Below are 72,089 nucleotides of genomic sequence, written 5' to 3' on the forward strand. Positions count from 1 at the left end.
CTCTCCTGCTTTGTCACTACTGACTCAGATGTGATATTTGAGGATTGAGTTGGTGTTGCTAAGTTGGATGCCATGATGATCACTGCCAAGTCATGTCCACCTCAGTCTTGTTGCACGATCGTAAAATATAGGTGGTTGTCAATCAGACATTATTAGTGATCCCAAATAGGCATCACTAAGGAAGGATTGATGAGGTCAAAAAAATCTGTCAACTCTTTCTAAAAAGGAGGAAAGAATGTTGACATCAATAGGTGTCCAAATTTGTGTTGTCTTGTTGGGAACTCTGCGAGGACTGGACATTTAATTACTAAATCTTGGAAGCAGGTTTTTCGCCACCTTTCCCCCTAGGATTATTAACTCCAGGTAATTTGCATTTATGAGCATTGGAAAGTATGAGAATGTTGGGAAGTTTTTTTAGCCTTTGTCTAGTCTTCTAGTTGTCATTATGTTCGCTCAAGAACTTTTCGGCTTCTAGTTTTCTTAGTTGTAGAGGGATTTTTTCAAATGGATTTCTATGATAAAAATGGAAGAAGCTCCTTTTGGCTTCATAATTAGAGGTTTCCCAGAGCCAATTTCTTCCTTTGGGGCAAATACTCCCATATCCCTCTCTTGCATTAGTCACCAAGTTTCCTTCAGAGAAATCACAAATTTAAGGCTCAAAAGACTCCTTCGAATCTCGAAGCCATCGGTAATCCTGGTGGTCAAGTTATTTTGTGGCCATGGTCATCTGAGCATGAAAGAATATCCTAGAGATAATTCTAATATTTCATCTAGATTTGTAGCGTCCCTCCTTGATAACTAGGTTCCAAAGGCGAAGGTGCTGGTATTAACGTCACAGTTGTTCAAGCAGGATGTGTTGGAGGGCCTGGATACTGTTCTCAATCATGCTATTGTTGGCACTACAATGCCTCACCCGAGATATGATACTATTCTCTATTTCGAGAGAAACCATTAACTATTACCCTTTCCTTTGGATCTTAAGGGCCCTGCCTTAAGGCATCATAGGGCATTTGTTGCAATGGCAGTTAGATCCCTTGATTGGAGGCTACTAGGAGATGAACCAAATAATGATGACAGGGAGGATGAATTTATAGATTTTCCCAGATTGAATGGTCTCCTTTCACCAAATCTAGAATGCAAAGGGTGAGTTGTTGTTGGTAAAAGGAATGCGCTACAAGGGGGTTGTGGTCAAGGGCGTTCGACCACGCCAAGTAGGGGTTGAGGTTGTCTGAGAGGCAGGGGATGTATTCGTGTTGAAGCTTCAGCCTAGGGCTGAGTGATTTCCATGAAGAATAGATATAATATTGCTTTTAATACAAAGTTTTTAAATCTGATACTAAAAATAAATGTTTTGTTGATATGTTCAAATTTATCAGTTAGAAGTGTTTTGGTTGAAAAAAGTTATCGTATATATCAAGATTCATATTTCAAAAGGATTTGATGGCAACATAAGTTTCTAGAATGAAATAACTTATGATAATGATGATAGTTATATATTTCTAAAATGTTGTCATCTAGAAAGATTCAAATCTCAAAAGGGTTCCTTGACTGTTTAAAAGTCTTATAGAATAGTATAACTTGTATCCATTTATAAAAGACAAGTCAACTCTTCTAGAATAGATGAATACTTTTCGATATATTGTATTAACAAAATAAAATATTATTCAAACTTTACACATATTTTATGATTAAAAGAAAGAAGAGTAAAAAATTATAAAGATTATTTTATATGTTTCTGGTATAGCTTTTTTTAAACATTGTGTCTCTTTCCATAATTAAAATAAATTTTTGATGCATAAAAATAAGGCAATTTTTAAAAACTTTCTAGAAAGAAATAAAACATTTAATATTTCTTTCTTGTTTGACTATATTTATTAATTAAAAATCCAGAATATAAGATAATTTTGAGTTATTAATAAATTCAGTAAAATCGAATTTCATCTTGTCCTCCATCGTGATATATATAGCTAACCAAACACCGAACCACTCAACCAAAACACTTGATAATATTCAAGATTGCGATTTACAAATAGTGCTCTGAAAAATCTTCGCCATTGTTGATGTTTTTTAGCAGGCGTCAAGAAGTGTAAGCATCTGATCACCCCGTTTGAATGCAGATATTACCATACAAGTTCTTATGCTTTCAATTTTTTACAAAGACAAGATAATATTATGATATTCTAATTATTAGTATTATGGAATTCTTGTAATTGCAGAGAGAGAGAACAGATGGCAGAGAACAGATTAAGAATGGGACTAAGTTATATGTTGTTATTATTGATGGTAGTTATGGTGAAGGTAAAGGGAGATCCAACATGCAGTCCGGCTGGGAACTTTCTTTGCAACAGTGGGCGGTGTTGTAGTATATATAAGTGGTGTGGAAGTACATCAGATTATTGTGCATCTGGCAACTGCCTTGCTCAGTGCTGGCCTAACGCACTTGCACTAAATCAATCCAGTTTGCAAGTAGCCCAAAAGAACATTACCTCTGCCTCTCCATAACAATCCATGATTGCCATCTGGTTGGTTGCAAGGAATTTAACGTTTAGAAATGGGAATAGTTTACTAGAATTAGTTAATAGTTTATTAAATAAATGGTGTTATATGAGGAATTTTAATTTTTATGTGGTCGCAGTTATGTGAGATGATTTGTTTGCATAATAATGGTTACAAGATAGAGTAGTAATATGTGTTCTTTGTGTTCTTTTATGCACACAATATGTTTTCCTCAGACTGTATTGTCTGGAAATGCAATACAACATCATTTTCACTGTTTTCCCTTCTTTCAAACAAATTAGCAGGGTGTGCCTCATTATTGAAATTTTAGTTGTGTATCTTAAATCTGTCAGGGTACATAACCTGTTTATAAGTTTTAGACAAGTAATACTTATAATATATTTTTGACGTTTTCATTCATAGATTACAGATAACAAATATATATTCTGTCAGGTGAATCTCTGAATTTTTAATACATTTGAATGTCAGATTTTCAAAGAATATATATGTCAAAGATTAAAACGCTACCATTATTTCATTACAGTATGTCTTTTCTATATTTTTTTATTTTTTTGGTTAGCAAACGGCAAAGCCAAAAATTTATATTGCTATAAAAGGTAAAATATACATGTATGAACAGTCCACAGATCCTACTTGATCTGTCAAAATATTGACAATCCAGATTAACCTTAAGACTTCCATCAAAAAAAGGGAATTCGGCCAAAATAAAGCTGTAGGGTTCGAGAGTACATTATTCACTTGCTTGGAGATTTTAAATATGGAATAACAAGGCAAAACTAAACCATATATTAGAGACTGAGTAAAACTGAGCAGACGGCCCCCGGAGGAGAGCTTGAGGATGGCCCATCATTGCTCCCGAGAGATCCTTCGTGTCCCCGTCCCCTACCACGACCGCTTCCACCACCACGTCCACGACCACCACCCTGACCACTACAGCCACCCCGACAATTCTACCCATGCACACGATGGCGACCACGACCTCGACCTTCGCTTTGGTTGGCCAACCTACTACCAGAGGCTTCATTAATCTGTAGATGAGGGGTGCTACCACCATCGTGGGAAGAAGTATCTTGATTTTCCTTCGAAGGCAACCATCCATTCAGGATTGAAAAATCACTGAATTCATACTCTTTCTCTGGATCTTCTTTCTGATCTGTTAAAAATTTCCACTTCAAGAAGGAGTGCGCCATGCCAACAAACTATTTGTGTCTCATAAGATTCAGTCCTTTAAGGTTCAGGAGGAATGGGTAGAAAGTAAGGGTTTCTTCTGCATCTGAAATGGAGGCAAGGTCGGTCGTTCTGGGAATTCTAACCCCAAGAACTGCATAGCCCAAGACCTTGCCCAATCCATCAAGAAGCTCCGGGCGGAAGAGATTTCTAGCCAGGTCTCGGACCTCACCCTTTTGCACATGAGCGTCGAGTAGGGATGCCACAAATCTGGAGGAGATTTGGGTGTTGCCCTGTAATATTCCTTCCTTTCAAGATGGCCTTTACCCAAAATCATCTTCACAGCTATAATGACCAATTCATCTGCCGAAATGAGGATTCTTTTCAGTCTTTGATCTGAAATCTCATTGAAATTTGCTTGCCTCAAGGGGCTCTGAAGAGACGCTGGAGTATCCACTCCAAAACAAGAAACAGGTTCGGGTAAGGCTCTGATAATGAATTTTGCAGAGGCAGCCATTGAAAATAGAGTGGAAGAAAGAGAGAAGAGGGAGCGAAGGAGAAGAAACAACAAATTAGAAACACAGAGGGAAGAAGAAAGAAAAAAAAGAGCGCCTAAAAGCTCAAAGATATGCCATAATAAATCCAATGAGTCTGGAGCAGAAGACCTGCTGGCAAAGAGAGAAAATGACCGCTATTAGGCAGCTAGATTGGTACGAATGAATAATCAAGGCAAAGTAGATAAATACCTTACTCCCTTGTGAGATTTGAACTTGTGACCTCTCTTTCAAGAGCACAAATTCTTTTCCATTAGACCAACTCAGACTGAGCAAGGGCTAAATAAAAAGGCAGTCCTAGGTAGCTATGGGGATGCCACCCATGCAAAACTTAACTGCGATAAGTGTGATAAGAGAGATTATGTACGGAGTCCTCAAAAAATAGCCCCCATATTGCAGATAAACCAAGGAAAGATTTTCATGATGTATCAAATATCATTCTGTGATGTAAGAAACATGCCGCCAATGCACTGGACTGCCAAATAAGTAGCCAAAAGGACCATTTTCAAAGAAAGAAATGAGGTGCCAATAGATGACATAAGTAACAGACTTCCATTGCGTTGGGATGCCATATCAGCAATCACAAGAGCCTTTTCTAAAGAAGGGTTGCCACAAAGACATACAAGTTAATTGGTGGCTTGCTCAAGAAATACGAGTACCGACATTACTGCAGACCTATACCAAAGAAATGGTAAAAGGCAAATAAAACTATTTTAATTCTGCCTCCAACTTTAATAGCCAATTCCAAATTCAAATTTGAAAATGTGTCATTTCAAATAGAAGGAGGAAGACTAAAGAGCAACGGTTGACACATTAACTGCATAACAATATAGATCTAAAACAAGGAATTTAGCTGCCAAAAGGCCCCTTAGAAATCTGCAAATAAAGGTTCCTTAGCAAGAAAGGAAGGAAATTTCCCTTAAATTTTAATCTTAACCTCCTACCAGGACTATTGAGGGCTCAAACTACTAATGGATGATCATCTTGTTGAATCCTGAGATCAAAATCCCACTAGCTAAGTTATGTGCCATCTACTGCTACTTTGGAAAGTGCATCAGCCTCTGAGTTGGCTTCTCTGTAAATGTGCTTGCGGGAGAAGTTTTCAAAAGCATTCAAAACCAATAAAATCTTTTCCACTAAGGCTTATAGATGCCAATTTGGGGTACTTGAAGTTTTAATTGCATTAATCACAATTGAAGAGTCCCCTTCTAATTCAATGTTTTTAACACCTCTTTTGTACCACTCAATGAGACTCAAAAGGAGAGCTTTAAATTCTGCTACATTATTGGTGTTTTGTTGAATAGGAGCCACAAGCTTACCTTTAAATTTTCCACTATGGTCCTTGATTACACAACCTATACTTGATAGGCCTGGATTACCTTTTGAGGCACCATCAAAATTGAGTTTTAAACAACCCACATCGGGTCGGAGCTAGATAGCAGTTTTTCTATCACCCTTTTTGTTACCAATGAAAGGAGGAATTTTGATTCCATTCCATTTGAGCCTGATTTTGGCATCCCAATTTGAGAATTCCTTATTAGAATTGGGGATGAGAGCAAGTTTGCAATTGATATTTTTCACAATTGAGCATTCAATAGAGTTGATAACCGAGTCTACCTTCCTAGCTTTATTATCAAAGATCCTCCTATTACGCTCTTTCCAAATCTCCCATAGGAGGCAAGAAGGATTAATTTGCCATAAGGACCTGAGAATCTCATTGTTAGGTCTAATTGGCTAGCCTTGGAACAAGGAAACAATGTCATTGGGGAGAGCAGTCATCCAACCCATCTTAGCACAAAGCTATCTCCAACACTTGGCTGACAAAGGGCAGTTGAGGAGAAGGTGATCCACATATTCCCCTTGAGCTTTACAAATTATGTATCTGGAAGGGCCTTCAAACCCCATTTTCTTGAACCTTTCTACAATTACAATCTTCTTTCTCATTGCGAACTAGGCAAAAACCCCTACTTTGGGAATGAGTTTGTTGTTCCAAAAATGTTTTTGAGGGATCCCTAGATCATTATGGTTAGTTTGACTGGCTAGAAGATTGTAGCCTTCCTTCACGCTGTATTGGCCAGATTTGGATGGGGTCCAAACCAAGGAATCAAAGCCAGTTTTAAAAGTCAATTGCCTGTCCTTGATGGCATTAAGGAGTTGGTCCCCTTCATTAGTAGGTAGATGCAAACCTTCATAAGTTTGCCATGACCAACCAAATTTTGTCTTTTTCTCCTTGAAAACTACATAGTCTTTTATATATATGCCCCAATTTGACTTAAGGCAATTCCTTGTGGATTGTATAAAGATCAGATTGTCTAAACTTGGATAACCTCCCCAAGAATCTTTCGAGAATAGAGATGAAGAACTATAATGAACATCCCAAAAAATATTTTCTGCCACAAAAGGTTTGCATTTAAGTATGAAATTCCATATTCTAGAACCCTTAGGTGGATTACTAATTCTCATGAAAATGTTTAATGCTCCATTGTGAATGTATTTTTCTTTCATAAGCTTTACCCATCTAGCTATTGGGTCCTTAATCATTTCCCATGCAAGCTTTGCCCCAAGGGTTTGGTTTTGAATATGTTGATTGTGAATACCTAGACCCCCCAGAGTTTTTGGTCTACAAATTTTATCCCATTCTATTAGGGAAACTCTATGCTAGTCTTTCGAGCTTTGCAAAAATAAATTATTATTTTTTAATTAAAAAGGAATTCATTCCAGAAGTTAAGGCAAGATATGACAAACGATATATGGGGAGTGCAAATATGACTGCTTGCAACATAACTAGTTGTCCAGCCCATGAAAGCCATTTGCCCTTCCACGAGTTAGTACTCCACTCCATTTTGAGTTTCAAGGGATCCCATAATTTTGAATTTCTAAGGCCTTTGTCAATTGGTATTCCAAGATAGATGCACAGGAGGTTACCTTTTTTGTAGCCAAAAATTCTTAGTATTTTTTTTTCTTGTTGCTAGAGGGAATGAGAAAAAGAAAATTTATGATTTATCCTTGTTGATGATGTGCCCTGAAGCCTTGCCATATGAGTGAAGGATATCCTGGAAAAAAAATCTTTCTCTTAAATTTATTTCCCCTTACAACAAATTATCATCAGCAAACTGCTAGTGTGTAGCTGAAAATTTTCTTGCTATCTTGATCCCTGATATTGAACCTCTATTGTACAAATCTGGTACATGGCTCTCCCCAAAGCTTTTGCTACTATAATGAAGAGGAATGGGGATAAGGGGTCTCCTTCTCTAATGCCTCAAGAGGAGGGAAAGTAACCTTCAGGATTACCATTGATTAGTATGGAGAACCTCGGGGTTGAAATGCATTCCAAAATCCAATTGATCCATCGATTATTAAAACCAAAGGCCTACATGATCTTGCAAAGGAAATGTCAGTCAACATTATCATATGCCTTTCAAATATCTAATTTAATAATCATCCCCACTCTGTTAGTACATTGGAGTGTGTGGACTACTTCTTTGGCAACAATCACTCCATCCAAGATAGATCTACATGAAACAAAACTTATCTGCTCCTTTGAGATGATGTTGTTCATCAATGGTTTGATTCTATTTGTGAGAACCTTGGAAAGGATTTTGTAGATGGTATTATAGAGAAAAATTGGTTTGAAATCACTCAGCCTGATAGCTTTCTTTTTTTTAGGAATAAGAGCAATAAACGTATTGATAATTTCCTTAAGAATGTTGCCTGGTCTTTTGTAAAGTTCAAGAGCCTCCACTAGATCTCACCCTATAATCTACCAACACTTTATAAAAACCCATTGGAAAGCCATCGGAACTAGGATCTTTGTCTAAAGGAAGTTTATTTAGTGTGATAGAAACTTCCTTGAATGAAAAACTTTCATTTAACATTAGATTTTGATCTTTTGTGATGATTTTACGAATGAATGAGAGAAGTTTGTTTAGCTCTTTAAAATCTGATTAACTGTTTCATTCAACTCCTCCAGTTGAAATTCTAGGTGCTTCTTTAATTCAAAAATGTTTTTAAAATGTTTAGCATTCCATTTTAGCATCTTCCTTTTGATGTATTTCAATAAGGATACAAAGCATAAAATTTTAGAGTCCATAAAGGAGGCTTCTTTCCACCATTGTTCTATAAGAGACAGGGAATTAGAGTCCTTCATCAACATATTTTCAAATATAAAAGGGGGTTTAACATGAGTAGATGGTGCATGAATATTTAACTGAATAGGAAAGAGATCAGACCCTGAGCAAGGAAGGACTCTGCACTCCAAATTGAATGGAAAGGAGGAGATATCTCCTAGCGAAAAAAACCTGTCTATCTTCTCTGCAATATTGCTAAACCCCGGCCTTCTATTGTTCCAAGTAAAATAATCTCCTGACTCCACTTCAAATAGACCATTCCTATCAACCCAGTCATTAAAGTCTTGTTGAGACTTACCAAGCCTGAGAATACCACCTCTCTTATCTTTCAAATCTCTAATTGCATTGAAGTCCCCACCTATAAATAGGTTCTCATTCTGCAAATGGGAAATCACTCCATCCAAATCTGACCAAAAGGCACGCTTCATTGAGGGAGAGGTAGGACCATAGACATTAATCAAAAAGAAGGAAAAGTTGGAGAATAAAATCTTAAACCTTACCAAATCCATGACTTATCAAAAGCAAGTCTTTCAAATTGAACCGAAGATGGTTTGCATATAAAAAATAAACCCTCTAAAGCCCTTATTGCCTCAACTGATTCCAATTTGCAATCTTTATACTGATTTCCAAGATATTTACAATAAAACTCTGCCTAAGAAGTATTAAATTTTATTTCTTGGAGCATTATTATGTCTGCATTGATCAAAAGAAGTCCTCTCTTGATCAATCATTTTATGTTAGGGGCATTGAGGGCCATAACATTCCAGGATAGGATTTTCATTTTCCTTCAAGAAGGGTAGTACCCTTCCTTACCTTCAAAATATCGCTAATTTTTATCTGACCATAATCTTCTACTTCCATGGATCTGAGTTCATTTAATGCTTTTTTTCCTCTCTTGGGGGATGCAATGCCAAAATCAGGTTTTGAATTACATTGAGTCAGTTGTTTTTAAAATGCCTAATTTCATTTTTTCTTTAACCGAAGAATACCAAGCCGCCATGAGGGTTTCCATTACTTTCTCTGGTACTTATTCATCCTCCATGTAATCGTTAATAAGGCTCTAAATATTGTTTGGAACACCCAATTCTGAGGTGGTGAATGGGATAATAGGAGACGCATCAAGGTTGGAAACTTCCGAAGACAGATTGAAATGTTTAGGTTGCTCAGGAGCACTCGCAAACGGAGAACTAAGAGGCATAAATATCTTATCCTCCTTAATGTCTTTTAATTCTTGAAGGATTTCTTCCTTAAAGTTTCCAGTATTTGAAAGGAGCTTTGTAAGGACATGCACTTTGGTTTTTTTCTATTTCAAGGGGTGTGCAAGAGTCCTAGCTTTGGATCTCTTAATACGCTTCCTTTTCCTAGTAGACCTTTTGGCTTTATCTAAACTAAACTTGCAAGGGCCCCGCTTGGGGATGGGCTTCTTCTTAGTTTTTTAGTTTTCCCTGCTTTAGAGATAGAGGTAGAACTCAATGGGATATTAGATCTAGGCACAGAGGAGGGTTGAGAAGACACTTCCAATAAGGGATTGGGATCTCCTTTATCCAAAGGGTCATTAGTCTCAGTGTTCTGTTGGGAAGTATTCTCCCCAGCTTTGAGTGTAGCTGAGCTGACCAAGGGGGGATCCCTAGCTCTGATTGCTTCTAAGATGCCCATATTGGAAAAGAGAACTAGATGCACCTTTCACCGATGTAGCTGAGACAATCTGGTTCCTCGGCAAATATTTTCTAGGAAACCTACCCGTTAATATTTTAACTTTTTGTTTCCATCTCAAAACTTCAGACACTATGTGTAGCTCTCCATAGAAACCAAGGTCAAGATCCACTTGAACGTAAATATTTACCACATCCCCATTACAACCATTTAAAAAATCCTCTTTGAAACCGAGGGAGGTGCCCAGAACGTCTCCAATTTTAATAAGAGCCTCTACACACCAAAACTCTGGGAAGACCCACCAAAGTAAGACAGATTGGAGATTTCTTAATTTTATGAGAGAAGGGATCAAAGTCCGGTTTCCAACTTCAAGGAAATGAAAGGTGGAGCCTAAGTGAAAAATAGGATTGCCACAGAGGATGGTATTTTTTAAATTGAGATCAATGCATTCTATTTGAAGATAATTGATGTTGTGAACATGCATGCAACTCTTGCTTTAATTTTAGAACTCTGGTTTGTTTTCATGCACAACAAGAAAAGTATTTGTAGTTTTCTTTTGGACAATTAGTTCAATTTTATTTTTAGTGGAATAAAGCATGAGCACTCACATGTGTTGTTTTTATTTTTTAGGAGACTATTTATAGTTTTATTTAGTTTATTATTTTTAGAGACTCAATTAATTATTTATTTGAATAATGCGTAATGAATGCATGAAATATAATCAAGAGTAAACTATTTACTGGAAGAGGCTGCAACCTCTATAAAAACTGTTGAATTGCAATTTTAGTATTGCCTACAACAATGTAATTGGGTTTTCCAAATTGAATAAAAGATTTGTGTGTGTCAAAACATTTCTTGTTTCTTTATCCTCTGTTTTTGATTCTACAAATGGTATCAAAGTAGGACAATTGGGCATACAGTGTTGAAGAAAATTGTGGGTGTGCAATTGAAAAAGATTATAGTTCATGAAGGATTTTTTTAGCCAGTCTCCACCATCAAAGAAATTTATTTTGGTATAAATTAGAAAACCCAGATTATGAAAGGTGTAGAAGATTGCAACCATGAAAAATAGAAAGAAAAAATAAGATCGTTGGTGAAATTATTGATTTCCATTGTCGAAGAAGTAAAAGAAGTGTTCAGAACTCTTGAAGTAGCTGACAGGGGAAGAAGAATACAAGTCTGTTTGAAGAGGACTATAGATTTGTGTCATCAGTCAAGGAAGCCAGCTACAAAAGGAATCAAATAAGGTGAATTTAAATTATTTGTGTCAATGGAAAAATTGGTAAAAAGGTGAAGAAAGAAAATGCAAGTTTGATTTCTGAGAAAGATTGTTTGAAAGAAGAGTTGGTGAATTTGAAAAATTCTAATTCAGAATTGATAGAAACAATAAAGAAACTGAGAAAGGATATCTATGACTATTCTTGTGACAATGATATTTTTCAAAAAGAATTTGAGAAAGTTAAACAGGAAAATGGAGAATTAAAAGAAAAGTTAAAGTTGTTTGATGAATTCAAGAAGGCGAATGAAGATTTGGAGAAATAGTTAGCAGTGTTGAAAAAAGAAAATGAGTGTTTGAAAGCAAAGCCATTAGTTTGTGATGTATTGTGTGGCATAGAAGATTTGTTTCATCCCCTTGATCAATCGACTGATATGCATGATTTACTGAAAGTTTATTCAGGTGAATATGGTGAGGTTGAAAGTAAGGATATATTTGCATGTACAGATGCAAGTTGTGATGTTAAAGATAAAGGTTGTTATAAAAATAATATTGGTATGAAGATCATGCAAAAGATGGGTTATAATGGAAAAGGTTTGGGAAAACATGGGCAAGGAATAAAAGAGCCCATTAAGCCAACTATGAGGCCCAAGTATGAAGGCTTGGGATATGATAAGAAAGAGAGATTTGATGTTGCTAGTGTTACAGACTCGTGTAAATTAGCTGAAAGAATTCAATGTTCACATTGCCATAGAGAAGGACATAAAAAAGATAAGTGTTGGGATCTTCACCCTTGTTCAATTTGTGGGTTGAAGAATCATTGTGAAAATTTATTTTGGAACAAAGGGATGAATAAGCAATCTAAGGAAGGTTGTATGCAAATTGATTATGGTTGGATTGATGGATCCTGTTGGCAAAAGTTAATGACTATGTTTAGAAGGTTGTACAAGCCTAAATGTTCACACGTGAATGCGAGAAGTGATCGAACACAATTTGGATGTTCAATTCAAGTGTCAGATGACTACTTGCTATGATGGCACATTGAAGTATCATGAGTCTTCTTTAGAAAAAGGAAAGGAAGGCTTTGTGATCTCTCATGAAGTGAGTTGCAAAGGTTTGGATATTGTCACATTGAGTTCCCTTGTACAACAAGGTCACATCAAGTTGCCTTGCCATTTCCCTTGATATTGAGATTTGCCTTGCCATTTCCGGGACGGTGGAAATTTTCATGACCTGTCGTGCCTGAGGTGAGATTTCTATTGGGTATGGAATTAATAAGACACTCTCTCGAAGTCAATTCATGATTAGAGCACATTTAAAAGTAAACTTATTTCTTTCATATCCATATTCATGATTAAAGCATATTTAAAATTAGACAGGCATCCTGGTCAATGATGAATATTAAAAAACACATCAGATTGTCCTCCAATCCTTCTTAATACATGACATGACAATCGGTGACAATTGTAAGGTTCATTTTTACTGTGGAAACAAAGCCTCCGACAGTTTTGTTTCCGTTAATGGATAAGCTTTGTGTCTTAATCACAAAATCTTGGTGGATCGGGCCAAATGATTATTTCACCATCAAAATTCACTCTTGAAATTGACCTCAAAACCATATAAACTACTCGCAGAACCAGATCACAACTAATAATTTTCCTGAATTTCTCTGATATTTTTTAATCCCTCTCAAGGTTCAAATCTAAAAATTGTTTGGATTCAAAAATGTCCATGGTTGAAATATGGCAATTTTAAGAGAGAATCAATCATCTATTTTAGATTATTATTATATGTAAATTAATGGATACCTTATTCTCTTTTGTTGCAGACCTTTGCAATGGCAGATAAACCAGATTTTACATCTTCATATAGCTGACTTATCAGCAGGGTATGCCAGTATATTATTTGAGTTTTATTTAGTGCAAATTCTACTTAAATAAGTATAATTATTTCCATTCCTAAAGTTTTAATTATGCTACACAAATATTTATGCTAATTAAATATATATGATAAATATATAAATGATTTAGATAATAAAAAATATGAAATTAAAATGAATGTTATAATTAAATAGAAAGATAAGTATATTTAATTTTAGGATTATGAGGTAAATTTTATTTTACAAATTTTTATTACTGTTATAAAAATAACATTTATATATTTAATGGACCTATTTTTTAATATAAATTAAAAACTACCTATATGCATTGAATCGTCCATTGTTCATTTAATACTAGAGAAGACTACTTCTCCCACCTGCCCCTTCATAATATAAATTACATATCTTAAAAGGTACGTACAACTAATCTCATGTAAGAAATAAGTTACATATCTTAGCAGGTACAACTAATCTCATGTAAGAAACCAGAAAAATCAGAATTGTGCACATCATGCCAGACTCTTTGTGTGGATCATCTTTTTGTAAGAAGTTGTTCAGTACTAAAACCATTATATTGGAAAAGTCCTGATCAAATACGTCAAATTTAGACGCTCAGCCAATCCTTGGATTGGAAGGAAGCACATTATTAGCACGTTTTCAAGCAGGTAATTAGGACGACGTTAGAATCATATTGCAATAAAATTGGTGGAATGGATATGTTTTATAGAACTACCAGATGCGGTGTTGATGGTAAAAAAAAGCTTTTTACTACATCATTTGTAGTTCTCAAGAGTAAGGCAGTATAAATTATTTTATACCTGGAAAAATATTCTTATTTTTATAAACTGACAAAAATGAGTTCAAGTCAATTCTTCTTTGTATCCAAATGCGCATTCAAATAATGTTTAGTTTCGATTTAATGAGTGGTAAGGTTTGAGATTTTATTCCATAAAAATAAATAGTTTTAAAAGAGATTTTTGATAATGTTAATTTATTTTTAATAGAATATTATTAATATCTATATTTAAAGGTGGCGTAGTAGTTATATCCATTATAATTTATATAGAGTAATCTCTATGTTTGAAAGTGGTGTTGGTTTAATAGAGAAGCATAGATTTCATAAGAGGTTTTGCTTTGTAGTCATAAATAATATTAAAATGTGATATAATATCAAAAGTAGTTGTCATAGTTCAAATTAAAGAGTTTGAATAGATTTTTTTTGGCCTGTGGCGTCCGGTTTTTACCAAAGCTCCAAAACATCATTTTTGGGTCGAATTATATTGCGTTCATCGGCTGGCTTGTTTGAAAGCCATCGTCTTCATCGTGTTGGCCTTCACTATATGTGGTTGGAGATCTTCATTTGTATTGGATCAAGCGCATTTACAACTGCATCCGGCTTGCAACACTATCATTGGTGGAGACAATTTTATGTTTTGGCTGGTTTAATATTTACTTCAACCGAGAAAACAATTGAAAGCCAAACCATATAATCAGAAACATCCAAATTGAACTCAGAAATAAATAATAAATAATATCAATCTTGATCTCAGAGAAAATAGAAAATTAAAGAATACTCTATTTTTAACAGCACACAAAGCCCTGACCGTTTTGGTAGCTGTGGGCCCATTCCTTTCCGTTGGAAAATTTCATTACTGTCCATTCTGTCCAAATAAACTGTGTCGTTAACTTTCAAATTTCAAATGTTCCCGCCTAAAAAAGTTTCACGGTATGCAAGAAACAGATTTCCAACTACATCCCTTTTTCTTTGCAGCGTACTCCCTGCCTGTGCCAAAACGCGTGACTTAAAGTAAGTGCAGAAACTCTGCTTCCTCCGCATTTAACTTATTTAATTTTTTCATTTATAAGTTCTACTTTTTAATCTATAATAATATTAGGTTATTCATTTTTAATGAAATTTTATTTAATTTTTTTAAGATTCAGTAATTTAAAAAAAAATTAATAATTTTTAAAATAATTTAATTATTTTTATTATTTTATGTCGAATAATTTTGTTTTATATAATTTTATATTAAAATATTTTTTGTCATATATATATTATTACTAGATGTTTTTTTAATAAACTTATTTAATACATGTTTTTTCAACTATTTCTTTTGGTATAATATTATATTTGTCATACATTTAAAATAATTTTAAAGATATATAAATATCTTTGGACTTATTCTATATATATATATATAAAAGTTAGTCATATCTCTAATTCTAATTGTAATTGTAACCTTAACCCTAATCTTACATTAACCCTAACCCTAATTAATACCTAACCCTAGACCTATTTAAACTATAACCATAACTTAATTCTAAGCATTTCCTACCTAACTCAAATATTTTTCTTATAACCCTAATGCTAACATAACCACAATTTAACCCTAAAACCTTAACCCTAATCTAACATTAAATCTAACACTGATTGAACCCTATTGCTAACCTTGTTGAAACCCTAACCCTACTTAATGCCTAACCCTAACCCTACTTAAACTATAACCATAAATTAATTCTAACCATTTCCTAGGCAACTCAAATATTTTTCTTATAGCCCTAATGTTAACATAACCACAATTGAACCCTAACCATAACCTTAATTCAAAATTTTCTCTAAGTCTAATTGTAACCTAATCTTAATTGAATAGTAACCCTAACCATAACTCTAACTATAATTTAACCTGATTTGGTTTATATTTTATGTCTGAGTACTTTTAGTTCAAACTCTCAAAGCTTGTGGTATGTAAGTAATTTGGAATTATGTGATATGATTATTTTTGTATGGTTAATATATTATTTTGTTGTAACAAATGAAAAATATTCTTTTAGGTTTATGGTTTGTGCAAAACTAAGATTAATTGTAATTGAAAAATTAACCATATTTAACAAAGAATTTAAATTATTTAAACAAAAACCTTTATTAAAGCTTAACCTTGATTGAAAACTCAAACAAAAGATATCCAAAACCTAACTTTAAATCACATATAAATTTAATACTAGCTCAAAAATTATTTCTAAAGACAAAAACTATTTGAAATTGTAATCTTATATTTTAAACTAATCCTACACTTGGTTTAAAAAATATTAGTACAATTAATTATTTATGTGTAACAAAAAAATTACTAACATAAAATTATATGAAAAAAAAAATTAAATATATATAATATAAAATATATCAATGCAATTTATATATTATATTTCTATATTGATATTATTTAATATTGTAAATAATATTTATCAATTATTTGCAAGTGTTTCTATGGTATTAGTTGGAGATCTAGGCCACTTGCCTCCGGTTAAAGACAAACCGACAAACCAACATATGACAGCAACAGACAAACAAAACTATTGTGGCAAGAGTTCAAAACTGTGTTAACATTGGAAAAAGTATTTAGACATGATGGAGAAGATATTCAACAAAGCAATTTCATGAACTATTGACAAATTTGAGAGATGCACGTCTTACTATTAATGATTGGAATTTATTAATGTCAAGAGCAAATTCAAAGATCACTCCATCAATGGACGAAGATTTTGACAACAATGTTCATTTGTTCTTCACAAATGATAATTTTCACAATCATAACAAGAAAAAAAGGAAATTCTCATGAAGAGCTTGATATGGAATTGTTGATAACAGGTAATATGTGGGTAGAAACAGCTCTTATAAATGGTACTTTAGGATATGTTCAAAATATTGTATACAAACTTGGAAGTATGCCCCCAGAACCTCCAACGTATGTAACCGTTAAGTTTGATAGTTACTTAGGGTTACCATTTGAGGATCAAAATCCACAAACTTTTCCCATTAGTGCAACACAAAGAGGATCTACAATTCAAATACCATTGAGATTGGCTTGGGCATTGATGATACGAGAATGACATTTGTGGGTATATCTCATGTAAATTATTTAGAAGGATCGGAAACACACCAAATTCTCCTTTAGGGGCTTCAACCGCGGTATAGGTCGAATAAGCTGGTACGGAAAAACCCTCAAGTTCATGTGCCATATTTCTATAAAATATTGTATATTTTCTATAATGAAAATTCAATCTATCGACTTATTTCTGTCTATAGTAATATTGATTTGTTTTTATCATTCAAACCCAAGTATGGTAATCATATAATGTTATTTACTATACCAATAGATTGTAGAAATATATGGTCACCATAGTAGTTTATTTTGAATCATTCTTATGTATAATTTTATATTGTCAAGTTTCTAAAAAAGAATTATATTGTAACTAACTCAATTCTCTAACCATTCTGTAATCTATATTTTAAAAAATAAATCAAATTGACCTCTACCCCTAACATTAAAATAAAATAAACCCTAGCCATAAACCAAGTTGAATTATGAAATGCAAACCTAATTAAATGCTTAACCATATTGAACCATAACCCTTACTATAAATAGAATTGAGCCCTAAGCCTCAACCTTATTCTACGCTAAACCAATTTGAAATCTACAACTCACTAAAATAAAATACCAATTTGAAACGTAACTATATACCATATTGAACCATAATCCTAAATAAATTAAATCCAAATCTTGAACCAAACTCAAGCATAACTCTAACACTTAACCAAATTGAACCCTAACTAAATTGAACAATAAACCTAGCACTAAACCAAAATAAACCTTAACTAAATAAATCATATTGAAACCTGACACTAAACCAAATTAAATGTCAAGTATTAAACTAATTGAATCATAAACCAAATTAAACCCTAACCATATACCAAATCGAGCCCTAACCCTAAACCTAACCTATACCCTAACCTTAACCCTATCCCTCTACCAAATTCAATTTAAATCAAATTAATTGTAGAAAAAACCGAAATAAACACTAACACAAAAATAAATTGAACCGTAACTGTAACAAATAACAAACTTTAACCCTAACAATATACAAGTTTGAATACTAATTTAAAATATAATTGAACACTAAATGAAACTGAATTCTAAACCTTAACCTCATTTAAGACTAAACCAAACTAAACACTATCAAAAAACCAAAATGAGCCATAAAAGAACCCATAACAAAATTTTAACCCATAACTCTACCCTTGCACCAAATTGAACCCCAACCCTTAACCTAATAATTAATCTTTAATTTTGATAATTCTACTCCAAAAATAACCCTAAACATGATTAAACAATAAAATCAATTCAATTGTGACCTTTACTAAAATATATTTATTTTAATGCCAACACTAACTCTAATTTTATACCTAATAAAAACCATGCAACTAAAAAAATAAATAGAATGTAAACCTAAACAAAATTACACCCTAATCCTAAGACTAAAATGATTTTGAACCATAACCCATATTGAGGGGTACAACTAAACCTAATTTAACATTAAATAAAATTCATCTTTTTAATACTGAACTTAGCAAAAGAGAATATAATAATAATACTGAACTTAGAAACATTGGTTCCTTACCATGCTTCTTGGCTGCCTTTTTAATACTGAACTTAGAAACATTGGTTCCTTACCATGCTTCTTGGCTGCCTTTTTCATTCCCAATGCTGAAATCATCGGAGCCTTCCCAGACTGTCGCTTCTCTGTCATCTTCACCAAGCATGTCTGCTTTAGATCCAAAAATACCAACAAATCTAGGTGAGGTATCACCACAACCTTGTTGATCTTCAAGAACTCCTGACCCAAAATCAACTTGAAATCATCCATTTCGATCACTGTCAGATCCATGCAACCCTGCCACAAGCTGACTTTCAGTGGTATGTCCTGGACAATACCATGTATCTTTTTGAATGAGGAATTCACTGCCTTGAAAGAGCATGCATCAGCCTACACCTTCAACCCCAGATCTCGAGCTATCCCGACTGAGATAAAGTTGTGAGTGGCTCCTGAATCCACCATAGCCACTGTGTACTTCCCACTCATCTAGGCCTCCATGTAAGACAACTTGTTTCAGTTCTCAAGTTCAGCAGTCATAGCCTTAGGCTACTTGGTGGCATTGAATGCACCCAAACGTTGGATCACACCCATCACTGCAATCTGACCATCTTGGTCTACTGCCATCTGTGTAAAGTTCAACCTCTGCTACTATGGATATTCTCTCACCCAATGTTCTGAGCCTCCATAGATGAAACACCCACACGCTCTCTTGTCATTCTTTGATTCGGTGTCTTTCGAACCTTTGCTAGAACCTTTACCATTTGAGGACTTTCCTGTCCCTCTCTGTTTACTACTAGAAGAGTCCCCCTTTCTCTTAGACTTTCCATCATCCTTGGGTTGGAACTACTTCTTGTCTTTTCTCGACGGGTTGGATCCACCCGAAGCACCCTGTGCCTTCGGCAAATCCTTGTAGTCAACCAGTCGATCCGTGACTGAAATGGCCTCCTTGACATTTGGAACCTTTAGCTTTTGGAGCTCGTTCTAAGCTTACGATGCCAGACCTTTCAAGAAGTGATACAACTTAAGATCTTGATCCATATTTGGAAATTCCAACATAAGGACCCAGAAAGCTTTGATGTAATCTCTAATCTTCCCTATTTGCTTTAGGTCTGAAAGTTGTTTGAAGGAGGTCCAACCTGCATTCTATGGCTTGAACTGCTCCTTGAATGCATCCCGCAACTCATTCCATGTGTCTACCTTGACTACCGGCCTACCAACCTCCATATCCTAAAGTCTAGCCCTCCACCAAAGGTTAGCTACTCAAGTGAGGAATCCAGTGGCCGTCTCCACCTTTTCTTCATCCATCAATCCCCTCATGGATTTCAGGTACCTTCCCATGTCAAAGAAGAAATTCTCCATGATCTTATCATCTCGATCACCCTCATACTTTTCAAGTGGTGTCGCTCTTTCTCCCTTGGTAATCCCTACTTGAGAAACACAACTCTTGACAAACTTGATCTCTAAAAGAGCCTTCTTCAACTCGTCTTCAAGTCTAACTCATTCTTGTTGTTCCTGTCCATATAGGATTTGGATATCCTTGATATCTCCTTCAGCTAAGTCCATACATCCTTTTGCAATTTCCATGCACCTTGGCAAGACCGCGTCTTCCAAAGACTCCAAACGGTTTTTCACATCAATAAGCCTCTCCTTTGTCTTGGACCTCTTAGTGACGTGAGCATGGGGGTGAGCCCTACTCTCCTTCTTACTCCTTGTCAGCATCCCTGCCCTTGGCCATAATTGCTGAAAAACTGAATCCTCTTAGTGTGCTAGCTTGGGGGTATCAAAAACCTTGTGCTCTGATACCAACTGTCACGGGGCTAGATTTACCCGTGCGGCACTGAAAATTTTTTAGGTACTTGTCTGTGAGATCCAAGCACTTCCAAGAACTCGGACTATGCCTGTAATCATTCCCAATCTCCATAACCCGCACACACACACTTGCACAACACGTACAAACTTGCACAATGGAATCCTTACACAATGAACACAATGTTGGGGAAATAAGATAGCTTTATTGATCTGAAGAAATGGCCCCTGGCCTGGTCTACAAACAATTCCAACTATGTTGTTGGTCACTACCGTGAGTACTTCCCAAACACTTGATTACAAGTTCCCGCCCCTGGATCTGCGTCCACTCTTGAAACACCGGTAGAGATACCACTGGACCTTGCTCCTGGCTATAGCTTCTCACATAGATTCCTGATCCACAAAGACCATGTCTCCTTCAGAACTCAACCTGGTGCACCACTGACTCTCTCATGAGCCCATGACGACTTACCTAGTACATGACCCAGGCCCCCTCTCTGAACGGGGACTCCAAGTCTCATTGCTTCTCTGCTATTGCTTGTACTTCACACCTCTACTCTGCAATCCCTCTGAACACCTTTGCTCGCTGGATCACTGTTTTGGTCCTCCTTGGATTTCTCCACCATGAACCTTCGCCTAGGAAAATAAAGCACACTGTAGAAACGTTCTCTTGTGAACGACAGGGTACTCTTCTTCCCCCTATATAAGTTTTTCATCCAGTTCTCACACAACTATAGCTTGGCATTAATCGTTTGTCAATCACCACAACTTCCACATGTTGAGAATCGGAAGGGAGTTACAACCCCAGAAGCCTACTGATCTCCCCAAGACAGCAGCCCCTTACAATATATATGTATATATATGTGTGTGTGTGTGTGTGTACATGTGTGTGTATGTATGTATATATATGTATATGTGTATATATATAATATTGAGGCTTTAATTTTTGAAATTTAATAAAGATAAATTATTTAATTGGGATAATAAAAAATTAAAGCCTCGATATCTGTAAGCTTTTTGATGTATATAATTTAATATATATAAGCTAATTATTTATGTATAACAAAAAAATTACTAATATAAAATTATATGACAAAAAAATATTAAATATAAAATTGATTGAATTATATTAAAAATTACTAAATATCAAAAGAATAAAAATTATTAAAAGCTAAAAACTTAATAAATAAAAAAACATTGTAAAGTAAAAATTTAGAACTTTTAAATAAAATGATTGTATACAATATTAGATGCCCCAACTTATTCTTTAATATCTTTAGCAATTTGAAATTGAAATTTTGCACCCTTCTTTGATATTGGTCCACCCATCAATGATGATAGAGCAAGTATCCATTATTTCAATTAAGTTATGTAATTATTCTCTTTCAAATGTTTTTTTATGATAATATAATTATGATAATATATTCATCTTAAATTGTGTTACTTAAAAATTAATGACATATATATGATACTTTGATATTGGTCCACCCATCAATGATGATAGAGCAAGTATCCATTATTTCAATTAAGTTATGTAATTATTCTCTTTCAAATGTTTTTTTATGATAATATAATTATGATAATATATTCATCTTAAATTGTGTTATTTAAAAATTAATGACATATATATGATAAAAAATAAATGCTTGTTCCTAAAAGTAAAACCTCTAAAATTAGTTATCAAGTAATTTATTTTAGTAACCCCTTCAACATCAAATAATATGATTTCTAAAATAATATCCTCAAATAATATTACCATAAATGTATAACAAATGAAATGGTTCTAATATTAATTGAAGTAATTCAAATTAAATAATAATTCATTTCTATTATCCCAATAAAAATATTATACAAAGAAGATCAAGTGTAAAAAAATATCAAAAAGTTTAAATAAAAATTACAATGAATACTATAAAACTTTGTGTTTAATTATTGTAATTCTTTTTACAAATTATTGGCAGTGTACAGCCTGGAGCCTCAGACCTCACTATTGAAAACACTATTATCACTTTCAGGCCAACTCAGACTGTAATTTCTTGGACTATTTTCTTCCATTGTCAAGATTTTTGTACAGAGGCGAACATTCTTCAAAAAATTTCAAGTGGGCACACATACTTTTTGGCTGGTGCTCCATCTTCCTCGTGAAGCAATTTGCTATGAAAACCTAATATGTTGCAGTTGATAACTTGGTTGAGAAACGAATTCTTCCCAGCCTTTATTAAAAACTGGCATGGAAGAAGAGATATTAAAAACTGGCATGGAAGTAAAGATATTAAAAATTATTTCCTCAATCTAAATCCTTTTCCAAAGCTCTCATTTTGTCACAGGCAGTGAGGATGCTACCATAGAGTGCAGTCTAGCAAAAACCTTTTCAACAAACGCATTTTCTGACTATCCTGCAACCATGTACACAACTACTTGATAATATAATTTTTTAGGCCAACATTATACATATATTGCCATATAAACTAATGAGCTTTCTCCACTACACAACATCTATATATTAAATTAAAAAGATATCTTTCATACTGGTACAAGGTAAGACAATTACGATAGCTATCTAAAACTACTCATTAACCAATGATGTAATGAAGTACACGTTGGAGAGAAGGTGAATGTCTTTGTCAGTTGTTTCTGCTAATGTCAATATATACCTTCTAGAATTTTATGTAGACCCTGGTTAACACGAAACAGATATTTCCATAAGGTTACCATTACAATTTCATATCTAGAGTCTTCCACAGGGTTTATAAATACCTTAACCAGCAATCCCCATTTCAACAATCACCATTTGCTTACTGAAACCTTTTAGCAAGTAAAGAGAAGAGTTTTTCATTATAATGGAGAAGTCAGGCTTAGCAGAGTTTAATGTGAAGATTGTGGAGAGTTGCCTTGTGCCACCATGCCTGCCTTTGCCCAGATGCACTCTCTATCTCTCAAACCTTGATAACCAGCCATTAGTGAGAATAAACTCTAATGCGTTGCTTGTGTATGAGGGTTGTGAAAATGCTTTAGCAGATCCTGCCAAAACAATCCGAGAAGCTCTGTCAAAGGTGTTGGTGTATTATTATCCTCTGGCTGGGAGATTGAGAAAGAAAGAGGATGGGAAGCTTCAATTGGAGTGCACAGGAGAAGGTGTTCTCTTTGTGGAAGCCACAGTAGATAACAGCCTGTCAGTACTTGGAGATTTGGACAAGCTCGAGCCATCATTTAAGAAGCTGCTTTTTAGGTTTCCTTCCGATACAGCTATTGAGGACGTTCATCCCATCGTTATTCAGGTAACATTGCTTTAAGAAAGATAATATAAGTAAGAATTTTTATTGTTGTATTTATTTGACAATTTATAGTATTGATGTAATATGTTTATTTATGGTATATGCTTTTTTAAACTGATCAATTTTATTATAGGTAAACCATTTCGTATGTGGAGGTTTTGTTGTAGCTGTGAGTTTTCAGCATATGGTATGTGATGGACGAGGGATAGGGCAGTTTCTCAAAGGTCTTGGAGAGATGGCTAGAGGGTATGTTAAGCCTTCTATTGAACCTGTATGGGATAGAGAACTTCTTAAACCAGGGAATATATCAGTTCATGACTTAGAATCGACTAAAGAAAAAATAGAGAGTACGTCCAACTCATGGATACCTCCAATATATAAAGAATCAACTCAAATGTCTCTTAACTTAGACTTAGAGACAATAAAACTTAGAGACAATAAAAAATGTGAAAGATGGAATTATGCTAGAATGTTTGGATAATTGTACTACATTTGAAATTGTTGCAGCTCTGGTTTGGCAAGCAAGGACCAAAGTACTTGAAATTTCACATACTCAGAACGTTAGTATTTCCTTTGCAGTAGATGTGAAGAGATCATTTAATCCCCCACTACCAAATGGATACTATGGAAATGGTGTTGTTGCTGCAAGTGCACAAACTATTGCTCATGATGTCATAAACCAACCACTTTCATATCTAGTGAATATTATAAAGAAAACAAAGATATCACTTACTAATGAGTATCTTAGATCAATAATAGATACAGATCGATTTTCATCAAATATTTATAGCAACCAAGCTAATATAATTTTGAGTGACTGGAGGTGGTTGGGATTTGATGAAGTTGACTTTGGATCAGGAAGCCCAGTGAATATATCTCCCATTTATTGGAATGAGAATGGACCCAACATATCAAATGGTTTTGTTTTCGTCCATTCTCCTAAGAGAAAGTTTGATGCATTTAAGGCTATAGCATGGATGCCATCACAAGAATTCAATTTACTTGAAATTGAAATAAAAGCCATAATCAACAAATATCTTGTCAATGGCTCTAGATGTTGATGTAATGGTTAATCCTTTTTATTTTTAAATAAAAGAATAGATGACTTCATGGCCAAAATTTATCAATTTAGCTTCTATTTTTTGTTTATATATATATATAATCATTAAAGCTATAAATGTGATTAGGAAAAGAAAAAATAATAATGATTATAAATTAATGTTAATTTAATAAAAAAATTCATGTACTAATAAAATATTGAAGGATTTTCCCAATTTACTTCATAATATATTTTCCTCTTCACATTACCAATCATTCTTGTTTGTATAATATTTTTTTCTAGAAAAGAAACATCAATTGTATTATAATGATTGTTTATAATAATTTTACTCATCAAAACATAGCATCATTCTTATGTATTATGCTAGACGATTGTTGAAATGTTTAATATTTTTGTGTAGTAAAGATTTTATATTTTACTATGATGAAATCAAAGGATTTAATAAAAGACTTTAGATTTAGATAGGTAGCCATTAAAGTAACCAATATTTAGATAATAATATAAATGTTTTATATTTTTCTAATATGTTTTGAAAATAAGATGTTAGTGTTGGTTGTCTAGTTTGAGGATAGCCAACTATTATTTAAAAAAATCATTATTTAAGAGGTAAATGCTTTTGATTTAGATCCATGAATTGGTGGGCCTAATCCCCAATATAAACATTGAACAACAACACTCCAATGAGGTTTGAATCTTAATGGAATCAAAAAATACACCACAACTTAACCATCACATTATGCCAAGACAAACAAATTTTTTTCATAAAATATTATAATGAAATTGATATTGTAAATTTTTATTCTTTTTTTTTTTTTGGTAAAAGTGACCAAGGTCACAGAAAAAATTCTATTGATAGTAAAAGGAATAATACAAAGTAAGCTCGTAACATAGCATAAAAGAGTACAAAGATGTGCATAAAGCCCAACCAAGTAACAAAGACAACCAAAAAGAAACAACAAAAGGAAACCTCCCACCAACCCCATACTGGACAAGGCTAGTATGATGCACATTAGTTACAAAATGATTTAATATGCTAACAAAGTATCCATAAGATCAATCAAAATTTAGAGCCAGAATCCGAGGAAGAAGGGGCAGAAAAATCCTCCATAGGATCCACCAAACTAAACCAATCATTTGAACCACTAGAAATTACATCCAATTCCATACAAGAATAATCACCTCTTGAAGCCAATTCAGAAACAAGTTGAACACCATCTTCCAATGTAGAGATATCATCCACATTATTACCCACAACAGGAGAAGTAGCTTGCAACAAAGGAATAACCATCGAGTCCACACCATCATAATCACATGGGTGATCAAGCAAAGTAACAAGCCCCAGAAAGAAATCAAGGGCAAAAGACACCATAGGAGTTGCAACAACATCTAATAATTCCCCATACTCTTTAATAGGATCACTATATGAGCCCATCTACACACCAAACCTAACAACAACAAGAAGATCATGAAGATGGGTGTTAGCCACAGAAAGTCTAAAATCCACAAGACCACCAATGGAGAAAAATCCATCCTCTAACTTATGAGAATTTAACAAGTAGTCGAGATCATCTTCATCTACGATATCATAATTCACATATCTGTTAGCAATAAAATGAACCAAAGGTAAATCTAATAATAAATCCATGATAACAGTAAGAAAATGGGAAACAACTTCAGTGAGAAGAGAAGAAGGGTTGTTTTCCAACCAAGAATTACCAATCAAAGTTCAAATGGCCTCTTCAATATGAGTACATCTTATGGTGAACACCATTTAAAGTCTCTCTGATGAATATTTTACATCAACCCTTACCTCCTAGGAGTGCTACGGAATGCCAATTATGTATTCCATAATTACCACCAGAACCAGAAAATTGAAATCCAAATGAAATATTACAAGTGAAACCAAAATGCAAGAATAAATATATATCTTATCCAAGCAAATCTTGCAAGAGAAACCTTATCAATGCCATTATTAACAAGAGCTGCAGAGCAGCGAAGTTCCTGCCAAAAGAGTGACAGAACAATTTTGTTTTTGTTTGATTGAGGTTTTTGCCGGATGTTATAGTGGCTTGGTAGACATGTATGCAAAACATAGACCACACAATGACTAAATAGTAAATATGCAGACTTATAGTACAGAAAAAAATTATAATGCAAATATAATACTCGATTCCAATTAATCCATTCCATTTGGAAGGTGTACAAAAATGACAACATGATGACAAAAATTCAAGGAATCAAGGCATCTACAAAATTTACATGAAAACAATTCATTAATAGCTTCAAATTTAATTTTAGTTTTTAAGAAATAAACATGTTGTAACATAGCATAGAAAACAAAGAAAGAATAAATTTCAAATAAAAAGCATAACTATGACTTACTATATGAAGTACAAAGTAGTCCTTTAAGTGTTTGCGGCTGAAATACTAGACCCTGATGTCAACATCTCGATCAAAACTTGACTTGTAGGTACTACACATGCATAAAAGAAAGTTTAATCTTATAGTTTCCATATTAAGTAGAAAAAAAAGCCCTGAAAATTGAATTTCATTTCAATTTGAGATATATCAGTAAAAAGGGAGGGTATAATACACTATCTGCAACCATGGCACCTGTTAACACTGGTATCGTAGTTGAATCAATATTTCACAGGAAATTTATAGAACAACTTAAGAGGCATAAAGTATTGAACAATGTAATGAGAATGATAGGGAATTAGCAAACAAATGAGTGAAACCATGCCTCCAATTGTCTCTTATAGTTTTGTCAAAGAAGAGCATGTAGTAGATGACTGCATGCCTAACATATACATATTAAACAGTCTAGAATTTGAATAAGCTGCCATCATAAACACCTTCAATGGTCATTTTCTCCAAGAATCCCTTTTAATCCTTGGCCAAGTTAGAAAGAGTCCCTATTCTACCTTGGCTAGAATCTTGCAAAGTCTACACCCACAAACTTTGCAAACCTATTTTCACATTTCTTAACAAAAAGAATTGTGGCAATGAAGAGGAAGATTGACACATTCCAAACATGATTGTGATTGGGAAGGCATTGACCTTACAAAAAACCAGAAATGACTCAAAGTAACTCACATCTAAGTGAAACAAATGACTCATGCCAAGACAAACATTTAAATTGCAAAAATATATTAATCCTAAGTCAGTACTAGTAGAAAAAGTTGATAATTGTGCTTCGAGCCTCTTCAAGAATATATTGTTATTGTATTTTCATTATTAAGGGCCAGAATATCCCCACACAAGTGTCAAATACACAAAATCCAAGAAGTTGGACATCCTGTTGTAATACTCCACCCCTTTCTATGCTAGCCTCCAAGAAAAATTGTTAAAAATAAGCAATGAAAAAAGATTGGATATCCAAGATGCTCACGTATAATCAAAAACCAAGAAGACACAAGAGGCAGTTTAGAAATGACATACAAGAAGAAGTAATGTTGTAGCAGAGACAACAAATACAATGTACATGTAGCTTTCCACCTTGAGTGTTGGGTGAGCCAAAATTCTAGAGGCCAGGGAACTTCCCATCATTGAAGCCAACATAAATGTTGTAAATATCAACCCATAAGGAATATCCTGTTCATTTCGGTTCAAAGCAGGTGTTTAAAGAAACACAAATGTGTAAATTGAACCTTCAAATAAAGATTCTATAGCTCCTAGAACTGCAATCTTGTGTCATCTAATTCCGCAAACCATTAAAACTTGTCAGAGAAAAAGGTTTATATGTTTAAGTTTATTCTACAGAGATTTCATAAAAGTATGATGTTTACATATTAACATATGCCTAACAACTTACCTAAAGCAATTGCCAAAGCAACATGCTTAAACTATGTGAGTAAATCCTTGCTTTCTAAGGGATCTCCATAGTTTTATGATTGGGTAGAAAAGATAACAACCATACCTATAGCTAGGAAGCATGCAACAACATCAAATGGAGAAACTGGACCAAAGCCTAGAGTGTTAGCAAGAGTGTTAGCAAAGAGCCTAGACATGATGGCTACTAGACCATTGTCCAAGAATATTGCCTTTGAGAATCTCAACGACAACCATTGTGGATCAAAACCCCTCTGCAAAAAAGCAGAAAGCTTTAGTAATAAGAAAATAATAACACAACCCTCGCTGATTCTTGCAGATCTAATAGTTATGAAATCACCTAACTAACCATGCTTTGTTATGAATTGTTAGAAAATAGCTAGATTGTTATGAATTTCTAATCAAATACAACTAGATATTACCTTCAAATGCTCAACAACAAGCCATGAATCGAAAGCTGAAAATAGAAGAGATGTAGCAATTCCTGCTAGAATGTGACCAAGCATCAAGACTTGAAAACACACTCTTTGAAGAAATCCTTGAACAAAATGACTAGCACTGTAACTCAAGCTAATCGCCAATTGTTCCTCTTAACAGCATACGGTGATCCCTGGAACCGAACATCTCGACACCCTATTTAACACTAAATTGCAATCAATGATCAATGCACTGGAATCCATTCTAATAAATCTCTAGGATATAAATTGATCTCTGCAACACAAGATTCACATATAAACAATTGCATATTGCATTTTACTACCTTGGATAGTTATGGCCCACTTTTCTGAACCAGATCAATAAGTTTCACAATGGGAAATAAAATATTATTTCCTATGTCGGCACAAATTTGCACTCTTTGATATGTAAAGATAAACTATGTAAGTCAAAATATAACAGGATGTAGTGCTCACTGATATATATATCATAGTTGTGAAATTAGCAATTTGTCTAAAGATGAATATTAAAGATGTTTATAGAGTCTAAAAAAATTTCCAATTTTTTAAACTCTATTATAAAGATGGCAAATTATACACTGGCACATACAGGAATTTTTCCTTGGTTGTCAACATGAGAATGATAGAATGTGTTACCTACGGGCTTAATACCAGCAAGTAAAACATTGCCTTTTACACAAGTACCAGGAGCAACCATCATCCCCGTACACCAAAATCAAATCCTGTGGCTGTACAAACCCTAAACAAGTGACAACTTTGGATCTACCATAGTGAAGATACAACCTCAACTCATCAAAAGACATGATTAATATTGAAAGCCATGATTATGTGTGAAAATCAGGTAAAATTTTACATCCAACTTGCTGGAGTGATTTATCCCAACAGATGTAACCAATACAAAACCTGATTGAATTTAACAAAATATATAACCCTCTATCATGGCACCTAAGTAGAAGAAAAAATTATGAAATAAAAAAAATTGAGTTCAAACATTTTACACAAAAACTAAAAGTAAGACTTCAAAATTTGAGGTTTTTACTTTACATCTCTGTTTGTTAAAATATAAAGCATATGAATTTAGTAAATATTCGGGTAAAAAAAATTCTACCACAAATATCAGAGATATATAATGATAAATATAATCACAGAGATTTATTGACTACATCTTTGTCCTTCCATTAATACAAAGCATCGAAGTAAATCGATCAATCTTTTCGCATTGGTTAATGGACAATATTGTTATGAATTCATATAGTCTACACATTAAACCCGGAAACCCTAAATATTACTAATGTTATCGAATTGCTTTATATTTGGGTGAATTTAAAAGAGAAATTGCAATCCATACCTTCAAATATAAATCTCAGTTCAAAGTGAAGAAAGAAATTTCAGTCACCTTAAATTTTTACAGCGAAATCTACACCAATTTGCATCGTATTTTTTTCAACTAACCTGCAATGCTGGTGACAGCCTTCAACAAAATATTGAGTAAAATTTTGGTCATACATATTGCATTTAGAGAAATCCATAATGAATTACAAAAAATCTCGTGCGTCCGTGGTATTCAACGTAGTTGTTTGCATTCTGAAAATATCTTGGCATTTTTTATTTGGGAGAGACGCTCTACCCTATGCCCTAAAATCTTCTACGATCTTCCACTTGAAACCAACATGCAAAGACAGCTATAACCCTGACAACCAAATGTTACTTGTAGCCTGCAGAAGCAGGGATACTGAAACTCGAACATCTTGGAAATCAGATAAACCCTTAATATGGCACGAGTTAAACCCTAAATGCACAAACTAGACAAACAATGCACTAAATACAAAAAAAAAAGGCGTTCATGTTTTTAACCCATGGTGTCGAGGGCATCAGATTCTCTATACAAAGTTGCAGAGGCTGCCTTCCATCCGTCTTCTTCTCTGCCATAAGAAGTGGATGCTGACACTAAAACAATTAATCACATTGATAATTTTATTCCAGCAAATGCTCTGTTTACTACAAACAGAGCAAACCATATTCTTAGTTTATTGCTCTATCTCAGAGGTGCCTCTACCCCGTGTGTTTCAAAGGAATCTTGAGGGATGTAACAACTATAAAGGAAAATGTTGAAACATAGACAAGGCATGTGTTCTATTTTGCATGCAGGCCACACATCTTCCTCCTGGCAATTTTCCCTGCAATTTTTAGAAACGAAAACTCCAAGGTCTGCCTGTCTTTGTTAATTGTGCATTCTCTCTTATAGGAACCTGTGAATAACTCTGAATGCCTCTGCCAACCGTGTGCAATACGAATCAGAGATTGCCAAAATACACTATACAAAAATTTCCGCTAAAAAATGAGCAACTTCTTGATAGCACATAATGGAAAATAAAACTATGCAAAATTTTCTGACATGTTGATTGGGTAAAAGGGGAAAGATTAATCATTGTTTACCATTAGAAGCCTTCACTATAGTTTCCTGCAGGCAGAAACTACATTAGCTCACACATGTGAAAATGAGCCCGCACGAAAGAATGCATATTAGTGATACCGAAGCTACATTATTTCCCAAGACAAGTTAGTACCCACAAGGAATGCAATTCTTGCCAAATAAATAGACAGAAATAAAAGAAATGACAACCTTCAATATAAGAAAGATGATATCATCCATCCAAAAGAACCGCAACATGACAACCAAGTAAAACATAATTAAAACGCTTAACAAGTATGCAGTCCAAATACCGATAGAGGTCATACCGCAACCAAGATGCCAACACTGCTAAAACACACATGGAGAAAGAAAACACATGATACCCAACAAGTGTGAAATCCCAATGCAGGAAGAGGTTGTACCACCAAAAAAATCTAAGCATTGCTAAATCATACATGAACCATATAAAACATCAAATCACATCCCTTCCAAAAATGCCTAGATAAAGTCGGTTATCAATACCATAATACAAATAGAGATATAGCTGAAAAGACTAAAAGAAGACCCCACTTTTAAATGAGTATAGTAATCATCATGCCACATCACCCATGCCAGCTAACGTCTCACTACTCAGAGAAAACACATATATATCCACATCAGAATACATGGGTGATCAAATCCCAAGCCCAACCTTTATGGCACAAGAGGGGAAGATCTTTCCCCAGAAATTCAAGGTAAGAAACTTGATCATCAATTCCCTTATTGGAAAGAATATCAGCGACAAAATTTACTTCTCTATAACAATGTTGAATATCATAAGAGGAAAAATAACTCAGTTGTAATAAAACCTTATCCAACAAATATTGAAGTTGCCAAACATAGCACCTCTTGGAAATAAGAGCATGGAATATAAACATTGAATCACCTTCAATAATTAAATTTCTAATGCCAAGAGATACAACCAAATCAAGACCAAGGCTAAGAGCCCGAAGCTCTGAATTACTGTTCGTCCCATCTACAATGCACTTACATGCAACTTTAACAATAGTTGCATTGGAATCCGATATCAGAACACCAATACCTGATTTGCCAAGGTTAACCCTTGAAGCCCCATCATAATTTAACTTAAATTATCCCACAGGAGGAAGAAACCACTTACCTTTCTTTCTATTAGACAACTTATCCTCACCATTGCCAATCGAACCATGAGAGAGAGGGTTTTTAAGAAGTGGTCATCCTTTAGTTACAAAATTATCCCACAAAGAGAAAGTTTTGAGGTGATTCAAATTTTTAAAAAAGAAGGACATAACCACCTCTGATATTGATTTTTCAATAGAGAACAAAAATTCAGAAAAAGAAGTGCTTTGCTTCCTAAATTTTTACTGTTAATATTATTCTCCATGTTATTATTAATTTGATTCTTATAATTTATATTTTTGATATATTAAGAAGTTAAGTGCTAGGTTTTTTATATAATAATTTAACATATATACAAAATGATAAAAAGATGGGACAAACAACAATATTGTAACAAATTTGTTCAAGCAAATACACACAAAACAAAGAATAACCAATCTCATAAGTAAAGCTAGGAGTTTTCACTCTTAACAAAGGCATGAGCTTAAAAAACATGTTTTGAAAGACATTTATTCATTCTTATGATAGTGGTCCAAAAAACATTGGTATCCATATCTACTAAAATTAAAGAGTGTGGAGGGGATATTTTCCCTAAGGCCCTAATTGGGGGAAGTTGACAATAGATAAACCACTAGAAAAATTAGAGGAATTCCAACACCACCCACAAAAAGTGGTTGAGATTTGAAGGAGGAGGAGAAAAAGGTAACTTGGATAGGGGACCAACACCCCATCAACAGCTAGAGGAAAAAAAATCTCTAAAGTAGAATCAACCTTGACCACATCCACAATAAGGTATTCTTGAAGAATATTCTTGCAAAAAGAGGAAGATCTTGAGACCTTAAGGTGTAGGCAAATTGATCCCAAATTCTTAATGCAAAAGTGTTACCTATAATAGAAAGGGATACATTCATGGTCCAAATTATAACTCGAAGAGTGATTTTCCACTTGCAAAGCAACCTATATATAAAGACGTGTTTAGAAAAATCCAAATACATTAGGATATAAGTGTAAGTGGTGAGAAAGTATAATAGTTACTTGATCCACCATAATAGAATGTCCTTTAGAGTTTCCAGTACATTCATAGTAGAAGTCATACTTTAAATCAAAAGCAATATTAGGGAGGAATATTTAAACTAGTGTATGATTTGAAAGGATTTAGTGAGAAGTATAAAAGAGGAAACCAAAGTACATTCATAGTAGAAGTCATACTATAAATCAAAAGCAATATTAGGGAGGAATATTTAAACTAGTGTATGATTTGAAAGGATTTAGTGAGAAGTATAAAAGAGGAAACCAAAGGCTTTAGAAAGAGAAAATTTCGGTCCTAGATTCATGAGAAACCATATTATAATTATATTCTAATATGATACTAAGTTGAAAGAAATCACAAATAAACCCTTGGAACAATGGTAAATTTTAATTTTTTCTATGTGCAATCATTTATTGCTAAAAAAATATAGATGTTTAGAGCACCAAGATGAGACCAAAATTTTTCAAATCTACAAATCATTCCTTTTTGAGAGAAATACTCCTCAGTTTTTCAAAATGCACCCACACAAAACCACAACATGAGGAGACACAACATAAGCTAACATGGACTCCCCAAATGTAAGAGCATCAAGAACAATAATAAAAATAATATAGCATCATGCCTTTTGTGGTGAGGAATAGATATAACAAATAGTATTCATGTAAGAAGACATACCAACAAAGACAAGGTTTAGTTGGGAAAGAGAATCTTCTTTCACACTACAAATAGTATAATACAAGATATTTCCATGTCTCAAGATACAATAGAGATTAAATGTCTAATTTCTTACTAGAAACAATGCATCCAATATCAAATCCTAGCAATGACCCCTTAGAAGCAATTTAAAAGGCACATTCAACAACTCCAAGTAGTTTCCTAGAATAGGTAACAAGGGTTCTAACACAACTGTGGGCCCTTAGGACAACATATGACCACTAATGACACCATAAACAACACCACATGACCCCTTTTAACATCCTAGTACATGGCATGACCCTTTAGGATGCTATATGACCCCTTAGGACAATATGGTGTTCTAAGTCATATGGTGTCCTAAGGGGTCATATGGTGTTCTACAACATGTGTGGGCCCTTAGGACACCATATGACTCCTAACAACACCACATGGCCCCTTATGACACCATATGACCCCTTAGGACAATATAGGGTGTTCTAATGGGTCATATGGTGTTGTAAGGGGTCATAATGTGTTCTGACACATGCGTAGGCCCTTAGGGTACCATATGACCCCTAACGACACCAAATGACCCCTTAGGACACCACATGATCCCATTTAGCATCCTAGTACATGAAATGAACCTTTATGACACGATATGACCCCTTAAGACAATATGTTGTCCTAATGGGTCATATGGAATCCTAATGGGTCATATGGTGTCATAAGGGGTCATATGGTATCCTAAGGGGTCTATGGTGTTCTAACACATTTGTGGGCACTTAGGACACCATATGACCACTAACGACACCTTAGGACCCCTTAGGACACCATGTGACCCCTTTTAACATCATAGTAAACAACATGATCCCTTATGACACCATATGACCCCTTAGGACAATATGATGTCCTAATAGGTCATATGGTGTCCTAATAGGTCATATGGTGTTGTAAGGGGGCATATGGTGTCATAAGGGGTCATATTGTGTTAAAACACACATGTGGGCACTTAGGACACCATCTGACCCCTAACTAGACCATATGACCCCTGATGACACCATATGACCCCTTAGGAGAATATGATGTCCTAATGGGTCATATGGTGTCCTAATAGGTCATATGGTGTCATAAGGGGTCATATGGTGTTCTAACACATGTGTGGGTCCTTAGGACACCATATGACCACTAACGACACCATAAGACCCCTTAAGACACCATATGACCCCTTTTAACATCCAAGTACACGACATGACCCCTTATGACACCATATGACCCCCCACGAAAATATGGTGTCCTAAGGGGTCATAAGGTGTCATAACGGGTCATATGGTGTTCTAACACATGTGTGGGCCCTCAGGTCACCAAATGACCCCTAACGACCATATGATCGTTTAGGACACCATATGACTCCTAACGAGACATGTGTGGGCATATGGTGTCCTAAGGGGTCATATAATGTTTCAAGGGGTCATATGGTGTTCTAACACATGTATGTGCCCTTAGGACACCAAATGAATCCTAATGACATTATATGACCCCATAGGATACCATATGACACCTTTTAACATCCTAGTACACAACATGACCCCTTAGGACAATATGATGTCCTAATGGGTCATATTTTGTCTTAAGGGGTCATATGGTGTCATAAGGGGTCATATAGTGTCCTAAGGGGTCATATGGTGTTCTAACACCTATGTCAGTCCTTAGAACACCATATGACAACTAACAACACCACATGACCCCTTATGACACCATATGACCTCTTAGGACAATATGATGTCCTAATAGGTCATATGGTTTCCGAATGGGTCAAATGGTGTCGTAAGGGGTCATATGGTGTTATAACACATGTGTGGTCCCTTAGAACACTATGTGACCCACACCATATGACCCCTTTTAACATCCTAGTACATGGGTATGTGCAGGATCATGAGGGGCCAAAAAGTGACAATATCCTGACTAAAGTCCTGATTCATAGGCTAATTGAAAAATATCTATTACTTTCAAATGGTATCACATTTTTTGAATCCAAAAAATGTGTCACATTCTATGCTCTATATACTATAGGATTAAAAAAATAAAACTTGAATTTCATAAAGTTTTGACCAAGTTATGGTGGTTAGACATGCAAGTTTTTAATATTTTAAAAAGTTGTAGTAAAAAATCATAATTAATTATTTATTTCAAAAAAAATTACAAAAAATATGTGTCACATTCGGACATGAGTCTTCTACTTATATCTAAAATCTTATAAAAAACTATTATTACTTGAATGTGGTTAGGGTGGTTAAACAAACACCTGCTTCTTATCTTTTTCCTGAAATTTTAATACTACAGCATTGAAATTTCAATTTTTTGTCAAATGGATTTTTTTTTCTTCATGAAACAACTAATATCTTAGAAACTACATTCAATTTTCTACAAATTCTATTCTTACATATTTTTAAAATAATTTTGGTAACTTATTCAAATTTTTACACCAAGTTGCCTCTCTATTTTTATGATTTTTATTGCCACTTAAGGGTATGTTTGGCCCACCATGATCCTGCACATACCCACACAACATGAACCCTTATGACACCATATGACCCCTTAAGATAATATGATTTCCTAATGTGTCATAGGGTGTCGTAAGGGGTCATATCGTGTCCTAAGGGATCATATGGTGTTCTAACACATTTGTGGGCCCTTAGGATACCATATGACCCCTTTTAACATACATCCTAGTATATGGCATGACCCCTTATGATCATATATGACCGCTTAGGATAATATGATCTCCTAATGGTCATATGGTGTTGTAAGCGATCATATGGTGTTGTAAGGGGTCATATGGTTTTATAACACGTGTGGTCCCTTAGAACACCATATGACCCCTAAAGACACCGGATGACCCCTTATGACACCATATGACCCCTTAGGACAATATGATGTCCTAATGGACCATATGGTGTCCTAATGGGTCATATGGTGTTTTAACACATGTGTGGGCTCTTAGGACACCATATGACCCAAACGAAATCGTATGACCTCTTAGCACGCCAGAGGACTGCTTTTAACATCCTAGTACATGACACGACTCCTTATGACACCATATGACCCCTTTGGACAATATAATGTCCTAATGGGTCATAGAGTGTCCTAACAAGGTATATGGTGTCGTAAGGGGTCATATGGAATCCTTAAGATTCATATGGTGATCTAAGACATGTGTGGGTCTTTAGGACAACATATGACCCCTAACGACACCATATGACCCCTAATGACACCACATGACCCCTTCTAACATCCTAGTACACGACATAACCTCTTATGACACCATATGACTCCTTACGACAATATAATGTCCTAATGGGTCATATGATGTCCTAAGGGGTCATATGGTGTTCTAACACATGTGTGGGTCCTTAGGACACAATATGATCCTTAACGACACCACATGGCCCTTTTTGACACCATATGACTCCTTAGGACAATATGATGTCCTAATGCATCCTGTGTCCTAATGGGTCATATGGTATTGTAAGGGGTCATATGGTGTTCTAAAAAATGTGTGGGCCCTTAGGACACCATATGACCCCTTTTAACATCCTAGTACATTACATAACCCCTTATGACACAATAGAGCTCATTAGGAGAATATGACGTCCTAATGGGTCATATGGTGTCATAATGGGTAATATGGTGTTGCAAGGGGTCACATTGTGTTCTAACACATGTGTGGGCCCTTAGGACACCATATGACACCGTATGACCTCTAATGACACTATATGACCCCTTTTAACATCCTAGTACACGACATGCCCCCTTCTAACACCATATGACCCCTTAGGACAATGTGATGTCCTAATGGGTCATATGGTGTTCTAACACATGTTTGGGCCTTTAGGATACCATATGACCCCTAAAACACCATATGACCCCTTAAGACACCATATGACCCCTTTTAACATCTTAGTACATGACATGACCACTTATACACCAAATGATCCCTTAGGACAATATGATGTCGTAATGGGTCGTATGGTATTCTAAGGGGTCTTATGGTGTCCTAAGGGGTCATATGATTTTTTAACACATGTGTGAGCCCTTAGGACACCATATGACCCCTAACGACACCATATGACCATTTAGGACACCATATGACCCCTAACGACACCATATGACCACTTAGGACACCATATGACCCCTTTTAACATCGTAGCACATGACATGACCCCTTATGACACCATACTATATGATGTCCTAGTGTGTCATATGGTGTCCTAAGGGGCCATATGGTTTTCTAATAGATGTGTGGGCCCTTAGGACACCATATGACCCCTAACGACACCGCATGACGCTTATGAGACCACATGACCCCTTAGGACAATATGATCTCCTAATGGGTCATATGGCATCCTAATGGATCATATGGTGTCGTAAGGGGTCATATGGTGTTATAACACATGTGTGGGACTTTAGGACATCATATGACCTCTAACGACACCCTATGATCACTTAGGACACCATATGACCCTTTTTAACATCCTAGTACACGACATGACCCCTTACAACACCATATGACCCCTTAGCACAATATGATGTCCTAATGGGTCATATGGTGTTGTAAGGGGTCATATGGTGTCCTAAGGGGTCATATGGTGTTCTAACACATGTGGGCACTTAAGACACCATATGAGCCCTAATGACACCATATGACCCCTTAAGACAATATGATTCCCTAATGGATCATATGGTTTCCTAATGGGTCATTTGGTGTCCTAAGGGGTCATATGGTTTTCTAACACATGTGTGGGCCCTTGGGACACCAGATGACCCCTTATAACATACTACTACATGACATGACCCTTTATGAATACCATATGACCCCTTCCGACACCATATGACCCCTTCCGACACCATATGACCCCTTTTAGCATCCTAGTACACGACATGACCCCTTGTGACACCATGTGACCCCTTAGGACAATATGATGTCCTAATTGTTCATATGGTGTCCTAATGTGTCATATGGTGTCCTAAGGGGTCATACAATGTTCTAACACATGTGTGTGCCCTTTGGACACCATATGACCCCTAACGACACCATATGAGCCCTTGAGACACCATATGATCCCTTTTAACATCCTAGTACATGACATGACCCCTTGTGACACCATATGATCCCTTAGGACAATATGATGTCTTAATGGGTCATATGGTGTCTTAAGGGGTCATATAGGGTTCTAACACGTGTGGGCCCTTAGGACACCATATGACCCCTTAGGACAATATGATGTCCTAAGGGGTTATATGGTGCCCTAAGGGGTCATATGGTGTTCTAACACTTGTGTGCCCTTACAACACCATATGACCCCTAACAACATGCTATGACCCCTTAGGACACAAATGACCTCTTTTAATATCCTAGTACACGATAAGACCCCTTATAACACCATATGGTCCTAATGGGTCATGTCGTGTCCTAAGGGGTCATATGGCATTCTAACACATGTGTAGGCCCTTAGGACCCCCTATGACCTCGAGCAATACCGTATGACCGCTTAGGACACCATATGACCCCTTTTAACTTCCTATACACGACATGACCCCTTAGGACAATATGATGTCCAAATGGGTCATATGGTGTCCTAGGGGGTCATGTGGTGTTATAACACATGTGTGGGCCCTTAAGACATCATATGACCCCTAACGACCCCATATGACACCTTATGACACCATATGGCCCCTTAGGTTACCATATGATGTCTGTATATGGTGTCCTAAGGGGTCATATGGTTTTGTAACACATGCATTGCCCCTTACGACCCCATATTACACCTAGCAACAACATGTGACCCCTAAGAACACCATATGATCCCTTACGATACTATATGACTTGTAATGACAATATGATGTCCTAATGGGTCATATGGTGTCCTAAGGGGTCATATGGTTTTCTAATACATGCATGGCCCCTTAGGATCCCACATGACCCTTAATGACACCATATGATCCCTTAGGACACCATATGGCCCCTTAGGACATCTATAATCTCTCTCCCCAAGACTCTCCGACTCCCTCTCTCTCCCTATTTATAATTACTCTCTTCCCCCCCCTCTTTCTCTTCCTCTCTCCATATCCCCTTATCTTTCTATCCTCCTTTTCTCTCCCTATCCTAAACAAGCTATCAGATATTTCTTTCCCTCTCCCCCCATCTCTCTCTAAAACCCCTTACCCTTCTCTCCCTATCTCTCCCTCTACCTTACCCTTCTCTCCTTATCTCTCCCTCTCCCTTTCCCCCCCTCTCCCTATCTAGATAACTTTCCCCTTATCCCTTGCTATCCATCTCTCTCTCTCTCTCTCTCTCTCTCTCTCTCTCTCTCTCTCTCTCTCTCTCTCTCTCTCTCTCTCTCTCCTAAACAAAGTACTAGATATCAGATATTATCCAATATCTGATATCTTTTATTAGTAATATATTAATAAAAATATTAATAATATATTTTAATATATAGATTTATATATTATAGTATTAATAGATAACATTTTTATTATACTTATATTAATATATAATAACATACAAAAATATTATTAATTTTATTTATAATAAAAACTCATCAAAATTGGATATCTGATTTCTTTGACAAAAATTTCAAAACTTGGAATTTGGCTTGGGATTGCTTTGGGATTTGGCTAGGAAATTCCAGGCCTTGAAAGTCAATAGAAAAAATGTGTTTTTGAGTATTCCTTGTTTTTCCAAACTTTGCCTTGGTGGTAGACAACTTTTTTTTAGCGGAAATTGATAAAACAAAAAGGGATTTTAAGAAAATTTTCAGCTTTCCAACAATTTAAAGTTTGCCTTATTTTGACTCTAATAAAATATTATTATTTATTTTCTAATTAAATTCTAATTAAAGTCCTGATTGATAGGCTTATTAAAAACCAACCATAACTTTCAAACGACATCACAATTTTTGAATCCTAAACATGCTTCACATTCTATGCTTCGTCTACTATAGGAAAAAACAAAAAAATAATTTCATAAAGTTTAGACCAAGTTAAGGTGGTCAGACATACGAGTTTTTGAATTTTTGAAAATTAGTAAAAAATTCGTAATTAATTATTTACTTAAAAAAAACAAAAAAATGTGTTTCAGATCCGGACATGAGTCTACTACTTATATTGAAAATCTTATAAAAAGATATTATGATTTGATTTTGGTTAGGGTTGTCAGACATACACCTACTTCTTATCTTTTTCCTGAAATTTAAGTATTACTACATTGAAATTTCAAATTTTCATCAAATAGATTTTTTTTTTCAAAAAAATATTAGTAGCTTAGAAACTACATTCAATTTTCTACAGATTCTCTTCTTACATATTTTAAAAATAATGTTCATAACTTATTCAAAATTTCATGTCAAGTTGCATAACTCCTCTGATTTTTTGAAATTTCATTGCCACTTAAGGGCCTATTTTGGCCTACCATGATCCTACACATACCATCATCTTGAGCTAGCTTCTCACTTTGAGATGGTGCAATGGATAAGAAGCATTTTTTACTGTTCTCTCTTGCCTTCTTTTAGGTTTTATTTTTTATGTTGGTAGTTTTCTAAGAATATGTGTATTGTGGAGTTTGACTTTTGTAGAAAGGTAAGAGGTTTGGTGTAGAGATCAATATGGATGGTTTCCTAGAGATTTCATGAGATTGTGATTGAGAATTATCACCCTTATAAGGGTCAGAGACAACATGATGAAGCCCTATGCATGCAGAGTTAAATATGGACTGTTGTTGAGAATAATTCAATGTCTATGATTCAAGACTTCAAGACTAAGAGCTCAAGAATTCAACTCAAAGCTACACCTTTATAAGGGTCAACCTTTTGGGTCACGAGGCAGCTTGTCGAAGTTCTACTTGATTCAAGTTTTCTTTCTTCAAGAAAAGATATCAAAAAAATGTATTTATTTATGCAATCAACAAGTTTTATTGTGTTATCCTGAAGTGGGGTAGGGGGGGTCCCTTGGCTGGGTGAACCTTAAGGTTTTAATGGTACATTCATAATAACAATGTAATAAGGGGGAAATATAAGCATAAATGTTAAGTACTATTACATTGTTAGTAGTTGTGTGGATGTTACTATGCAGTTATATCAATTTGTCAATTGCATATCACTTGTATATGCTTAATAGCATATCTATTGCTAGTATAAAGCTTTGCATTTAAATAAATGATTATCAATTTTTCACCAATATTTTATTAGAGTACAAGCACTAACTTTTATGACTACATATGGAGTAAGGGCCCTATGAGAGCATAAGTAGAGGATGCATACATATAATATGTAGGCTACTCATCTCCATTTGAGGTGATCACAGATGGAAATCTTATAATATATTAAAAGATAAGCTTATTGACGCTTGAGATTGACAATAGCCAAGAAGTGTATGCTTGAGATTCACAATAGTCAAGGAGTGTAAACTTGAGATTGATGCTAGTCAAGGAGCATACTATACCAACAACTGTTAGTTACACTACATAGATAGCATGATGGATTTTGCCAAGAGCACATAGACCTTTGAGTGAGCAACATATCAATGATGGTTGTTTTGGTTTCCTTAGTCATTTGATGGACTATAGGGAAGATAATTTCTAATAAAGCATAAGTAGGTAACTAATTAAACCTGTCGTAGTATTGATATGATATATTGTATTATGGAACTGTTAACTTTATTTATCAATGGTATGTACATCCTGAGTAATTGATCTTTATTAGGAAGTTAACCCTATGCAGTGCAAGAGGGTCTAATTGTTCACTCTCTCACCACGAGCCATGTGACAACCCGCTTAGAGGGGTGGATAGGGATTATGTCCACATTGGAGGGTTCATATTGTACCCCAAGGTCAACCATGATCGATTGAAGACAATAATATACATGACTAAACAAATAATTATGGTATGATTTAGGTATGATTAGCCTTAACACTGCATTGGTCTTTATGATGTAAATTAATTTATAATATCAAAGACAGCATGTGGTATATATGATCTATAATAGAAGAGAATTTACATTGCTAGAAAATATATTGTATTGGCCATTGAATGTGCTTACTCTCTTGTTACCATGTTTTGAAAGAAAACAAATGTGCAAATTTTTAGTCCTATTTGGTGCTGTCATTACATATCCATCATCAAGAGGTATGAGTAGACTCTCTTGTTTTTTAAAGAGGAATTAAAATGAAAAAGAAGGATAATATTGATTTTTGAATAATAGAAGAATAATTATAAGTATAAAGAAATAAGGGAAAGAAAAATTGTACAAGGAAGAAATGTGGAGATGGAGGTACAAGTTGTTGGGGTGAATCAGAAAAGATAGAGGAAGTGGGTGTCTTGCAAGCAATATATTGTTGGATATAACTTGGGTAAGAACATGAACACATATTTCTTATCAATGTTGTCATCGCCATTACCTGTCATCGAAATTATGAGAGAAGAAATGAAATGAAGAGCATAAACATGCAATAGAGCTAAGAAAAGATTATGATGCTTTGAAGGATACAACCAAAGTTGGGCTCACCAAGGTTAATAGTGAATATAAGGTCATTTTCCTTTCATTTTTATTCACACTTCATATAATTTGATTAAAAGGAGTTGGACATAGCCATGATGGAAGCCAACAATCATGTGGAATGTCCACCAAAGGATAGGCATACCAAAAGTAATTAATCCTTTCATGGATCTCACTCAAAATGATTGAGTTTAAATAATTAAGGCTGGGGTCTTATTAGGGTCTATTTTTAAGGAGAGAGGGTTTCATGAAGGAAAAAAATGATGTAAGGTTAATAGAATTTTTTCCTTAATAATAGTACCCCTTACTTTTTCTTTGAAGATTTGAGCATATGCATTCTAGTCTCACCACCTTAAGCTTTTTTCTATCATTTCTCGAGCATATGAAATTTTAAAACTCCTATCAATTAATTTTTTAATCATTTTATATTTAATTATTCTTTTATATTGAAAACACAATTTAATAAAATTCATGAAACCACCAGCTCATTAAAAATGATCTTGAATATCCCCTAAAACTCTAACCTTAATTACTTAAGTTTTTAAACTTAATTGCACTATTCATGAGAACAGTCGTTTTAAGATATTCTTTAAATTTTTCAGGAACACCATAGAAATTTTTCGGAAGACCCATTCATGAATGACCTACCACATGCATGCCCTTGATAGATGACTTTCCAAAACTCATAAAATTGCTTAAATTTGTAAATGTGAGCTGAAAAAAATGCCACCGTGAGACATACTAAATTTCTCCTTGGCAACATATATCCACTGTAATGTGAGAAAGGAAAAAAATGAAAGCACAACTATGTATTTGGCCATGGAAAAGCACGGAAAGCTGGACCTTGAGTATAAAACTTAGGGATCATTGACAACCAAAAGGGAGCATGGTAGACTATGTTTTCCACCAATTAGTGTTGAATATTGATTTGGTCTGTCTACTGGCAATGGAAAAAGTTTGATTTTGTTCCTCCTCTTAACGGAAAAGGATTTCAAAATCAGTTAAATAAGCAACATGGATGCGCGACAGGATTTGCCTGACAAGAATTTAAACATGGTGATTGAAATGGAAATGCAGCATTACAAATACTTAATCCTGCGCATGAATGGCCACATAAAAAGTCTATCAGCGAAAAAATTTAAATTTTGTTGTTTGTGGTAAGGGTTTTGTATACAAGAAATAAAACACCAGTTATAATAATATAATTATTAGATTTGCGTTTTCTTTTTTAAATTATATAGTCAAAGAGATTCCAATTTATATTAATATAATTTAAAAAATATATATATTAATAAAATCATTTTTCTTAAACTGGTAGCAGAGGAGTACTTGCAAATAAAACTTAGACTTACATGCTATTGTTACATAGCTTTGAAACTAAAAACCATCCAGTAATATCTAAAATCATGAGCTAAAACTATTAGTTATGAAAAAAATAAAAATTAAATAAAAGAATCTAATGTCCAACAAATATCTTAGAACAATATTCAACTCTTCTTACACCTCTTATGTCCTAGATTATGTCATTACAGTCGAATTCACTCTAAGATATCATTTAAGAGATGAACTTTTGTCTCTATCGAAACCTAACTACTTGACCAAATGTGTAGCTGCTATTTACATTGATACATCATCTAAACCTGATAAAAACATTCAGACGATGGCTACAAGACAACTAAACCGATGACTACAAAACAACTAAATTGAGACTTTCATATATTCTTCACTTACTCCTCATCATAAAACTCCACCTCATTTCCCTTGTAATAACTCTCTTTCTCCAATGAATTGTAATAAAAAGCATCACAGGTTACTGAGTTGGACTTTCCTTGCCTACCATTTGCCTTTGCTTCCTACTTTCTAAAGACTTTTTAAAGAATCCATATTGTGTATTTCCTGCCATCTGTTCTATTTTTTATGTTGGTAATTATAAATTAAAAAAAAATGTATTTTTGATCTTAAATAATTCTTTTGTTTATCATTGGTGGCATTTTAATATATTATATTTTATAAATTAACAGTAAGGAGTATAATATTATTTTTAGTGGGTAAAATCTTTATTTATTCTTGAAACTTTTATCTTTTTTAAAATGTAAATATAAAATAATATGAAATTAAAACGTACAACATATTAAATCTTAAAATCAAAAGGTGCTCATGAATCAAACAACTAATTCATAGCAAAGAGACAACCAAAACAACAAGTATCAAGATTTATTTTTTTAGGAACTTTTGCTAAATATGGGAGCGGTGAGAGAAGCGAGATTAGAGGGAACGACTAGAGCGACTAGTTTAAATTCAAATGGAGCAAGAGCGGGAAGATTGGGTGATGAAGGTTCCCACATGATCTCTAGCATGTGAGAAACAAAATCTGAAGCTTCTAATGGCAGTCTCCACGGGATGTGGGATGGGGGCACCTTGCCAGTACCACCAAAAGAAAAAGCTGACGTTACTGTTTTACCTTGTGGCGGGGAGGGTCCCAGGAAGTCGGTGGAGAATCTTAGGAAACTGGGTTCTCTCGACTGCAACAAAAAATGGTCTACTTTGTTTGGGTTAAACCTCAAAGGCAAGGCTATTGCGCTTGTTCCCCATAAAGTGGACCCGGAGTCTGGTTCTTGTTCCATTTCTATTCCAGATTGTATTGTGGAAAGGTATATAGCTAATCTGGCCTCTGTCCTAGTTGGTAAGTTTATTGGCCCTCGACTTATATTGAAGCTGTTAGGGTTTGGGTGTCCCAAAAATGGAAGGGAAAGGGTCAGATTGATGTGGTTGCCATGTCTAATGGTTTTTTCTCCTTTTCCTTTTCTTGTGAGGAGCACCTTTGATTTGTCTTAGCAGGTGGTCCCTGGAGGTTAGGCAAATCATCGTTGTCTCTCAAGAAATGGGAACCAAGCTTTAACTCGAAGGAATGGGAATGTAATGAGGCCCCTATTCGGGTGTGGCTACCAAGTTTGCCTATGAAGTTCTAGGGTGAATAAGTCTTTGTTGGGATTGTTGTGTGCTTTGGTGAGCTCCTCTCAGTTGACCCAATGACCTCTGTGAAGAGGCGTCTGGTGTATGCCAAAATCTGTGTGAATGTTAAACAATCTGCTAATTTGTCGAAGGAGATCGACCTCTTCTCTAAACTGGGCAGATGGGTTCAAAAAGTTGAGTATGAATCTATTCCATTTGCTTGCTTCCATTCTAAAATAGTTGGTCATTGGGCCAGGGAATGCCCTTCTAAGCCTTTGCCTAAGAGGACCTGGAAGAAGAAAGATGAGACAAAGGGGGTGGATTTGGTGGAGTCCCTGTCCTTGGATCTCACCCCATATTTGGATGGATTGAATAATATCCCATGTATTTAGGATGATCCAAATCCAAATATTTTAAACCTGGATCCCTTGAATGAGGGGGGGGAAATGCAGGGGGAAGTTTGAAGCTTGAGGAGATTTCTAATGGGGACGAGTCTGTGATGGAGGTTAATAAGGTTATGGATCCTTTCATCCTCCTTGTTGTTGAAGTTGGGAGTTTATCGGATTCAAACATAACCAATGATGTGACCCAGGATGATGATAATCCAAATCCATTTATTGAGGTTAAAGCTAAGCATAAAAAAAGGAATTCTCCAAATGGTCTTTTAACACTGGTTTCTAGTGGTGTTAAGACTAGATACAAACACAAGGAGGATTGTGGATCTGATTTGAGGCCAGTGGGGGGGCCTCCCGATGTGATTAGCAGAGACAAGTATAGTCGGGCTTCCATTGTTGATGGAGTCCAAAGAACACTACAGGACATGGGGATTGGTTCCCCCCATCTAGCCAAATGAAAGGCATTTCTTGGAATATTAGGGGATTGAATCATCCCCACATATATGATCTTCTATCTAACCTAGTTAAATATCACAAGCTGGATATATTTCTTGTTCAACAAACCAAAATGCCTGGTTGTAGAGTGGAAAAGATCAAATTGGCAATTTTTGGAAAGTGCGGAACTCATTTTGCTGATGCTGATAGAGCTTCTAGTGGTATTTCTGCTTTGTGGAATCCTAGACGACTTTTGGCTAAGATTCTCTTTACCTCTCCTTATCACATTACCAGTAGATTTACTAGTCTTTGATGGATCATCTTGGATCATTTCTAATATCTATGCCCCAAATGGGAAAAATTCTAGAAAGTTGCTCTGGTCCTCTATCATTAATGCTAGAATGGCTTTCCCAAATGAGAAATGGATTCTATTGGGGGATTTTAATACCCCATTATCTAGTATGGAAAAGGTTGGTGGGATGCCTATTTCAGATGAAAGTACGTAGGACCTGGCAGATATGATTAATTCTCTAGGTTTGTTAGACCTTGATCTCCTTGGAGCTAAATTCACTTGGTCCAACAAAAGAAGTGGGGGGACCTCATCCAAGTCAGACTGGACATAGGTATTATTTCTCCTGAGTGGATTTGTAATGCTTCTTGTAGATTAAATGCGTTATCCATAATTGGGTTTGATCATTTCCCGATTTGTCTAAGTATATCCCCTTTAACCTGGAGGAATACCTTCCCCTTCAGTTTTGACAAGATGTGGCTTTTAGCTTTGGATATTCATTATAATATTTCTAAATGGTGGAATGTTGACATTCAGGGAACTGCGATATTTAGAGTGGCTAAGAAACTAGCCAATGTTAAGTCTAATATCCAACTCTAGAATAAAGTTTCCTTCGACAATATTTTTTAGATAAAAAAGAAGCTCAAGAAAGATTTGGATGATGTCCAGTTTCAGATGCAAGATGTGGGGTATGATCCTGTGGTTATGGATAAAGAAGTTGAGCTACTTACCAAAATTCATGATATTATCTCTAAGGAGGAGGAATTTTGGAAGTAGAGGTCCAGAGCTTTATGGCTCAAATCTGGTGACAAAAACACAAAGTTTTTTCATATGAATACCCTCAAACATAGGGCTTCAAACATAATCAATAAAATTTTGGTGGATCATTGTTGGATTGCTAAGAATAAGGAGTTGAACCAGGAAGCCATTAGATATTTTTCTGCTCTTCTTTCAGATGATGGCCCTCTTGATGTTAATGCTCAAGATGAGATCCTGCAGGAGTTTAGTTGTACTATCTCCCAGGTCATGAATAAGGAGCTAACCAAAATCACATCTCATGATGAAGTTAGAGATACGGTCTTTTTCTTTGAAGGTAATAAAGTTCCTGGCCCTGATGGCTTCCCAATGTTCTTTTTTCAAACCTTTTGGTAGATTATTGGATCGAACGTTGTGGATGCTGCTAGAGAGTTCTTTGATTCTAGATCACTTCTTAAGGAACTGAATGCCACCTTTTTTGTCTCGATCCCTACGAAACCTGATGCCAATTCCTTTCAGGACTTTAGACCCATTAGTTTATGTAACTCGATCTATAAAATCTTTACCAAGATCATTGTGTTTAGGCTTAAAATTTTTCTGCCCTCTTTGATTTCGAAGAATCAGAATGGTTTTGTTCCTGGTAGATAGATTTTGGATTCTATTATTGTTGTCCACAAGAATATACATTCTTTGTTTATCAATAAGAAGTCGAGCTTCTTGTTGAATTTGGATCTCCTCAAAGCTTATGATCGGGTCAATTGGAATTTTTTGTTTAAAGTGCTTCAATCCTTTGGTTTTGGTAACCATTCATCCAACTTATCATTCAGTGTGTTACCCCTTCAAAATTTTTAGTTCTGGTCAATGGTTCGGAATCTGGTTTCTTCTCGATGTCAAGGGGTATTAGATAAGGGGATCCTCTCTCCCCGTTTCTTTTTATTTTGACGAGTGAATCTTTTAGCAAAATTATCCAAAGAGATGTAAAGAAGAGCAATTTGAGGGGTTCATGACCTTCTTCCCAAGCTGCTATTTGCTCCCACCAGCAATTTGTTGATGATACACTACTGATGGGGGAAAGTTTGATTAAAGAAGTAAATACTATTAAAGCTATCTTGGGTACTTATGAGAAAGGATCGGGGAAAAATGCCAGTCTCTCTAAAAGCTCCATTTTCTTCATGAATGCTCTTGAGCATAAAAAAATGAAGATTGCCAATATTTTGGGCTGCAACACGTGTGCTCTCCTTGATTCGTATTTGGGTCTGCCCTTGTGTATGGGACCTGCCTTGGACTCCTTCTGGTCTGGTCTAATTGATAAATTTCAAATGAAGTTGGCTGGCTGGAAAGGAGCTTTGTTAAGCGAACCAGGTAAATTTTAGTTAATTAAGGCTTCCCTTTAGAATGTTCCTGTCTATGCTATGAGTCTTTTTAAAATCCCAACCAAATTTTTTGATATAATGGAAAGAATACAAAAGAACTTCTTATGGTTGGGTACCGAATCCAAGAGTAGGCTTCATTTGGTCGACTAGGATCAGGTTTGTTTGCCTAGAAATAGGGGAGGCCTGCATATTAGACATTTGAGAGACTTTAATAGAGACTTTAATGGCTAAGTAGCTTTGAATATTTTTAAAGGAAAATAATGAATGGATTGATATTTTCAAAGACAAATACCAAATTCATGGTTTCCAAAGAATGCTGAAAAACTATTCCCTCCCGACTTCTGTCTCTGATCTTTGGAATAACTTCTCCAGATCCACACCCATTATTTCTCAAGGAAGTCAATGGGTTCTAGGAAATGGTAGAAATATAAGGTTTTGGGATGATTGGTGGATGGGAGAGGGACCTTTATCTAATTCAGTGTCGGCATCACAATTCAAAGAGAAATGCATTAATATGATTGGAACTTGGGCTACAGATTATATCAGTAACGGAGTTTGGGTGGACCTCAGAAACTTGGATGCTTCTTTGTCTCCTTTGTATTCTTAGCTAAACCTGATCAGCATTCCATCCTCTCTAGTGGAAGATGTGGTTATATGGAAGGGTTCTACTTTTGGGCATTTTTTGGTGGTAGATGCTTTCAGAATCATCACCAGGTCTTTTTCTCCTTCCCCCTTTTGGGCCAGAGTTTGGAATAAACTCTTAATTCCTAAAGTTAATATCTTCTTCTAGTTATTCATGCAAAACAAGATCTCTACCATTGATAATCTATGTAAACATGGGATCCCCATCACTAATAGATGTTTTTTATGTAAAGAAAAAACTGAAAATGTTGACCATTTGCTCTTACATTGCTCCTATACTAGGGACATTTGGGCCTTCTTTCTCAACCTGACGTGGAAAATTATTTGGGTCCCTCTTGATTCTATTTAGAACTTCTAGTACAAATGGAAGTGCCCTTATGGAAACCATGCGATTGATATTTTATGGAACTTATCCTTGCCTCACATTGCTTGGGGTTTGTGGGAGTAAAGAAATAATATAGTTTTCAGAGATATGGAGTCCATTGCTCTTGTTGTGGCTATCATAATAAGGAATTCTATCAAGGAAAAAAAAATTAATTATTGTCCTCGTAGTAAAAATGATCCTCCACTTGAGTCTAGCTAGGAGGAACAGGATACTATCAAACAATGGTAGATATACTAGAATATATCTATCCCTATTTATAAAATTAAACATGTCGAAGAGAATTTTTCTTGCAATCTACTCCTTTCGGGGTGGATCAAAATTAATATCAATGGGGCGGCCAAAGGAAATCATGGGCCAACTAGCTATGGGGGACTGGTGAGAAACCATTTGGGTTTGCTAGTCTCTACGGTAGCACTCCCTTTGAGAACCTAGACTAACCATTTTGCAGAGGCCAACGTCACCTACATAGGACTACACATGGTGAGCAAGGAGGGGTTCAGACAGGTCTGGCTAGAAAGTGACTCGCTTAACATTGTCAAATGCATTAAGGGATGTATGATGCCTAGCTAGACTATTTCAAACTTAGTCAAGGACTGCCTTGAAATGATTGCCGACCTAGAGGATTTCAAGATCTCGCAGGCTTTCTAGGAAGGAAACAAACTAGCGGATCAATTTGACCAACTTGGCGGTTAAATGGTGGAGAGGTAGGGAAACTTTCCCAAAAAATCTATGCGACCTGGCAAGAAATGGTGTCGAGATCTTTGGCCTTTGCAAAAAAATTAATGATGAAAGATTATGATGGGATGGGAGCTGTTGGGGTTGTATTTCAAAATATTACCACTTTGAGAAGTTTTAGAACTTTTACTTTGCCCTGTTTCTAGTTTGGTTTCCTCCTAGTTTTTCTGGAGTCTTGTTTCTTGAGCTACAGAATGGGAGGTGAAAACAATAGGTTTGAACCCACAGAAGAATAAGGAGGTTTGGGAGGAAATTTTTGACAGTGGGATAGTGCCCTTTTTGGAGAGACTGCATGGTCAGTCTGCCATTGTTATGGAAATTTTTGTTAAAGGTTGAAATAAGGGTGTGTTGTTTGCCTTTGGTGTGGAGTTTCAAGTCAATGAAACCCTAGTTGCCACTATTACTGATCTAAATATGAAAGGCGGGAAATTCTATAGAGACAGGAAGTTAAGTGAGGAGGCTATTGTTCCCTTTTATGATAAGGAAAAGGAATGATAAAGGGTTACGAAAATGGCGGATGGTGGCTACAACAGGAAAGAGTTGATTTCCCTCTTGGCTGATATGGAAGAACTCATCATGAGGTACATCACCCTAGATAGTAGATATGTGTTGATGTGTTTTTTATGCATGAAACATTATAGAATAAAATACCAAGGTAATTTACCCTCTCTTGAACAAAATCACCTCAGATGCTAAGAATGAGATCAACTAAAATGATTCCAAGGTTTCTACATGTCAGGTCTTGATGAGTAGGTAACTCAATGGTTGATGTGAATTGCTTTATTCACTTGGGGTCTTACACAAATGTTTGGATTATCATGAATGATGTGAAATAGGTGTGCTGACAACTTAAGGATTATCAATATGGCTCTAGATTTACTTCTTACTAAAAAACGGGGAAAAGGAATAGGGTTCAGTAAATATATTCTAAGCCTAAGAATGTAGGAAATGATGAATGGATCTAGTGCAATCAAACTATGCAAGGTATCACAATCAAGTATTTACATAGGATTAGTACAATCATCTAAGGTATACTTAAGGATTTTTCAGGCTATCAACATACAACATTGACACCATCCAAGTTGATGCCTGTCAAGGGACACATAATAGTTGAAGTTAAGCTTACTTAAATTCCATTTGACCACACAAGGTGCACTTACCAGCGGCAAGAGGCTAGTGGTATGGATTAAGGATTCCACACAAATATACTCAACAAATCTTCCACTCAATATAACATACATGAAAATAAATCCTAATCTAAATTCTAATCTAACTTGGAGGAATTGAGAACCATGAATGCAAATACAACACTTGAATAGAAAAATCACCAACAATTGAATAATGATTATGATTCAAATAGTTGCAGCATATACCAACAATTCTACAAAAACTCTCTCTTACAAATGAGAGACAAGGAGGCATATATAGAGTCTCTTACAAAATGGATGGCCAAGATTGATCCAAGATCAACAGTCGAGATCATGCCAACAAAACCCTAGAATTGTCCTAATTAGGGTTACATCAAAAATGGTGCCACCAACATATGGCCCAATGAAAAGATACCTAGTCATCAAATAGGGAATCTTCTAGAAGATTCCTCCCTACATCTCTCTCTCTCCTAGCATACTCCAAGAATCTAGCCAATACTGAATCTAACTCCTCCGTGGAAATGCTAGGCAAGGTTTCTTGTTGTAAATCAATCACATCTAGTGAATCCAAGAAAGCATTCAAAGTGTTTGCCCAATCTGGCATTAGCTTCTGTGAACTATGAACATGAATCAACAAAGAGATCAATTCATCTATCTAACTCTTCTTCAAAGATTCCAACTGGCAAAAATACATAAATTTCATCTTGTCTCTTAATTCAACTAAGTGTAAACCACTAGCATCACTAACATCAACACCCAATAATTCCTCAATCAAGGCAAGGATCTTCATCTGATTGTCCTGAATTAATCCTTCCATCTCCATACAACTCCACTAGGCGTTCTCATAAGTTGATTTCTTCATGGTTACTGTACAATACCAGCCATAGAAATCATATCTATCTCCACTGTGCACAATGTTCGCGCTGACCAAGTTAGAATTGGGAATCTTCTTTAAAGCCTGGAGGAGTGGAATAGTCTTTTCTTGGATAGGCCGTAATTCTTCCCAAAATCACTCCAAATACTAGATTCTAAATACGAGCCATGTTGTCCTATCATATGCATGGACAAACTGAGTAAGGAAATCATCTGCCTTCTTTCTTGTATTCTCAATCCACTTTTCCACCTTCGAGAGTGAACCTCTCATTGCCTCACAGTGTGAATTCATTCCATGGTCAATTGCAATAGGGGAAATAAGGGTGGGATCCTCACGCCTTGTCCTTGCAATATACTCTCTAAGTCTGATATTCTCTTCTCTATATTTTTCTTTCTTTGCAATCTCTCTGTCTAACCTTGCATCGATTGCTTTGAGGTTTTCACCAACCTCCTGAAATTCTTGTTTTCTGGATGTATGACCAAGGGCAACTGAAGTGATCTGGAAATCCATAGGAGTACAAATGTCCGTTGTCATGCCTGCAATAGGAACAACAATCTGTGCAATCCACATTCCTGTCGCATCTCTACCTATGTGCGACAAAATCTCCGCTCTTTTGGGTTCTTTCTCCTTAGCACTCCTAGCTAGGTAGTCATCAATATCATGAATAGGTTGTACCTCTATCATTTGTTTACTTTTCTCCATACTTCTCATCAGCCATTCAGGAATAGCGGCCATCTCCATACCATCATCGAGACATATTTCTCGATCAAGTCCTTTCAATACCGAGATAACATCATCATTATCATCAAGATTATTCCTGGTCCAATCATATACCTCATTTCCCAAACTAACTTCCAAAAGGACAGTAGGGGATCCTGGCTGATCATCATTCTCATTAGGAGGTGCAGATGTCGTTGTGGCATGAAATTCCTGAGTATTCCCTGGTAGTATAATTGTGTTGGAACACTATTGAGTCTCCTTGTTCTGCTCTGTTACTTCAATCACTTCGATTGATGAGACACTGGGAGGGGGTGAAGGAATGATAGGCGGAGGGATAGTCTTATGTTTCTTCTTCACCTCCTCAATCTTCTTCCCTCTGGCCTTGACTTCAACTGGTGTGTTCTTCCTTCTCTTGGGAGCTTGACTCTCCTGTTCTACATGAATCCTGACATCACTGATAGTCCTCTGATCATCCTCGAAAATAGACTCTTTCAAATTCATCCTTTCATAAGTGAAGGGAACACCCATGTCAACTAGCTTATTCATCTGTATATCTACCCATGTGCAGGAGAAACTCAAGACCTCTCCCATCAATATATTCAGGTCAATCTCTTCTGACTCTGACCAATTACGCAATAAGATTGTCTTCTTCATTTCATTCTCGTAATGTGGATGTGTATGATCTCTATCATCTAATACCTGATCAGGAATGAGGAAAATTCCACACTTCCTCATGAAATCCACTGACATTCTAGACCACATTCTTCTCTTCACTGCTTGCTCGTCCATCAGATTGGCCCAATAATCTTATACGTCAACTTTGTGGATTAATTTCTCTGTCCTGATCCTTCCGACCTTCTTGTCTGGATCAAATATTTCTCTTTTCTTGTATGTAGCAAATCGGTAAAATGCAAGCTCCTCACTCGCAATGCTGGCATCTATGGCGGACTGGAAAACCTTTGATGTCTTTCCAATGAAAATAGGGAATGTCATGCATGTCATGTGCTTCTCTCTCTGAATAACATCGAACTCTAGAAGCTCTCTCACCACTTCCAACAAGATCATTCTGTCGATCGGATACCTAGAAAGTCTATAGGGTTCAGATTGAAACTCATGATTCCTAAGGTATGTGAAAGTGGGAAACAGAATTGATAGTGATCCATATTTTTCTATTAACTCTGTTGCCTCCTTGGACAATCTTCTGTGGATTCCGCCTTGCAACATCCGTGTGGTGTACACAGTGAATGCATCATTCACTCTCTTAAAGTCTTGAATTCTATACATGCTCAGCTGGGGGTGGCACTCATGACTCCGGAATTTTCCTTGCCCATCCCCAATTTCACCTTTGCATATTAATCCTCTATATGAAATAAACCGTGCAAGCAGGTATACCAAGTAAGAAGTCATGGCAAATGACTTGGACTGCTCTACATTCCTCAGCTGAAAATCTAGATTGTCACTTATAATCCTAGACCAATTCACTAGTGTTCCTCTAAGACAATCCTAAATGAAGTAGAAGATCCATCAATCAAATGTTTCTCCCTGAAACATCCCCATCACTCTATTGAGTAGGAATATCAAATCACTATATTTCTCCTTAAAATCTATGCACATGAGTGTCTTGGGAGCCTTGGAATGATGAGGCCTAGGCTCAATCATTCATTCTTTATTAATCAAATTCTTGCATACAGCCATCTTCTTCATGTATCTTTCAACATAATCATCCTTGGTCACATCCTTCATGTCTATTCCACATGGAATTCCAAACACCTCTGCAATAGCATCCTCAACAAGGTAGGCGATGACAATGCCCTTAGGAGTCTTGATCACTCTCATGAGAGGATCGTAACATCGTGCACACTCCAGGATAAGCTCACTACACTGTATGGACTATGGGAAGCCAATGGCATGTAAAATGCCACTCTTCATAATGTTTGCATAGGCTGGGGAAGGAACTTGATCTCCGACCAAACATCCGACGCTGCACCTGGTTGAAATCTAGGAAATGTATGTTTGTATATGTGATCTCCTTCCATCTATATGAAATCTTAAGCTCTGTATAGAATCTAGTCGCCAACATCTTCAATATTTCTTTCCTTTCCTTATATCCAGACTTTGACATCGCGCCTATACGAAGCTCGAAGTTAGACTTAAGGAAATAAATAATTCTCTTAATAAAATTCCTGACTTTCTAAATTTTTTAGTTAATTAGAGCATGGAGTCGGGAAAACAATCGATACACTTGGTAAATTTTAACAATTAAGTTCAAATCGTGACAACAGTTAAGCATGGAAGCTTTCCATAAAATTCATTGATACCTCCTTATGCTTAGAAAATATGCAAGCTAAAATGCAAAGGAGTATACCGGATAAATGATGACTAAGGAAAGGTGTGAAAGGTTGTGTTTTCACACAAAGAATGTCTGAAGACACCTTCCGCAGTCAACAATGGAGGTCAACAAATCTGAAGACAACTTGAAAATCAGACTTTAAAAACATGTTGCAATCTTCAAAAATGTGTATAAATTTGATAAAAATCAGTTTTATTGATGAAAACAATCATATTGAGGAATATTAGTGTGGCTCGTAAAAAATAAATTTCTGAGGACAAGTTTGAAAAATTGATTACTTCAGACTTACCAGCACTTTGCAAAGTAGTTAAAAATCCCTGAAAATGATTTAAAAATGGCTAAGGAATCAGCTCCAAGCAAAATCACCAAAATGGCTAGGTGGCTGCAAATGAAATTTTTTTAGGACAACCACCTAACAATGGAGTTTTCAGACCTGCAACAATGATAAGACGGTTCTGAAAATGCATAGAAAACTCCACAAAATACCTCCAAATGCAAATCGCCTAAGTTGGACTTGGCTAGGCAATAATAACTTAAGTCTAAAAATTAATGGCACGCATTAATGGAGGTCAAATTTGAAGCAAACCTCAAATCTGAAGCGAATCAGTAAGCTAGAAATAATGGCAGCCAGCAAGCATGCATGGAAATCCACCAAAATGTGGCACAAAAACACCTCTCCAAGAAAAATCAAAATCTTCCCAACTATGGCGCCAAACTAAAATTTTGAAAATGTTGTCAATGGCAGCCCGTATCTGCAATAATGGAGGTCTAGAACAGAAAGCAAGAAATGGAGAAAAAAATTGCCCAAGTCTCCAAACACAAAATCGCCACTTTTCACCAAAAAATGCCAAATTTGGAAAAATCACCAAACTTAGCAAACATTGAAAATATGGAATTGGTCTTTCATGGCAGCAAAGGGAATAGATCAGCAAGCTAGAAAAAATGGAGGAAAGAATCCTCAACCCAACACTTCACTTCAATCACTTGCTAAAATTCGCCCAACTTGGAGAAAAATTGCCTTTCATGGAGACACCTGGTAGAAATAATAATAAAATAATGCTAAGGCTCCTCTCTTATACTTGCTTTTACCTCTCACTTTCATCACACAAGCAATATGAGATAAAACACTTGCTTAAATACTTCTTTGGTGAAAACCTAACTTGCTTCTAGAAGGTTCAAATATTAAATAATTATTGCAAGTTATTAAAATTTTCTTTTAAAATTTTAAATAATCATTGATAATTATTTAAAAGCAATTAGAAAATGGGGCTTATTTATTAAAATATTGTAGTTTAAATCCAAAATTAAGCCTCCAAGAGAAAATCAACTTGGGTTGGGATTGAAAAATCCCTTTAAAAATCATTTAAGTGTCAAAATTTGCCCCACAAGGGAAAATCGACCTTAGCTTGGATAAAAATCCTTGCTCAAATTCATCAAAAATGCACACAAAACTCCCCAAGGCATAATTGATGGCAGTTTGGATTGAAAAATCCACACTCCAAACTCACTTAACTTGCAAAAACACTCCTTGGTGGAAAATCAACCTTAGTCTAGATGAAAATCTGGACTCAAAATTCATAAAAATGCTCTCAGTAGAAAATCAACATCCGTCTGGATGAAAATCCAGACAAAAATCCGCAGTCACTTGTCACAAAACATCCTGGTGGAAAATCGACCCAGGCATGGAATCATCCTTAACTTTGGTCGCACTATAGTCCGCACTCCAATCCACACTCCTGGTGGAAAATCAATGGTAGTCTAGATAAATCCTGACACTTAGCCAAATTTTAGCACTTCCAGGGGAAAATCGACTTGGGTATGGATAAACAGTGGTGGAAAATAATAGTTGTATGCGGAAAAAGTGGTGCAATGAAATGAAAATACGAAATCATGACTAGTCCACACACCAATGGGACTCTTGGTGCAAGTTATGGAGCTATATGGAATATCTCAACTTCCCAAGGGATGTTCCATTGTTCTCTATCTCACAAGACCCCTTAAGCCAATGCCTTTTCTCTCAGATCACTGAGCAAAGTGACTTAGGGATGACAATCGTGAGAATGAGGGACACTTTGATCAATATAACATGAATGCAATCCTAATGTACATGATATTAATAAAATATGAACTAAACTAGCATGCATATGATGATAAGATGAAAAGGTTAGTAGAAAAACTATCCTAGCATATCATACTAGTCTACCATGATTATATAAATAAAAATGTTAAGATTATTTCTATCAAAGAGAGGCTAAATGCTAGATGAAGATGATTTAGATGCTTAGTAAAATGTCTATAAGTTTGATGCTAAATACTTGGATATGAAATGGAGGAATGAGAGCTCTATTTATAGGAAAAATAGGGCAATGAAGGGTCAAGATTGGATGATCCTATCAAGGGCCAGGATTGAAAGTTATCAATCCATGTTTACAATTCTCACCAATGAAAAGGTGACAATTGTCAACAAGAGACTACATGAGAGGAGATGTAAGAAGCATTAAATGCTTGAGAAGACCTCATGGTTACCTTAGAAGGTAAGGATTAAGGTTAGGTTAAGATTATCGATTAGATAAAGCTTTTACCCAAGGGAATAACTATGGTCAAAGCAATGAATGCTTGATAAGACCCTATGGTTAGATGCGGGTTGAGTTAGGCAAAAAGTCTCTAACCATGCCAAAAGGGTTAGTTAACCATTAATGGTTTGGAAGACTTTGGGGACAAATTTGTAAGAGTCCTTCCAAATTTGGGGGAACTCAACAAGTTAGCTTGTTGAAGGCATAAAGGATTTAATGCCTTTGGAAGACTTTCCTCCAAATTTGAGAAGTGACATCCTCAAATTTAGGGAAAGGGGATAATTGAAGGGCTTAGGCTAATTGATTAGGATTAGATGGGTTCTAGAAGAATCTAGAAAGAGGGTTAGGAGGCAAGTGGGAGATGTAGGAGAATGCAAGTGGATGGAGGGTAATTTTAATTAAAATAAATTTCTTTATTTCAACAAAATAGATGCAAGTGGAGGATTTAAATAAATTAGATTTATTTATTTGAAGTGAACAATTTAATTAAATGTAAATTTAATTAAAAGGAGAGAGAGGGGATTTAATTAAATAAAATGATTTATTCAATTAAATGATATGAAAGGCCTAGGTCAATTTAATTAAATAAATTGAATAATTTATTTAATCAAGTAGAGGAATGTGGATAATTTAATTAAATTAGATTTAACTAAATAGAGGAATGAGAATAAAATGAGCATTAAATATTCATTTAGGAAAGTGGTCATTTTTATACATCTACATTTTGCCCCTCTTTGAAGTGACATGTGTGCACATGTTGATTCAAAGAAAATTGATGTGTCGCCAAAATTTGATCGGTGTGGTGTCATGTGTTGAGATGTCGATGTCATGCCCCAGATTTGATAAATAGTATTGATAATGCCCCCTCAGGAGATGAATAAAAAAAAATGAATATTTGGTTGTTGTTGATAATTGTTGTAGATTTGAGCACATTTTAAAATTTTGTCTGTGTTTAATGCACGCCAATTGATTCATCTCCCCATAATGATGTTTGCTAGGGTTACAAGCGAGAGCACGAGAAAAATACATGCCCCACCTACTAACCCTAATTTCCTTTTACCCTATAAAAAGGTGAAAAGTGATTTTATTTGTATCATTTATGCCTTTTGACTTTTGGTGATAGTGACATTTGGAGAGCGACAAAAATGTCGGTTCCCTATGCTTCACACTGATTCGAGCGCATTTGTCGATACCGGAGGCCCGCCACATATGGTCCACTTGTAAGTCATCTAAATTTTGCCCCTTTTTCTTTTTGTTTAGTGATTTTGATCACGTTTTTTATTTTTTATGTTGAATTATCGTGGTTTAGCACATAGGGTCATTTGCATAGCACATACGATAAAATCATTAGCGCATGGGGTTAGTGAATTAGGGTAGCGTTGGGGGGTTGTTAGGTAGCGCATCTTAGGTTTAGGGTAGTGCATAGGGGTAGGATAGCGCATATGGCTAATAGGATAGCGCATATCGAGAAAAGGGTAGCGCATAGAGTAGACCTAGCGCATAGGGGAAAGATGGTAGCGAATGGGTGGAACAAAGTAGCGCATAGGGTAAAGTTTGTAGCGCACAACTGAGTTTAGCTAGCACATTGGTGGCAGCTTAGCGCATAGGGAAGATGTCTTAGCACGTGGGCAGAAAATGCAGTGATTTAGGAGGAAAATGCATGCTTACTTATGGTCCTTAATTTTTGCTTATCATATCTCCTAAGTAACTTGAGGATGTCTCAATGACTAGAGAAGCAAGGAAGGAATGTGATGTTTTATTTGTCTTCTATCTATGGGTGAATTATTTTATCATACAAACTTGTCTTATGACGCGATCAGGTAACATATCATTGAGGACATTTTGGATTTGTATGGGACAAAGGTTAACTCTTGTTTATTTACGCAAGCAACACTCAGGTTATCTTGGTTCAATTATACCTCGACGCTTGTGTCGTCTTGCAATTTCAAAATCCATGTAAGTTATACTGAGGTCATTATGGTTCAATTATACAATGAGGCTTGTATCAACTTTCAACAAATCAAGGTTCGATGATGAAAACAAAGGAAGCACTAGCACTTTGATCACAAAAGATGGCAACATTGAGAACGAGAATGCATATTAAGCTTTACATTAGCTGCACATCATTATCATCTTAATCTTGCATTAGGTTGCACATCATTTTAAGGGATAAATTCTTGTACAAGGGAAAATCGACCTTAGCTTGGATAAAAATCCATGCTCAAATTCATCAAAAATGCACACAAAACTCCCTAGGGGAAAATTGATGGCACTCTGGATTGAAAAATCCACACTCCAAACTCACTTAACTTGCAAAAATCACTCCCTGGTGGAAAATCAACCTCAGTCTGGATGAAAATCCGGACTCAAAATTTGTAAAAGTGCTCTCAGTGGAAAATCGACCCTTATCTGGATGAAAATCCAGACAAAAATCCGCACTCACTTGTCATAAAACATCCTGGTGGAAAATCGACCCAGACATGGAATCATCCTTAACTTTGTCCGCACTATAGTCTGCACTCCTGGTGGAAAATCGATGGCACTCTAGATAAATCTTGACACTTAGCCAAATTTTAGTACTTCCAGGGGAAAATCGACTTGGGTATGGATAAACCGTGGTGGAAAATAATAGCCAGTATGGATTTTGAGTGGGGGAATGGGTTGGGTAGTCTGGAATGTGAGGGGAAAAACACTTTTAGCATGGAATTTGACCCTCTAACCCTTGGAATATGGATTCCCCTTAGGAATTTGACATTTTAATCACTCAAAATCACTTAGAAACTTTATATTAGACTGGACTTAGGTAATTTTTCCAAAAATATGAGTGAAATGCGAGGATAATATTGGAATAAAGTGTGAAATCAACTTAAATAATACCTTAGGAGCGAGAAAACAACTCCAAAAGGTCTGGGAATACCTTGGCACTTTAAAATCACTGATGCACGTGTTTAAAAACATGTTAATGCTCAAAAGGTCAACACTGAGACAAAATTTAGGATCATTAAAATATCAACGTTTGCAACTTGATCCTATAACTTCAAAAAAACCCTAGACAACACTAGGCATGATCAAAACTCTGAGACTCAGGTATGGGAAATGTATAATTGCCCACTAAGAAGCCAAAACCCTAACCTAACAACGCAAAAAGCCGACAAAGAGGGGGGTCCCTATTAGCAATGGGGCGACATGTGAAAAGGTCACAACAATATGCTAGCATTTTCTCACATCATTTTACTATCTTAAATCATTTTAGGGATGGTATAATTATTTCCATCCTCTCCTATTTGGTTTCATCCTTGGAGAATAGTTTGGTTAAACATTTTGAAAACCAGGATAACCTTGTGATTCATGAAGGGCTTATCTTGTTGATTATGGAATACGCCCAAGCTCATGAAGTGAAACCCTCCCCCAAGGATAAAACCCACATTTCCTCCTCTAACCCTGATGTGTAGCTTGTTTCTGACATGGAGATGGATGAGGATGATAGTGGTACTGCCATGGATTGGTGTGACACCAAAGATATGGAGGACCCGGAGGATAGACAAAAGAAAGAAGGGGAGCTTATGGTGACCCCGAGAACTAACAGTAGCAGGAAAATCAATCATCCAAGGTGGACGACAAGTTAGTTCAAATCTAGCAACAGGAAAATGCAAGACCTAGAGACCCCCACCAAAAAGAAAACAAAATTAACCAAATCTAGTGGGTCCAAAGTCCTGGACCATGAGATTAGATTGGACATCCCCATCAATGTGGATGATGAGAAACAAGGGTTTGTGAATAAGGAAAATAAAGGTGAGAAAAAGGAGAGGGTGCTGGGAAATCTCCTTTTGGAGGCTACTAGAAGTCAGGAGAACTGCAGGAAGTGGGTGGATAAGGAGATTGGATCCCTGAAATATGGGATTAAGGAAATTATTGAGACTTTCACGAAATCCCCTGGGCCCAACAATACTAAGAAGATCATGAGCATGATCTAGAAGATCATGAGCATGATCTAGAAGATCTCTTAAGATGTTGAAACCATGAAGGTTGTCCATAAGCGTAGAATTGAAAAGATGGAAGAGTATGTGAGTGAGATCAAGGAACACCTGAACAATCTGGTGAAAATCAGTAGGCAGGTGATGAACGATAGTGCTAGTGGTTTGGAAAAAATTAATTCGATGATGATCGAATATAGAACCAGGTTCATCGCCAGTGACCCTCCCTTGGGGGAAAAGCAAAAAAAAATTGTCTCGAAGGGAGGACAAAGTGCTACTGGTGGGAAGACTAGCTCGGGTCCTTGCACTAGAAGCAGGAGCCAAAGCTAGGACTAGGGAACCTCTAGATTCATCATGCAGGATTTGGAGAAAACTAATAAGAGGATTATTCAGAAAAATACTGAATTGGTGCACTCTCTTAGTTGAGTGCTTTGCCATGTTTTTTAGCTCTATTGTTTTGGTTTTTTGGCTTTCGATCTGTGTGGGGTTTGTCCTCTGTTTTTCTTAGTTTTATTGTCTGGTTGGCTACTAGCCTTGGTTTGTAATACTCTGGGTTTCAAGTCCATGTAAAACCTATTTATCTTTATCAAAAACAAGTATCAAGGTTTGAAACCAAAACAAAAAATTATAGACTCAACATTCATAATAGAATGCTCTTTACTCTCTAAAGAATCTTGAACATTTTGAATCTTTTTTCCATGATTAGAGAAGGAATGACACTTCTCTTTTGGATATGGTATTTATTTCTGATAATTTGATATGAATGAGAGAAGTGCCCAACTTTACGACAAATAACTATTTTTGTGATTGTGAAATTATTGGTGAAATTTCATTATCTTTAAAATATAAATAATTTTATATAGATACTATAGTCATTAAAAGGAAATTTTGAACATATGTCAAAGATAAATTTATAGTAAGTATTTACTTAAATTTTGTATTGTATCATGTATTGATAATATTTTAATATACAAAAAAACTTGATTAGTATACATTTATATAATCTTAATTTTTTTAACTAAATTATGAAAGCTTAATTATAATTGAAGAGAGTTAATATAATTGGTGATGGTGATAGTATTTTTTAAATCATTTTATCTATCAAACTTCAAATCTTAAAAAGATTGGATGATTGAAGAGACTTTTAGAATAAAATAACTTGTGGTGATGATAATAGCTATATATTTTTAGAATTATGTCATCTAGAATGGTTCAAATCTCAAAAGGATTGGATGACTTCTTAAGAGGCTTCTAGAATAGTATAGCTTACATTCATTTATAAAAGACAAATCAACTCTTCTAGAATATATATATACTTCTCAATGCATCAAATTAAAATTCAAACCATATAAACATATTTTAAGATTAAAAGAAAGAGTGTAAGCCATGAAAAATTTTATAATTTTTTTTTTCAAACATTATGTCCCTTTCCGTAATTAAAAGTTAATTTTGACCACTAAGGCAACTATTTAACACTTTCTAGAATGAATTAAACAAAATATTTCTCTCTTCTTTTGACTATATTTATGAATTAGAATTCAAAATATAGTATAATTTTGAGTTAATAATAAATTCAAGAAAATCGAAAATCATCTTGTTCTCCATCGTGATATATAGCTCCAAACATGGAACCACTTCACCAAAAAACTTAATAATATTCAAGATTGCGATTTACAATTAATTTTCTTAAAATCCTCTACCGTTGTCGATTTTTCTTGAACAGGCCTTAACAAGTGTAAGTATCTGATCACCCCATTTGAATGCAGATATTACCATACAAGCATTTCTTTTTCTAATTATCTAATTGACTGCATCAGATATCTTTAGTAACTACCTTAACATTACTAGTATGCGATTATTACAGAAAGAAGAGAACGTTATGATATTCTTCTTGTAATTGCAGAGAGAGAAGAGATGGAAGAGAACAGATTACGAATGGGACTTTATATCATGGCAGTTATGGTGAAGGTGAAGGCCGGAGATCCAACATGCAGTCCAGATGGGAACTTTCTTTGCAACAGTGGTCTTGTAATTGCAGACAGAGAAGAGATGGCAGAGAACAGATTAAGGATGCTATTAAAAGAGATTTTCGAGAATGCTATTTTATTTTTAATAGATTATTATAATATGTATTTAAAGGTGTAGTGGTTACATCGATTATAATTTATATAAACTAAGCTATATATATTTGAAAGTAGTGTTGGGTAAATAGAGAAGCATAACATTTTATAAGAGGTTTTGCGTTGTAGTCATAAATAATATAAAAATGTGATATAATTGAAGGTATTAAACATGACAAGAAATAAATCAAATGTTATGATGATTTGTAGATCATCAATATAAAAACAAAAATACAAAGACTTCAAAAATAACTATTGATTATGATAGCAGAAGGTTTATTTATACACGTGTTTTTCAAAACTATATTGAATAACTGCTCAAACTAGATAACTAATTTTTAACAAAAACTCAACGCACAATGTTTACTATCTTTCATTCTCCCCCATAATAAACAGAAATAAAATGTGCATAAACAAAAATAAAATGTTCATTATCCCTTTTCACCCTCATAATGAACATTGGGAAGAACACTAAGTGAACTTTGAAGTGCCTGAAAGTGATCACTAGCAAGGGGCTATTTGAAAATATCAACCTTTTGTGTTGTAGTGTGACAATATATATGTTCTACCAAGCCTTCTTAAACCAATTTACGAATGTAGTGGTGTTGGATTTCAATGTGTTTAGTCCTACCATGAAACACTAGATTTTTACTCATCTAAATAGTAGTTTGACTATCACAATGCAACACTATGGGACCTTCTAAATGTATTGTAGATCTTATAACATCCTCCTCAACCAAACATCTGGACAAGAAATAGTAGAGATACAAAGAGTGGGTTGTTTCTTGGATTTCTAAGAAATGACTATAGAAACAAGACTAAACACATAACCAGAAGTAGAATTTCAAACGTCTATAAAGCCTACCCAATCAAAATCAATATCCAACCAATTTAACCTCTTTGAAATTTTGAAAAGAAATACCATAATCTTGTGCCTTTAAGATATCATTCTAGCTCATATACTGATTTTTCCTTTGAATGTAGATTTTATCTCTCACATGGAGTTAGGGATTACACAAAAGACACAACAAACATCTAGAAATATCACATCAACAAGAACTTCATCCTTAAACTTTGGATTTTGAAACTCAAACAATCATTTTAGCAACCCCCCAATGTGTTTCCTTAGGTTCAGACATGTTCACCTAGAAATCAAACTTACAACATATGTAAAATTTGGTCTATTACTAATCAAGTAAAGTAAACTTCCAACTAACTAGATCTATAGAGATTGGGATTTACACAAGCAGAATCATCAAAAGTAGACAACTTAAAACTAACCTCCATAGGTGTGGTCACATGATTGTAATCCTACATATTAAACCTTTTAAGAATTTCTTAAACATAATTTTGTTGAGACATAAATATACCATTTTTATGTTGCCAAAATTCAAGACCATGAAGTAATGCATCTCCCCTAAATGAGTTATTTCAAATTCTGAAACAATTGTGCCTCAAAACTTAGAAAACAATGAAGAACTATTGCTAGTGTATATGAGATCATCCACATATAGAACAACAAGTAGAACATCTTCACCAAAATGTCAAATATAAAGATTAGAATCAGAATTGCTTTTGACAAAACCTTTTTCCAAAAGATAAAAATCAATTCTAGAGTACCAAGTTTGAGGTGCCTATTTTAGACCATATATTTAGCCTTCTTCAACCTATAAACAAAACTTTATTTGGAAATAACTTCAAAACCTTGAGGTTGATAAACATAAACTTCCTTATCAATATATACATTCAAGAAAGCACTTTCAACATCCATTTGAAAAAAACTCCATGAATTTTGTTCAACCAAAGATAGGACTAATCTAACAGTATCCATCCTAGCTACAGGAGAAAAACTTTTGGTATAGAGGAAAGTGCAAGATGATGACTACCAATTAGGGGGAAGTTTTCTCATGAGGAAAAATGCCGCTAGAAATGGGGACTGTTACACTTTGGGTGCCAGAGCCAAAAATTCATAAAATAGAGCCCCATTTTTTAAAGTATATATTTATTTAAATAACAAGGCTCTATTATGTAAAAATTGGTACCCCATTTTGTAAAAGTATTTTTTTTAAATTCCTACAAACTCATTTTTACAACTTAAATAATGGGCACCCATTACATTTAAATAATAGGGACTCAAAATTTGAAAACTAAGTTTTCCCTTTGCATAAGCTTTACTTATTTATTTAATAACCTTTTTTAATGTTTTTTGAAAAATAAATTATATGACATCAATCTACAAAGAATTCTTTTCGGAATGAAAAAAAAATGTGATAAGTTTAAGTCTTATTATGGTGGTCATACACAAGAGGTTTCTAAAACAATAATTAGGGCCAATAAAAAAATTAATTATAAAAAAAATTAAAAAAATATCCTCATCAATTTTTAGTTTCTTATAGATCTTTTTCTAAGAGGGTTGAAAATAAAAAATTTATTTAGGTCAAAATCTGGTGGTTGTACACATGCATGAAATGTTCCTAAAACATGCATTTTTAAATAGTGGTTTTTAGAAATCCCTTTTGAAAGTCAATTTCTACTATCTAGGTATTCAAATAAACTACATATTTGAAAACTAGACCCTGAGTGCTACATTTCATATTTCTAACTTTTTACAAGATTCAATCTTTAAGTGCTTAAAATTTTAAGGTCAAATGTGACAAATTCTAAAAATCAAGAAAACACATCTAGTTTTTTGGCCAAAAAATGGACTCAACTTCTTACACACACGTAGTCAATACCTTCCTATTGGGTGTTACCTTTTGCAAGTAGTCTATCTTTGTATTTATCAATAGTCCCGTCATATTTACATTTTGTTTTGTAAATCCACTTTGTACCAACACCATCCTTACTAGGAGACAATTCAACAAACTCCCAAGTGTCATTTCACTCTTCATGGGTACAACCCATTCTTCTTTTGCACTAGCCTCTATGAAATATTTTGGCTTGAATTATTATGCATAAGATGAGTCATGATATAATAGTTAAATTTTTATGAGATCTTGTAGTCATTTCATCAAAATTAGTATCTAACATGAGAGATGGCGGGTGATTTTTCTCAGTTATTCTTTGCTATTTCTGATATTGCCTAATCTCGCATTTGAGGAGGAAGGTTTTGCATTGTCCAACTTTTGATTCATTAGATACAAGGAAATGAGTGTCCTCCTCACCCCCATCATTCACAAGAGGGTTATATTTATTTAAATCAATCTCAATATATCCTTAGCCTTTTCAGTTGGAGTATATTGTTCTCTTTCATCAAAGATAACATGTCTACCTATGATTAATTTCTTACTAACAAGATCATATAATTTGTAAGCTTTATTTTCAGAATCATACCTAATAAAAATACATTTAATACTTTTTTCATCCAATTTTTTTCCCTTGAAGAATATATGCATAGGCAAAACAATGTAACACCTTAAGATGAACAACAGATGGTGTCAAACCAAACCAAGCTTGTTCAGGGGTCATTCTATCAACAAATTTTGTGGGGCTCCTATTCAACCAATAAACTATAGTAATGACCGCCTCGTCCCAAAAAATCTTATCGAGACCTCCTTTTATTTCATCATGCTCTGAGCCATTTCAATAATAGTTTTACTTTTTCTCTCAACAATCTCATTTTGTTATGGAGTGTAGGAAGTGGTAAACTCTTTTTGAATGCCATGTCCTTTACAATAGTCCATAATGATATCTAACCTATACTCTCCCCCATTATTTGATCTACTGACCTTAATGAATTGATCACTTAATTTTCCAACAAATGTATCAAAAATTTATGATTTATTAGCCAAACAATATATCCAAGTTTGATGAGAAAAATCACCAATGAAAGTAAGAAAATAGTTGGATTTATTTAGTGAGGGAGTTACCATAGGACCACACAAGTCGGTATGAATGACTTCAAGAGGTTCTTGTGCTCTTCTAGACAAACCAATTAAAAAATTGTTTCTATATTGTTTTCCAAACAAACATTCCTCACAAATTTTTTTATCACTATTAAAAAATGATCATCATTCGACAATATGTTTCTTCTTAAACAATAGTAAATACCAAAATTTAGATGCCCATACCTTTTGTGCTATAATTGACTATCATCCACCTCTATAATACTCAAGACTTTCTTAGGTGAACAAAAATGAAAGAGAAACATATTGTAGATCTCTCGATTATAGCAGACCGGAATAGGCTCAATCTAATTCTCTAAGGCATGTGAGTTCTAAAAAGAGCCATTTCAGAGTTTTCCACATGGAAGCCTCGCGGACAACCAAAGTATCAAGAGAAGAGAATTGCAAAGTTTCTTCACTAGCATGTTGCATGTCAGAACTAAATGGAAGTTTCTCAAGTTCTCCATAATGTTTATAGAAGCAAGTAGTTATCATGTATGTCTAACATATATTGCTTGTATAAGATACCGGTACATTCTAGAGGTTGGGTAGACGGTGCCAAAATTTTCACGTGTAAATTTCGAATTTCAAAAAGAACAAAAGAGAAATCTTCAAATATCTCTATCATCAAACCACCACCTCTTAAACACGTGGAAGCTCTGCAAAAATTAAAAAACTCAAATAATAGTGTATCACTCAAAGATTTTCGATAAAGTGCCATTTGGCAGCCAAGTAGAAAGGTCACTATCTCTTTCTCAAAGAAGGGACATAGGCACGCCATTGGTCAAAATAATCAGAGACGAACCTAGAGACCGAATAGATCCGAAATAGAATGAGATTCTAGAAGATTGTAAAAAGGAGTGATATGCAGAAACTGTTTCGTTTTCAAATGATGAGTAACCCAGATGGCACACATGGCTAAACTTAAGGCGAGAAAGCAACATACATATCCTTCATGCGGGGTAGTTACAACAATCATCATGATTGTAAAAGACATGCAGTGTATATGTAGATGAGAATTCAATTGAAAAGACTACCCAAAGGTTGGATTAGCAATAAACGATTTCATTTGATGTTGTTGACAAGTTATGATAGTGGAAGGAAGCCAAGAGATGTGTCAATAGTTGGTGGAATAACCTAGTAAGAAAGAAACTACATGTTGGAAAAACCAAAGTTTTTTCCTTTTTGAAATTTTTACTAATGTAACAAAAACTTCTTCATTCTCACATCATATAACATACCAAAGCAAAACCAATGCTCATATCTTACATGGGATATTGTACAACATATAGATAACGTACAAGCATATAGATAATGTACAAGCATATAGATATGTACTTATATGGATTTTAGACCTAACTTTCAAGACCTAAATATTTTTGTCTTGATTTTTCCTTGCATATATTTTAGCATTTAGATATGTGATTTTAGGGTAACTTATGTCAAATTAGTTTTAGGGTTTTTGTATATTTGGGACATACCTATTGGCAATTTTTGTGCCAACCTTGGCAGAGCTCAGATCCAGGATTTCAATGTGGCTAACACTTCATGTTAGCCAAGACCAATAAAATATCGTGTTATCGGTCTTAACAGAGTTTTCTTCTTGTTCATAATTTTTGTAGTGAGTCATATAACACGAGGGTTATATGATGTGACCCCCTGCCTAATATGCTATATCAACAATTCATGTCAATAATCTATTCGCGTTATTGACCGAGTCATGTCAATTATTGACTACCTCAGTTTGCAGTGTGTTACTTGGCACCGAGGCAGGCCCCAGTTGGCTAAGTGTTTGGTAGGTTCTGACCCCGCGGTATAAGGAAGTCAAAGAAACCATTAGTGTGGTAGGCTTTCACCTTATCCCGCAAGGTTGAAAGAGACATCAAATGGGGCCGCGGGATAAGGAACCACAAGGCTAAAGGGGTTTCCCCTTATCTCACGAGTTGAAAAGAACAATGCATAGGAGTCGTGGGATAAGGAGGTCAAAGAAGCAAAAGACACAAACCCTTATCCCGCGAGGATAAAAGAAGACTCAAAGAGAGCTGCAGGATAAGGAAAGTCAATGGCAGGTAGAATTTTTGCTTCTCCCACGAGGTTTCAAAGGCAACAGTGAGTGCTCGCGGGATAAGGAAAGTAACACAACAAAGGGCTTTTCCCTTATCCCACAATGGGAAAAGATCATTCAAAAGGCTACACAGGGTAAGAAGGACAAAGCAAACACAAAAGGAAAGTGTGTCTCACAGGATAAGGCCTTGCGGGCTAAGGCATAAGAAGACGACAAAGAAGCCTTGTTCTATAGAGCACATCGAAGACACAAATGACGTCGCAGGATAAGAAACATCAAGGAAGGGAAGTGTTTCCCCTTATCTCGCGAGACAAAACAAAGAGAAGGAAGAGTTGCAAACAAAGAAAACTCAAAGGGCTTATCCCATGAGGTGAGTAGAGACAACAAATAGGCCTGCGAGATAAGAAAGCATGGAAAACAAAGAAAAGGATTGTCTCGTGTGGTAGTCAAGGCTGCTCGGTAGCCAAACAAAGTAAGTGAAGCGTGGACCCAAGGTTCCACGTCAGCTAATTGCGGTTGTCGGATCTTCATAAAGACTCGATTTGATGACCACATTTTAGTCTTCTTTTGGGTCCGATGGGTGCACACAGGGAGAGATCTCACACATCCATGTTTGTGTAAATCTCTCAGATCAACAGCTGA

The 72,089-nt window shown here is 35.3% G+C and overlaps 1 protein-coding gene and 1 pseudogene across 1 annotated transcript; one reads left to right on the forward strand and one right to left on the reverse strand.

Annotated features, from left to right (window-relative positions):
* The first annotated feature begins 23,116 nt into the window (after positions 1-23,116).
* On the forward strand, positions 23,117-24,739 carry LOC131057048 (3'-N-debenzoyl-2'-deoxytaxol N-benzoyltransferase). Its single transcript, XM_057991239.2, has 3 exons — positions 23,117-23,627; positions 23,758-23,971; positions 24,132-24,739. The coding sequence occupies exons 1-3, from the start codon at positions 23,190-23,192 to the stop codon at positions 24,683-24,685; spliced, it is 1,206 nt and encodes a 401-aa protein (XP_057847222.2). The 5' UTR covers positions 23,117-23,189; the 3' UTR covers positions 24,686-24,739.
* A 3,114-nt stretch (positions 24,740-27,853) lies between these two features.
* On the reverse strand, positions 27,854-29,670 carry LOC131064933 (uncharacterized; annotated as a pseudogene).
* Between the last annotated feature and the right edge of the window lie 42,419 nt (positions 29,671-72,089).

The sequence above is a fragment of the Cryptomeria japonica genome, chromosome 6, assembly GCF_030272615.1.
Source record: "Cryptomeria japonica chromosome 6, Sugi_1.0, whole genome shotgun sequence".
Lineage (NCBI taxonomy): Eukaryota > Viridiplantae > Streptophyta > Pinopsida > Cupressales > Cupressaceae > Cryptomeria > Cryptomeria japonica.

Excerpts from the sequence above, each read along its gene's own strand:
- LOC131057048 (XM_057991239.2), top strand. The coding sequence starts at position 23,190 with ATGGAGAAGTCAGGCTTAGCAGAGTTTAATGTGAAGATTGTGGAGAGT. Across the intron at positions 23,628-23,757 it reads TTCATCCCATCGTTATTCAG|GTAAACCATTTCGTATGTGG; the intron begins GTAACATTGCTT and ends ATTTTATTATAG. Across the intron at positions 23,972-24,131 it reads GACTAAAGAAAAAATAGAGA|CTCTGGTTTGGCAAGCAAGG; the intron begins GTACGTCCAACT and ends AAATTGTTGCAG.